At 34.7% G+C, this 72,089-nt stretch overlaps 1 protein-coding gene across 3 annotated transcripts; it reads right to left on the bottom strand.

Annotated features, from left to right (window-relative positions):
* Nucleotides 1-40,828: 40,828 nt before the first annotated feature.
* On the bottom strand, nucleotides 40,829-66,879 carry LOC149537605 (putative U3 small nucleolar RNA-associated protein 7). Of its 3 annotated transcripts, XM_089798978.1 has the most exons (9): nucleotides 66,743-66,875; nucleotides 66,519-66,643; nucleotides 65,936-66,030; nucleotides 65,661-65,750; nucleotides 49,464-49,596; nucleotides 49,200-49,318; nucleotides 48,290-48,357; nucleotides 42,362-42,410; nucleotides 40,829-42,234 (listed from the first exon to the last, which is right to left on the bottom strand). In XM_089798978.1, exons 3-9 carry the CDS (start codon nucleotides 66,014-66,016, stop codon nucleotides 41,218-41,220), a joined length of 1,557 nt encoding a protein of 518 aa, XP_089655104.1. In that variant the 5' UTR covers nucleotides 66,017-66,030; nucleotides 66,519-66,643; nucleotides 66,743-66,875; the 3' UTR covers nucleotides 40,829-41,217. The 3 variants fall into 3 exon arrangements, with proteins under 3 accessions (XP_089655104.1, XP_089655103.1, XP_089655105.1); XM_089798977.1 differs by having other exon boundaries at nucleotides 66,519-66,879; XM_089798979.1 differs by having other exon boundaries at nucleotides 65,936-66,022; nucleotides 66,519-66,878.
* Between the last annotated feature and the right edge of the window lie 5,210 nt (nucleotides 66,880-72,089).

The raw sequence follows: 72,089 nt of genomic DNA, 5'->3' as shown, positions 1-72,089 counted from the left end.
AAAAGAGTTTGAATTTAAGTTATAAGATGTTATGAAAAGCATATAATCATGTGATCGTAAAGGAAAAAGGGAAGACCCATGACTATATGAGAACAAAAGGATCATAATATTTCAAGGATATAAAGTGCAAAGGTTGTGGAGAATTTTGATCTTATGATAAATGGAGATCGAGACATTGTAAAGGCTTTTCAAGGAGACCTCTAAAGATACGAAAAGTTGCGATCATAAGATTGCATGAGTAGATTATGAGGTTTCTAAAGATACGATAAGGAAGTGATCGTAAGATCATAAGACAAGAAATGTTAAGTGATCCAATAATGAAAGGTGGGGTTGGGTGCATGAGCAAAGATTTTGGGACACATATCAATTGATATCTCCCAATGCTATGAAAACCAGTAAATCATAAGATCTCAAGGGTAAATCATAAGCTTTCCAAAACTACAAAGCAGTGCTAGATCATAGGATCATAAACATAAAGGTTAAGAATTTTGAGGCTATGATAAAGAAATTTAATTGGCCATCATGTGGTCATAGGTTAGTGGGAGTAGTTAAAGGTAACTTATGAAGTTATCAAGAGGTTCAATAAATTGTGATCGAAAGATCGCAAGACAAACGAAGGTGAGATAAGAAGCTATGACAAGGTTAATAAACTGTGTCCTGTAAGATTGTAAGAGACTTAAAGGTAAGCTCTGAAGACATGGAAAATGGTATATCTTTAGGATTGTAAAGGCCATTTTCAAGGCTTATGATAATATGATAAGGGTTTGAATTTAAAAGTATCATAAGATCGTAAAGTCAAAGTTCCCTGCCTAAAATGATACAAAGAGATTACTTTTCAAAGTTGATTGTAAGATTGTAAACCCTAAGTTTGACATGAAAAAGTGAATTTTTCCTTTCTGAGCTGGAAAATGATAGAAAGCTCGTGGCCAATAAAATTTGAGTAAAGTATAAGAATTTTTAAGTTGGATAGTTATGTAGATGCTCTATTGAGGTGATGGAGAGAACTAAATTTAAAGCTCAAGCATGCACAATATCAATGCACAGAGAAGGTTGATGCAGTATGAACAACATAAAAACATTCTCTAAGCCAGCAATAGGTTCATGTTTGCAGAGAGAAGAGATTTCCAATAGTTGCAGAGCTATCAATATGAAGGATTATTTTTTTCTGTACCAATTACATATTTTCCAATGTTTCCAATCTATAGTCAAGATGTCTAAAAAAGAAGTTGAGGAGATTCAAGCTATAGACATGGAAGTAGTAGAGACTTGTACTAAAAAAGAGTGGAAGAAGCAGAAGAAACCAAACTGACTTGTAGAAGAATGGATCAAGTTGTTCTCTAAATCTTCAAATGTCATCTTTACAAATGATCATGACTTCCAAGACCCCTATGCTTTCTTTAGGGATGCTATTTGCCCTAGTGTCAATGGTTATGAATTGTTTAGGTTTTTTTACCACAACAAGATAGATAAAATCCCTGTATGCAATCCATGGAAGAAAAATTTAGCAAAGCTCATATTTCCATAAGTATATGTGAACATTTATTTGTTGAAGGCCCTTATCAAATCATACAACATGGCCACCAAATCATTCCATAGGCGAAAAGGACCATTCTGCGTACACTAGACCGTACCTCTTTCATTGAAGCCTTTGGATTGGAGGGATCCATGAGTGAACCAGTGGACTTACTTGACCTACAAGAGAAATTGAAAGAAATATCAAGGCTTACACAGGGAAGTCTATGCTATAGCACATTCCCATGGACCTTAAACAAGTGGGTGATTACCCTAAGAAAGTGGAAAAGAAGATGCCTCTAGAAAAATTCAAGAACTATTTTGTGAAGATGGTATATGGTTTCCACAAGGTGGTAGGAAAAGATGGTTTTGATATGGTAAATGGGGAAGAATTCATTATTGCCAGAGATGTACAAGACTCCTACAATGGTGGAGAATATGACTATGTAGAGTATATTCTAGAGAAGATGAAGGATAATATTGGATTGGTAGAGAGTAAAGAAATAGGAAACTTCAAGTTCCATCATTACTCGTTGTTGATTCACTTGATCCTATACAAGAATGTGGTGTATATTAGCCTAGAATTCATTGATCATGCATCTAATACAAATGGAAGTTTTCTAGTTCAATTATGGACATGGGTATGGGATAGTTATTATCACTACTCTAACTCTACTTCCTTTTTCAATAATTTTAGAAATTTTATAATGAAAATGCTAGACCTATGCTACTATAGGGCACCTGAGATTTTGAAGAGTTTATTAAGACCAACCCTACACCCTAAAAATAAAAGATTAGATCACAATTGGGGGGACATTTTCTTATTCCCAACTTTTTCCCTCATGAGAGTATATGGTTGTCCTCAACCACCCCATATATTTCCCAAATTTATTCCCCCTAGACTACCACAACATTGAATTCATGTGGCAATTACTCATGGTAAACAAAGAAAACCTAGGACCTAAGGTGCATAGAGGCACATTTTTTATGTAGGTGTTTTATGGTAGGAAAATTTTCAATTTGAAATGAATCCTTAGATAAAATATATTTTGTCCTCCACCATTTCAATTTATCAACTAGCCCTTATAGAATGTATGACCCTGACAATTGGATGAGGAATACCCTCAAAGAAATTAAGAACTATGTGTTGCCAAGAACCAAGGAATTGCCTCATGAGGACCTCATTCCCAACATTATTTCTAAGGGGGAGGTAGCTAATAAACTGGCCAAATTTGATGATGTTATCAGGGAAGAGAGGGAGCTAAAGAGAATAGATCCAAAATTTAAAGGTTTTTACATGGATGTCCCTTACCCACAAAGGAAAAGGAAGATGGTGGTCAACCATACTGATATTATAGCACAAACGCCAGAGGGGCAAATTGGAGAAGAAGAAAGGGTGAACCCTGATAGCCCTAAGCTTGATGTGACCCTAGAAATTAAAGAGGATGAACTAGGAGAGGCATCATGGGTCACAAAGGGTAATAAAATGTAGAAGGTAGTGCACATTCCAGAGAAGCTAAAATAAAGAACTCTACTAATCTTGCCTAGTAAGAGTTAACACTTTTTGATTTAAGACAAATCTACATACATGATAGAGTTAATGCAACAGAGGATACTCTGACTAATTTGGAGTTGGCAGCAGCAAGATTGGATGACAAGATCATTGAAGTTCAAAAATTTATAGAGGATGATGAATTCATCAAATATAATGAGTTTAAGAGCTTCCTCTACAAGATCAAACAAAGTGAACTAGTATTAAAGATGAAACCAGGGAGTCAAATAAGGAGAAGTGGGAATTGATTGATAAATTTCATGCCTTTTATCTAGAGAGTGAGGTAATGACTCTTGAGGAAGCAAGAGATTTAGTAGAAAGAAATGGAATGCTACAGATGCCTATGTGGGATTTGGAGCAACCATTTTTGCTTGACCAAATCAAGAGACAAGAAAATGTCATATCATATGAGGCATATGGTGCTAGTTGATTACAAAGGGGATTAGGTTTCAACATTGATTTGAAATCTCTAGTAGTATAGAGCATGGTCGTTGCATCTAATAAGCCCATGTTGATGGATGTGCATAGCATAGATCAATGCAACATGATAGTATGGACTTTACAAGGTACCTCGGGTGAAGAGATCTCCAAGGCCATGAAGCATTTCTCATTCATGAATGAGGCTAAAGTGGAGGAGATAGAAACAAGATTCATTTAGGCCTTCCATGACTATATTAAATTCAGGAAGTTTTATGAGGATGAGCTCAAGAAGATCCATGTATACAAGTAGAGAATTGAAGAATTGGAGGCTAAGGGTTAGGAGTTGGAAGTTAAAGTTGCATCTCTAAGAGAGAAACTATTGAATGTAGACCAAAGTAAAGAATAAAGTACCCAGGAATAGCCAGCCAAAATCATAGCAAAGACAGCTACCTAGACAAAGGAGTTTGAGGTAGATGATGCAGAACCAAGGAGGATGAGCATAGATGCTCCATCTACACAATAGGGTGGTTAGGTAAGGACAACTATCCTTAAAAGTGTGATGTGTTGTAGAGTTGAAACTCTAAAAAAAATATCCTAGCAGGCTCATCCTTTATATATTTCTCTACAAGATCCTAAGTAGGTTTGCAATAAAGCACTCACATGGTTATCACCCACTTTTAATCTGTGTGAGCCATACATTCAATTTTTGGAGAGGCTAATTATGTTGATGGACAAGAAGTTAGATTTGTCTAATAAAATTATCATATTAAAGGAGGTTCTGGAAGTAGTAAAAGATTTAATTGGCTTCTTTATTGGTAAGTTGCAAATAATACAAGGGAAGATGAAAATTTTATCATAGGGGATTGAGCATTGCATTCCACCTATTTTGGATGCAAACAAAAATTTGAGAGAATGGAAGGAATGGTATGATTCTTTTAATTTAATACTCATTCAAGTAGGCACAATATCAATTTTTGAATATAGTAGTGATATTCCTTTTAATAACCTAATTGATTCTTTGTTTAAAGTTGAATAGACTTGAATAAGTTTTTAGTAGAATCAAAAGTTATAATAAATGTTAGGTGGATCAAAGTGACAAGAGATTTGTATAAGGTTAAAACAACTAAATGGCCCACCAAAAGAGAAATATATGTGTGGAAGGCAGTTGGATAAATTAAGGCTCTGCCAGTAGGGAGTAGCTAAAGACTTATGTGATTAAATGCAATGAGAGATTTGGATAAGATCAGATATACTGAGCAACCCATTAAAAAATAAATCTCTCATAGATGCATCTATTAAATTTTGAAGCTTTTGAGGAAGTTAGAGACAATCAAAGACAAAAGAGATTAAATTGAAGCCTCCTACAATTAATGTCACATGCTAATTTATCAACTACCTTCCTAATTTGGTTCAAATATTGAAGAATATTTTAATTGTAACTTTCTAGACATGTCTTTTCCTTTTTCTTTCCATTAGGGTTTTGACATGTGTCCTTCCATCTAAATCTTGTTACAATCCTCTTATATAAGGATTTCCAAGATGTGGAGTAGAGGTCTGGAGTATGTAGAATTTTCAGTGTTTTTTGTTATTCACAGTCGGTCTAGTTTATGTCAATTATATGAATGTATTCAATTTTGTGAATCTGAGAAAACAATGAATGTTGAGTGATTAAGATTGTCAAGTTCTTAGTTATATTTGGAGTTATATCAGTATTGCATTTGTTTTCAAAGGAAATTAATACAAAAGGAATTTTTTAATATCTGTGTCTCTGAATTTTGTCTCCTTTCTTATATATCTATGATCTTGGGATTAAAATGAACAAAGTTCTTTCTATTAGAGTAATTATTTGTTATGCTTATTAATTAGATCATCTTGATTTAGTTAATTAAGTTTTTTATTACTCTAGTTACTTAAGCTTTCTTTTAGGTGAATATAATTAATATTTTATATTAATTATAATGCGAAAACCTAGTTTTCTTTCCCTTTAGGGTTTTGTTCACCATTAAGGTTGAACTTTTGTACTTTTTGTTTTCATAACTTGGAATACAATTTTTCTCTCACACCATTGAAATTTTCCAAGCTCTTCTTTTTCATTTTCTAGTTTCTCTTCGGTGTAGGTTATTTACATGCAGGTGTTCTTGGTAATCTATGAAGTTGGTTTTCTCAACTTCTACATGGTATCAGAGCGGACCTGTTGCTTCCTAGTCTAAAGATTCTTGAAGCCATGATTCAGAGACAAAAACCTCAGCTTTTTTAGGGTTTTTTTTCTTCAATAAGGAGAAGGGAAATTTTTTAGGGAACTTTGAACCCAAACAGATGCTGTCATTAAGTCCAAAAGGCTTGTTACAGTAAGGATTCATATAAAACTTTTCATTTTTGGCTTCTAGGTGTCTGGAAAAAAAATTTTGGGCCCCCTATAGGCAACTATACAGACTGTATGGGCTCGGCACACAAAAAAATTTTAAAAAAACATGCCACCATGGCTCTACCCAATGGCCACCATAATGCCACTCCTGTGCCACCTGCACTTAGCTCAGCAGGCACTTCAGCTGCTGCAGCATCGCTGATTCTCAGCCACCACTGGCGCACCACTTTATGGCCACTATGGCTCCACTCTGTCGACTGTGCCACCAATAGTGCCACCAGGTTCTCCTCCCAGGCACCACCTCCACTAGTAGCACCACTGCCTAAAAACCCTATCGGCTAACATCACAATCTAACAACACTGTGTCAGCATTTCAATCGCTAACATCACTTTTTCGTGCCATGTCAACCTTTTTCAGCTGCTGACATCATCACTATCAACTCGTGCTAATGTCATTTCCTAGCCAAGTGATGTCATCTCTCTAGCTGCTAATGTCAATAATCTGGCAAATAGAAAAAAAAATCAGTGATTGGCAGTTGATGGCTGTATGACTGTCAAATTTTTTCATAGGTCTATAATTTTCTAGAGAGCTCCTTTTTTGGACCTACAATTAGTTTTTTTTCCGTAACTTGAGCATACGGAGGTATTTTTCTGATCGAAAAGAAGTGTCAAAAATTTGATTCAGAGATAGAGACAATAGTGCTAGTTTCATTTCATTTTGAGTTTGTTTGAGCTTCTATTTTTGGTATTGAAGTAGAAGCTTCTATTTTCCTCTTCTCTACATCTGAAATCTAGGTTCTTTTCTCAGTTTTTATGCTTTCTATAGTTGTTTTCTGTGGTATTTGAGGGATATCATTATCTGTTGTGGGGAGAAATTTCTTTTCTATAATTTAATTTAGAATAAGACCCTTCTACTTATGTCTTCTTCTCTCAATGTCAGATCCTTCTGTGACCTTACTCATGCCACACAACTATCACACCTAGAAAGCACAAATGACTAGGCTTCTCATGTCATGAGGTCTATGGTCATGTTTGGATGAGAACCAACCTATTTTGTAGTGCCCTTTTGAGGTTCTTTAGCATAGAAACAAAATGGATGAGGCCATGAGATTGATTGCACTAAGCATATCAGATAGTCTATTGTTTCACTTGGATGGTTTGACCACTCCTTAGGCTATTTGGACCAGGTTTTACAACTTGTTTGGTATAGTGAATGAGTTCCAGGCATTAAATCTTGATGCAAAGTTGACTTCTTTGTCACTAGCTAGCTTTCCCACCATTGAAGACTTCATGATGAAGTTCAAATCTCTACGTACAGTTTTACAGGGATGTGGTAAAAACAAAATAGATGATGAGTGTATTTTTTTGATACTCTCAAAGTTGCCAGGATAGTATGAGATTTTTTCTTCCACTTTCTACTCCACTATGGATGCCTTGGGTAACAGACATCAGATGCCTTCTTTAGAGATATTTTGGGATCATTTGACATGGAAATAGACTAAGATCCAACAGGTGGATGCCTTTGTCTTTTCCAACCAAGCACTAGTTGCTCAAAATTCTCAAGGGAAACCAAACTGAAGAAAGATACGCCAAAAACTAATGCCAAACCTCCAACTAACCCTTCCAAGGGTAAATCTACTTCAAAGTATACTGAGTCTGCCTCCAAGACTAAGAAGAAATTAGTTGAGACCTGTAGTTTTTGTGGAAAGGATGGACATCTTGTTTCTAGGTGTTGGAAATGTTTGGAGGCTTTAGAGGAAGCCATGCAGGAGCATCACATTTCAGCTCCTAAGTCTACATCCCCCCCTGTAGGGAAAGGTCATGCTCTTACTGCATGAGCTATGACTTCTGGGCCTACTTGGATTCTTGATTCCAGTGCCTCTCACCATATGACAAACACTTAGCAGTTTGTCAACTCACTTGCTCCTTGTGCTACTTCATAGATTGTTGTTGGAAACTCGTCACATCTTTCAATCGTGGGTTCTAGTTCTGTTGCATTATCTAGGGGTTCTTTTCAGGATGTACTTTTTGTCCCTGACATATTGACGAACCTATTGTCCATTTATCATATTTTCCACTTTGTCTCTAGTAAGACAATTGGTTTATCACCACATTATGTGGTTATTTGGGACTTACTTGATTCTGAGATGATTGTGGCTACTGGGAATGTTGACTCTTCATCTCACCTCTCAGCTTTGATGGATTTGAGTCCTCTCGTAACACAAGTTATTGTCTTGTAGCACATGTAGATTTAGTAAGCAGACTTTGGCATGAGCATTTTGACCATGTCAATTATAGATATCTTCAATAAATGAGCACACAAGCAATTGTTCTTGGGCTTCCCCAAATTTCTTGTACAAATGGTGTTTGCTAGGGTTATGCACTTGGTAAACAACATAGGGATCCTTTTCCACATGGATGAGCCACTCATGCTTTGGCACCATTAGAGTTGATTCATAGTGACCTCATGTCATTTCCCACTCCCTTTTTAGGTGCCAGATATGTGCTTACTCTCATTGATGACTTCTCCAGACATACATGGGTGTACTTTTTGAATTACAAGTATGATATCTTCGATTCATTTCAAGTCTTTGCAACATTTTTTGAGAAGCAGTATGGTCTTTCTATTCAACAAATATGCACAGATAATGGGGGTGAGTGGGTGAACCAAGCTTTCAAGGATTTTTTCTCTGAACATGGTCTTCAGCATCAGTTTTTAGTGCCCTACACCCCTCAGCAGAATGGTGTGGTTGAATGAAAGAACATAACCCTTCGAGAGATGCCTAATTGTATGATTCAGTCCAGATCCATGGATTCATGTTTTTGGGTAGAGGCAGTCAATTGTGCCAACTATATTTAGAATCGGATGCCTCACAAGGTAGTTTGAAATATGACTCCTAAGGAGGCTTGGTCTCATGTCAAGCCTGATGTATCTTCATTTTGAGTTTTTGGTAGTGAAGCATGGGCATTTATACCAAATGCTCAGAGGAGAGCCATGGAGCAGAAGATTTTACACCTCATTTTTGTTGGTTGCTACAAGGATGTTAAGCCCTACAAGTTGTTTGATCCTAATTCTAGAGAATTCCTATTTTGACAGGATGTCCAGTTTGACGAGTGCCTCCCTACAGTAGATACCCTATCTCTAGAGTCTACTTCACTTACCACTACTCCCCCATCCTTTCTACTCTCTTTTCCAGATGATGAGGATGATGATCATGGTGATCCCCATTTACCTCCACCACAGGATCCTCCCCATATGCCTAAAAGGGCTTGAGCTATAGTTGAGGCTATAGGATCTCTAGCTAGTGACCCTACCACTTCTCATCACACCTGTTCACATACTGTAGGTTCTAGTCTTCTCAGTCATACTATTTGTGATGATCCTCAGACATTTGCAGCAGCAACAGGACATCCTAAGTGGGATAGTGCAATGTAGGAGGAGTATTCTTCTTTGATGAAGAATCATACTTGGGATCTTTGTTCTCTTCCTAAGGGAAGAAAGTTAGTGTGATGCAAATGGTTGTATCATACTAAGTATCTGCTCATGGTTTCATTGATAAGTGCAAGGCCCATCTTGTTGCAAAGGGGTTTTCAAAGGTTGAGGGTGTTGATTACACTAAGACATTTGCTCCTGTCACCAACATGAATTCTATTTGCCTTGTTTTATCCTTTGTAGCTTCTCAAGGATGGCCCATTTTTCAGATGGATGTGAAGAGTTCATTCTTGCATGGTGATCTTACTGAGGAGATTTACATGGAGCAGCCTTAGGGATTTGTGCAAGATTCCTCCTTGGTTTGTAGACTTTGACACTCATTGTATGGTCTCAAATAGGCCCCTTGGGCTTGGTATGAGAAGATGGACTCCTTTCTTCTTTCTATAGGCTCCACTCACTACCATTTTGATCCTACAGTCTACATTCAGCATCTTGAGGTTGAGGTTTTGATCCTTGTGCTATATGTTGATGATCTTCTTCTCATAGGTAGCTCATCCTCTATGATTACGGTTGTCTAGAGAGCATTAATGGACCAGTTTGAGATGACTGATCTAGGTTTGCTACACTATTTTCATGGTCTCCAGATTATTCAATCCTCTACTGGCATGTATGTTTATTAGTAGAAGTATGCTCTTGACATGCTTCAATGCTTTGACATGCTTGATTGCAAGCCTACTCCAACACCTTTTCAGTCAAGTGTCACCTTGTCTACCTCCTACCCTTCACCTTTAGTAGATCCTATATTATATCAAAAATTGGTTGGCAACTTGTTTTACCTAACACAGACTCATCTTGATCTCTCCTTTGTAGTGGGTCTTGTCTCTCAATTCTCACATGAGACTCATGAGATTCATTGGCAAGTTGTCAAGCATATTTTGAGATACATTCAAGGCACATTGATGTATGGCATTCATTACACATCATGGATTCCTCACATTGTTGGCTACACTGACTCAGATTGGGCCAGTGATGTTGATGAATGGAAGTCTACTTCTGGCTTTGTTTTTTGTCTTAGATCTAGTCTTATCACATGGTCTTGCAAGAAGTAGCATGCTCACGCACTTTCATCTACAGAGGCTAAGTATCGAGCAATGATGCTTTCTAGTTAGGAGATTTTATGGCTTCGACAGCTAATGACTGAGTTTGGTTTTCCTCCTGATCGTCCCACTATTTTGTGGTGCAATAATCAAAGTGCTATACATATTTTCCACAACCTAGTGGAGAATTAACACACTAAACACATTGAGCTTCATATGAATTTCATTCATCATCTAATCCAAGATGGTGTTCTCTCTTTGGAGTAAATTTCCAATGATGCACAAGTTGCCAACATCTTCACCAAGTCATTTGCATCGCCTCGCTATCTACAGTTGCGGTCTATGCTTGGGGTTTCGGAAGTTGTCCTTGGGGGGTCTTCTTGAGGCCTTCCTTCCTTCATGTTTTTTCAAAATGTTTGTTCTATCTCTTTTTGGAGAGGTGTTTTTCCCACTAGGTTTTCTCCTTTGTCTCTAGTTTACAGAGATTTCCTTGTTTTGGGTACCTGATTAGGCCTTGTTGTCGAGACCCATTTTCTTGCTTTCATAGCTTTGCTAGGTTAGCTTCCTCTTGAGCTTCGCTTAAGGGGGGGTGTTAGAGTAATTATTTGTTATGCTTATTAATTAGATCATCTTAATTTAGTTAATTAAGTTGTTTATTACTCTAGTTATTTAATCTTACTTTTAGGTGCATATAATTAATATTTTATATTAATTATAATGTGCAAACCTAGTTTTCTTTCCCTTTAGGGTTTTGTTCACTGTTAAGGTTGAACCTTTGTACTTTTTGTTTTCATAACTTGGAATACAATTTTTCTCTCACACTATTGAGATTTTCCAAGCTCTTCTTTTTCATTTTTTTTGTTTCTCTTCAGTGCAAGTTATTTGCATGCAGGTGTTCTTGGTGATCCGTGAAGTTGGTTTTCTCAACTTCTACACTTTCCATTTAATGTAGTTTGAATGAATTGTATATATTTTATTGATTTATTTTGATTCAAAGAGTTAAGTAATTTCTTTCAATAATTGATAGGGTTTTAGGTATATAAGAGAGATATCATAAGAATGAAATTTAGAGTTAACTGTTGACAATTTTAATGGCAAGTCAATTAAATAGGTCTAGAGTTACTAGTTTTTACTATGTGTAACAATGGATAAGGAATTGATCAATTAATTCAGTTGCAAGATGATATGTTTATATGATTGAACAATGCATATATCAATCAAAAATCAATTTTCCATTTATGTGATGAAGAATTAAAATTGTTGGTCAACACTTATTTGTAATAGCTCTCCTTTTGATTATAACTAACTATTGTGATCAATGAGTTTGTTACAAATCTACGAAGAATATTGACCATTATCTGCTCTAGGGGATAAATTTAAAAGAAGAAGTATTAGTGAGCAAGTATTTGAAGAATATGTCAAAATAACCAATCATTTACAAATCTCTAAGGTGGACTCGCCTTGGCCCTGTGAATCCTAAAGTGTAGAGATTCCTTTGTACTCTATTGAAGTTGGTCCAGAGCTGAGATTAACCCTGCTAATTATGGGATTTAGATATTCCTTAGGCTTTTTTTCATCTGTAGCATCCTAGTATTGGGTTTAGAGCACCCTAGTAGTCCAAAAAACACCAACAATTTATTCAAGCCCCTGCACTCCCAACATGTTTATTGCCTTCCCTTTTAGATATTCAGCATTTTTGTGATTCCTTGGCCCACACCATCAATATAGCATATTCACACTACTTTGTTGGTTTTGGAATTCATGAAAAAGTGCTCCCATTCATTACATCTTTGGCATTGTTTTATCAGTCAACTATTCAAATTGAATTGAATATAGTTTGTTGGTGTGTTATTGTTTGTTGGATACAATTAAGTAATTGTGTATTGTCTTTGATGTTACACAAATGCCATATCAGTTATCAGACAGAGTCTACCGAGTTCTGTCGGTCAGGAAAACAGTTTACAGAGTCTACCGAGCTCAGTCGGTCAGTAAAGCCTTTTGCAGTGTATACCGAGCGTTCCTGTATGTCACACGGTGAGTTAGTGTTAACCGAGTTCGCACGGTAAGCTAAGGAAAGATTAGTTTTCACCGAGCTCACTCGGTAGTCAAAGACAGCTTTTACCGAGTCTAGTCGATTTCCAAAGGAAGTGGCAGGTTTACCGAATTTCCCGATAATTGTAGTTTTTATCGAGTTCTGCCGGTTAACACAGGAAGCAGTTTTTTTTTTGTTCTTTATTGACCGAGCAGCGTCGGCCAGTGAAGAATTTTGTTTTGATTGTTAGTTCAAGCCGACTTTGGAATATGTTTTGTCAAGTTGGTTGGGCCGACCTAGTATTATGTATAGTATATAAAGAGGTGCTCAAGGTGCAGAAAAGTGTGGAATAGAGAGTGTATACGGATAGTGCAAGGAAGTGCAAGGAAGAGACTTGTGTGTGCCTAAGCAGAGTTGAGCAGAGGGAAATCTTGGAGCTGCAAAGATATATTTAATCAGTAAGGATCTTGTGGAGCTAAACTGAGATCTGTATTCAGCAAGATAAGTTGCATGTATTTTCAGATCATTCATTGTTGCTTTTTAACCATTGTAACAGTGATTCCAAAATCTCCTAACAGAGTTGGTTTAACAGCCATTCCATAAATCCTTTAACAGGGTGGCAATTCAGTTGAATTGTTCTAAAGACCTCTTACAAGGCCACTCCTAACAGGGTGATTAAATCCTCTAACAGGGTCATACCTAACAGTGTGTTTTGTAACCTTTAACAGGGTTGGCTCCTAACAGGGCTCACTTCAAAAGAGTGAAAATTGGTGACTAGTTGCTGGTGGTTTTTCCCATATTGGGTTTCCACGTAAATCTGGTGTCTACTGTGTTCATGAATACTTTCTTTTGCATGGTCGCTTATTTCAGTAAATGCTTAATAAATTAACTAAACATCTATCAAGTTTTAAGCAGTAATTTATGTGTTTACCGAGTAGCAGCAGCAACTAATTTTAAGGCATCTTTGGGACTGTTGAATTTGTTTTTGTGGTAACTGATTCACCCCTCCCCTCTCAGTTACCCCATCTTCATTTTCCAACAATTGGTATCAAAGCTTTTGGTGCTTGCAGGAGGAGATTTCAAAGATCTAAGTCAAAGATCAAGATATCTTACAAGAGGGAAATCCCAAGGCTTAACCGAAACAACTTCTCAGCATGGCAGGGATTAATGAGACTTCATCTAGCTTCCATTGGTGACACTGGTCTGAAATATCTTGATGAGGAATATGTAGAACCATCAGGTACATTATCAGTCAATGACATTGCTATAAAGAAGACTCATAACATTATGATGATTGATATTGCATCTGCCTTGAGTTATGAAGAGTTTGATGATGTTAAGGACTGCACTACTGCCTATGAAATGTGGGAAAGACTGAAAGAGATCTATGGTGGAGATGACAATGTCAGAAGAGCCAAAGCTGAAAGTCTGAGAGGACAGTTCGATCAGATAAAAATGAAAGAAGATGAAAACATTGCCAAATATGTTGAAAGAATTAAAGCATGTGTCAGTGCTATCAAAGCTTCTGGAGGAAGTATCAGTGAAGAGACAGTCATAAGTAAAGTTCTTAGAACTCTACTTCTAGTTTATGCCATCAGGGTATCAGCCATTCAAGAAAGAAGGTGTGAGGCCAATCACAAGATAAACCTAGAGGCCATAGTTGGAAGATTGACAGCATTTGAACTAGATAATTTTGATAATTATGTTCCAGCTGCAAAGAACATTGACTCTGCATTTGAAGCCAAGCTTTCACCCAAGGACAAAGGCAAGAAGAAGAAGGAATCTCATTCAGAGAGTGAAGATCAATCAAATCAGAGTTCTGACAGCGACCTTGAAGTAATTGAAGCTCTACTTGCAAGGAAATACTCAAGAGGAAGAGGTAAATACAAAGGTAAAGTACCCCTAATCTGCTTTTCATGTGAAGAAGTCGGTCATATTGCTGCAAGGTGTCCAAACAAGAAAGATAAAGATGAAAAGAAAGATAATAAATGGAACAGTAAGAAAGATCTCAAATCATTTAAGGATAAAAGTAAGAAATCATGTTTTATGGCTAAAGATTCTAATGATTCTAATGATGAAGAAGAGGATGAAATTGTTTACATTGCTGTAAAAGATGAATCTGACAATGAAGAAATGGCACTCATCTCTCACATAAGTAAGAATGATACATGGATCATTGATAGTGGCTGCTCACATCATATGACTAGAGATAAAACAAAGTTTGATCAATTTGAAGAGTATGATGGTGGCAGTGTAAGATTTGGAAACAATAAACCTTGTTGCATCAAAGGAAAAGGAAGAATCACTCTAACCCAGGAACTTGTATGTGATAATGCTTATTGGGTAGAAGGCCTAAAGCACAATTTGTTGAGTGTGGCACAGTTACTCAACAATGGACTCAAAGTAGAATTCATCCAAGGCAAAGCAAGACTGTTGAACGGTAAAGGAAAGCTGATTGAATCTGGTACTCAAACTAAAGGTAACTTGTTCTATCTTAAACTTGGTGAACATTCATGTTTTATTGCTCAAGTAGAAGAGAGTTGGTTATGGCATAAAAGGTTATGTCATGTGAATTTTGACAACTTGGTAAAGATAAGCAAATTCAAGAAAGTGAGAGGCATTCCTGATTTAAAGAAACCAGAGGTCGGTTTATGCAAGAATTGTCAAATTGGAAAGATGGGTAAGTCTAGTTTCAAAAGCAAAAATTATCAGTCTGAAGATTTATTAGAAATTGTGCATACTGACTTATGTGGACCTATTGGAACTGAAAGCTATACTGGTGAAAAATATTTTATTCTTTTTGTTGATGATTATTCAAGAATGATGACCGTCATGTACCTAAGGAACAAATCAGAAGCATTTGAAAAGTTCAAATGGTATTTGGCAAGAGTAGAAAAAGAAACAGGGAAAAGATTGAAATGCCTAAGGTCAGACAGAGGTGGTGAATTTATTTCACATGAATTCAATAACTTTTGTATTGAAAGAGGAATCAAAAGACAGGTTTCAGCACCAGGTACTCCTGAACAAAATGGCATAGCTGAAAGAAGGAACAGATCCATCATGGATTGTGCAAGAACCTTGATGATAGAAAAGAATGTTGCTATCAAATACTGGAAGGAGGCTATCAGTACAGCAGTTCATACCTTAAACCGAGTACAGTTGAAAAAAGACTCATTCAAAACTCCCTATGAATTATGGTATGGCTATAAACCCAATGTAAGTTATCTGAAAGTATTTGGAAGCAAATGTTATATCTTGAAAGAATCTAGAAAAAGTAAATTTGATGTAAAAGGTAATGAAGGTATATTTCTTGGATACTCATGCAAGAGTAAAGCATATAGATGCTTGAACTTATCTACTCACAAAGTCATAGAAAGTATACATGTGAAAGTTGATGAGTTTGCAGAAAAGACTGAAGAAGAAAGCAGAAGAGAACCAGAAGATTAGAAAAGATTCGTCTTCAGTGAACCAGATATAATATCAACTGCATCTGAGAATCAGAAACCTTCTTCTACCGAGTCATCACTAACCGAGTTGCAGGAAACATCTACCAAGCCAACATCTACCGAGTCAGAGAATACCGAGTTAGAGATTACCGAGCCAGAGGTAACCGAGCATGTGCATACCGAGCCAGTTGATACCGAGCCAGACCAAACCGAGCATGAAGGTGAAATGCAAGAAGATAACGACAAGATTCATCCAAAAGGAAAAGAACCTGTTCTAGCCAAGTATGTCAGGAGACATCATTCAGCAGATCAGATCATTGGAAATAAATCTGAAGGAACCATCACAAGAAGTAAGTTGAAAGGTACTTGTTTACTTGCTGATTTTGAATCTAGAACTGTCAAAGATACATTAGAAAATGATAATTGGATTGAAGCAATGAATGAAGAAATAGAGCAGATAGAGAAAAACAAGACATGGACTCTTGTACCCAGGCCTAAAGACAAAAATGTAATCGGTACAAAGTGGGTTTTCAGAAATAAGTTGGATGAAAATGGTAAAGTATCAAGAAACAAAGCTAGATTAGTGTGTAAAGGATATTCTCAAGAGGAAGGCATAGATTATGGAGAAACTTTTGCTCCCGTTGCTAGATTGGAAGGTGTTAGAACCTTATTAGCATATGCTGCTTACAAAGGATTTAAAGTTTATCAGATGGATGTCAAGTCAGCATTTCTAAATGGTATACTGGATGAAGAGGTCTACATTGAACAACCTGAAGGTTTTATAGATCCATATAAAAGGAACATGGTTTGCAAATTGCACAAGGCACTGTATGGTCTGAAACAAGCCCCTAGAGCATGGTATGAAAGATTGCATAGCTATCTTATTCAAATTAGATTTCAAAGAAATAATGATAACAGTAGTTTGTATATCAAGGAAGGACCAGAAAATAAGATTGTCCTGGCAGAAATATTTGTAGATGATACTATTTTCACAGGGAATGATGATCTTTGCAAAGAATTTTCAGAACAAATGAGCAAGGAATTTGAAATGTCAATGTTCAGTGAAATCAAATTCTTTGTTGGACTTCAAATTCAGCAGAACAAGAATGGCATCTACATCACTCAAGCAAAATACATCAAAGAGATATTGAAAAAGTTTGGTATGGAAGACTGTAAACCAGTTGGAACTCCCATGTGTACTGGACTAAAACTTACCAAAGAAGATGATTCAAAGGAAATAGATCAGACATTGTACAGATCTATGATTGGAAAGTTGCAATATGTAGTTCATACTAGGCCAGATATTGCTCTTGCAGTTGGAATTGTGGCAAGATTTTCAGCCAAACCAAGAGAAAATCACATGATGGCAATCAAGAGGATAATGAGATATCTGAAAGGAACTGAAGATTATGGATTATGGTATAAATTTAGAGGAAACCTAGACTTAAAAGTGTTTACTAATGCTGATTGGGCAGGAAACCTTGATGACAGAAAAAGCACAAGTGGAGGTGCATTCTTTCTTGGAAAGAGGTTGGTTTCTTGGACAAGCAAAAAGCAAAATTGTACATCTCAATCAACAGCAGAGGCAGAGTATGTTGCTGCAGCAGTAAACTGTTCTAATATTGTTTGGTTCAAGCAATTGCTACAAGGCATGAAGATGGAAATCAAGGAACTTGCTGTCATGTTTTGTGATAATACAAGTGCAATCAACATATCTAAGAATCCAGTAATGCATTCTAAGACTAAGCACATTGCAATCAAGTATCACTTTGTCAGAGAATTGGTGCAGGACAAGGAAATCAGATTGGAATATGTCCATACAAAGGAACAGATTGCTGACATATTCACAAAGCCTTTACCTAAGGATGCATTTTTGTATCTTAGAGGTAAGTTAGGGGTCATTCCCCTATCTAAAGTTCACTAAAAATAAGTTTTAGTGATGCATCAACTCTTACAAAATTGAACAATCATCAGTTGATGCAGCAAATCAAGGAAATATTGCATATGAATCAATACTAAAGGTACAATGAAATTCATTGAAATTGGATTGTCTTTGGCATGTGTTGTCAAAGAGGGAGAGTTTTACTATCATATCTTTCCGAAATTTGATTATGTAATTCCTTCACAGAGGGAGATTACTGTAAGAGGGAGAGTTCTCTATCTTAGAGGGAGAATTGTTAATTGTGTTGTGTTGCTGTAGACTTGCTTTCAAATTTCATTTCTACTATGACATGTTGTGTTGCCATCAATGCCAAAGAGGGAGATTGTTGGATACAATTAAGTAATTGTGTATTGTCTTTGATGTTACACAAATGCCATATCAGTTATCAGACAGAGTCTACCGAGTTCTGTTGGTCAGGAAAATAGTTTACAGAGTCTACCGAGCTCAGTCGGTCAGTAAAGCCTTTTGTAGTGTATACTGAGCGTTCCTGTATGTCACACGGTGAGTTAGTGTTAACCGAGTTCGCATGGTAAGCTAAGGAAAGATTAGTTTTCACCGAGCTCACTTGGTAGTCGAAGACAGCTTTTACCGAGTCTAGTCGGTTTCCAAAGGAAGTGGCAGGTTTACCGAATTTCTCGATAATTGTAGTTTTTACCAAGTTCTGCCAGTTAACACAGGAAGCAGTTTTGTTTTTGTTCTGTATTGACCGAGCAGCATCGGCCAGTGAAGAATTTTGTTTTGATTGTTAGTTCAAGCCGACTTTGGAATATGTTTTGTCAAGTTGGTTGGGCTGACCTGGTATTATGTATAGTATATAAAGAGGTGCTCAAGATGCGGAAAAGTGTGGAATAGAGAGTGTATACGGATAGTGCAAGGAAGTGCAAGGAAGAGACTTGTGTGTGCCTAAGCAGAGTTGAGCAGAGGGAAATCTTGGAGCTGCAAAGATATATTTAATCAGTAAGGATCTTGTGGAGCTAAACTGAGATCTGTATTCAGCAAGATAAGTTGCATGTATTTTCAGATCATTCATTGTTGCTTTCTAACCATTGTAACAGTGATTCCAAAATCTCCTAACAGAGTTGGTTTAACAGCCATTCCATAAATCCTTTAACAGGGTGGCAATTCAGTTGAATTGTTCTAAAGACCTCTTACAAGGCCACTCCTAACAGGGTGATTAAATCCTCTAACAGGGTCACACCTAACAGTGTGTTTTGTAACCTTTAACAGGGTTGGCTCCTAACAGGGCTCACTTCAGAAGAGTGAAAATTGGTGACTAGTTGCTGGTGGTTTTTCCCATATTGGGTTTCCACGTAAATCTGGTGTCTACTGTGTTCATGATTACTTTCTTTTGCATGGTCGCTTATTTCAGTAAATGCTTAATAAATTAACTAAACATCTATCAAGTTTTAAGCAGTAATTTATGTGTTTACCGAGTAGCAGCAGCAACTAAGTTTAAGGCATCTTTGGGACTGTTGAATTTGTTTTTGTGGTAACTGATTCACCCCTCCCCTCTCAGTTACCCCATCTTCATTTTCCAACAATTGTTTTCATTATTGCCCCCTCGTTTATTATTCTTATACCCTAGAGAGGAATCATATTTTTTTTGGGTGGTGTGGCATGTTCCATAGTTAGAAGTACTTATGTTCTTCATACCTCCAAGTTGTACAAATATTATCTTAAGGGAATGTCTAGTAACTTGGTAGATGTCATGAAATGATTTCTTTGGATAGTTGTTTTTGGTGTGCTCTTTTCTTTGGCATTTGGTACACCACAGTTCTCTATCCTCTTTGATTTATTTTTCTCTTTTTTATTTCTTCCATTATCTACATCATGTCTTTATAAGTTCTTTAATTGTACTTGATTCTCCCTCTCTTTCTTCATTACTATTGTCATCACTCAACCTTTTTGTGTTCCTAGTTTTTTTGTTTTCATTCTCAATATCCATCACTCTATTGGATGCATCCTTATATGTGGTTCCTGGGACACTTTCATTCTTCCCATGATGTGTGTTATATTCTATGGTGGCATATGTCTCTAGGGTCCTCTTCCCTATGGTTCCTCTCATAAAATTGTTGTAGTACTTTATGCCTTATATGCCCCCTTTGGATAGCCTCTCTTTGTTCTTCCCCTTTGACTAGCCTTCGTGTGAGAAACCTTAGAAGACTTTCAATGAGATCGTGCATATCTTCATTCACCGTGAGTTCATCACCATATCAATGGGGAGAGCCCTCTGCTTCACCTCCTATAGTGCATACTAGTTTATCACCTCATCCCACATCTGAACAAAATCTTGCATCAGTTGATCCTTTCTGGTAACTTCTTCTTTCTCAATGTCACTATCAGCTATCATTATTTTTTGGTTAAAAATAAACCCATTATACTTCCATATTTTCCTTGGGTCTACTTAGAGCTCATGTTTGTACTTAGGCAACAATGCCAGAAATGTTATCTACTAGATGTGATAGAGTACCATGTCAAATATGGAAGTAGTAATTATATGCCAGATATGGAAGGAGTTCTATGCGAGATATGAAAGTGGTTATATGTTAGATATGGAAGTGGTTCTATGCCATTTATGGAAGTGTTTACCCACCAAATATGGAAGTGTCTATATGCCATCTTGGAGAGGTTATCACTCCAAGTACAGAAGTTGTACAAGAAACTAGATACAACGTGATCATAACAATTATACCAGTTACCAAAACATACACATTATACAGAGATGGAAATTATCACTTTATTTATCATACCAAGAATACGATATTGCCATAAATTACTAATATTCTCTCCAACACCATCCCCTTCCATATCCAAATGATCCCTACATATAGTGCTCTGATTGCTTATGAGAACCAACCATCGTAACTCTTGGTACATAAGTTTTCCTAACAACTACCTTAAGTACTTTGTTTATGTAATTATGATCTACACCATTCAAAAAGAGATATTTGGAATCCATTTAATATACCATGAATTTTTTGTTAACATAAAAAGATAGAGAAAGATGTGGTGTTTTGGTAACCAGAGTGAAACTATTTCCAAAATATTTACCTTCCACTTGATAAGGGCCTTGCAAACCAAAATTTCTTTTTTTCCTTAAATTATCCTCATCTTCATTCAACTTGTTTCCAAGTACCCATTTTGTTCCTATCATGCACTCTTATTAGCAAGTGTCGGAGCCAATTATTGAGTTTGATTTTTCTTAATTTGATTGATTTCTTCCATTAGTACAATTCAAATTTATTTATTTCTTGCATCATTGATGGTTCTCGGTTATATATTTGAGAGTAAACACAAGTTAACTTGTTCATGTTTCTTCTCAACTCTTTAACTTTTATTTTAGTTTGTGCACCTTCATTTTTTTCTTCAATTATTTGATCTTTTAAATAATTCTTTGTCGTCCTATTTAACAAGGGTTTTAGGGTTCTCATTTTTTTCTCCATTTTCTTCATGTAAACACCAAAGATTATCTTAACCATAGTCTTTAGGCCTATATGTATTTTGATGTAAATTTTCATCAACTAGTTAAATGTGCATTTTTAATAATCTTTCTAGACATGCTTCTAGTTGAGTATCCAAGATACATCACTTCATTAGATCTAGACTCAAATTTATGAAGCTTAATATATCTATTTTGATATCAAAAATTTATAGTTTTCATACTTAGTAAAGATTTGAATAAAAATTCGTAAAAATAAAACTGAGTAAACAATATGAAACCTTGGAGTGGGTTAAAAAAATCTAAACTTATAATATCTAGTAATAAGACAAAATTTTGTAATTGTGAAACTTAATAAATTTTAATCACACTTGAATCATAAGGATTCTATAAATCCTTTTATGAAAAGATTTTTCAAGTAAAATAGAAAAAAAATGCAAATATTGCAAGGGACACATGGTGGCTTGTACTTAGATAGTATTGCATCAAATATTAAATAAAATATAATTTTAAAAATATATAATTTTGAGACAATGTCAAGTAATAAAATAATTATATTAGGATCTTATAAAAGTTAATATAGAATAAGATTCTTACAATCAACAATCTTTGCAAAAGGGGATTTCTCATACCCAAGAGATGTTTTTGTGTGAAGAACCAGCTAAAAGTTATTTTTATATTCTCTTTGACTATAAGTACATGTTGGAGCTTGGGACATGCTTTTTTTTAAACTTCAAATTCATTTTGGGTTTTCTTGGATACATTTTTATGAGGGATGGACTCAATGGTTGTTGCAAGGTAGAAACCCCTCCTTGCCTCTTCTAGTTTCTTATTATACTACATATTGCTTAGGGGTTATGAAATGAAAGAACAATAGAAATTTTAGAGATTTATCCTATCCTACCAAGAAGCTATTTTTTAAGATCCATTAGGCAATCAAGGTAAATTTAATGGTTAGTCTTGCTAGTTTTCCCTAGTCTAGTCCCTAGGTGGTAGTTCAGAGTATGAAAAAAAGGTGGCTATGAATTGGTGCCTTTGGTGTCATATTTCTTATCCTATCTATAATTTAGAATAGACTAGAGATAATGCATTGTGAAAAGCTCCTCGTAGAGTTTGGCTTGTATTTAACATAGATTAAGTGACCAAGGATAACTGAGGCAGTACAATATGTGGAGAGTGGATAGTGAATAGTGATCACAATGATAGTTAATGTTTTTCTTTTTTTGTTAGTGGTCTTCCCATTAGGAAACTAGAAAAACTTATTTTCCAAAGATAATTAACCTACATTGAAGCCCTTACTAAATGTCTTAGAAAGGTGTGGCTTTAATGTGATTCTCCAAACATTGTTAACCACTTGAGATGGGCCCAGAAGCTCAGTTGGCTTGTCCAAGACATTATTTTAAATTTCTTAATATGACCACTCCATAGCATCTAAGTAAATTATTTCACATATCTACAGGGGTTGGAAAGACTCAATTTCTTGGTGGGGGGTCAATGATCCCATTCCCATTAAAATTAGAAATTTATTACGTAATCATACTCATGCTTGATAAGGTGGCATATTTATATTGCATAATTTATATTTATTCCCTATGTCTTTTCATTGGTACTAGGGTCTTATATGACATTTCCCTTCAATCACATGTGATCTCACTTTTATCCTCCCAATTTGGGCATGTTGTCAATGCCTATATTGCTAATTATTTCTATTTGCCTTGCCATATTTAATTTCCCATGCTTTGTGGGTTATTTGAGATTGGTTTATCCCATATTTTTTACCATGGAGCTTTTTGGATCTCTTTTGTTGTATTTATTTGCACCTTCCCTTATTGAGGGTAGTCTCCTACATATCATGGATGGGGACAAAATAATTGAATACTAGAATCTTGTAGGAAATGAAAGAAAAACCCTATTATATGTTGAAAATTCTTTATTGGTGGGGTTACTCATGTCAAAGGATAAAATATGTGGATATAATCCACTCATCACAAAGGAACTCATAAATGGATGGAGAAATAATATATTATTGGTGTACAAGGTGGAGCTCACAATGTCAAAGGATTTCCTTGTGGAGGTGTTGGGACTTTTTGTGAAATGAAATAAATTTAATAGTGACAAAAATTCATATGCATGGGCACTTTATCTATTCTTAAAGGATGATTAGTATGAAAAGGTGAAGAATATTTAGGCAAGTAGTTGTAATCATGATGCCATAAAACCCTATTTCCAAGTTTTAGTCCTACCTTGTAAAACTTGAAAATCATCGGTATTTAAGTGAGTTTGTGTTCAAGTGTGATCTCTAAGTATCCTTTAGGTTACTTACTTCTCATCTTTTTGAGTACCTCACATTCGATATTTTACGGGTATCCTTGCATTACCTTTACCCATCATTCTATGTGGGTTTTACATTTTTTAGGTGCACCAGGGGTCTAGGTGATCTAGGTATGGTTTGGATATGTTTGGGCATCTTCCTGATGAGAAGTAGGTTATCCATGTTTAACCATCTACTATATTTCCCCAACATCCTTTTTCCTACAAATTCCAAACAATCAAGCTAGTTTTCTCCTTTGGTGAACTTAATCAAGTGTGTATTCAAAGAATGAAGTCATGGCAGTAATTAGCAAGCCATGTTTATGATTATGTCATGATAGAAAGACCCACAAAGCCGTGGATTAAAGTTAGGAAGAATCCCATTCATGTTGCAGAGGTAAAATCTACTTTCACAAGAAAAAGTGGTTCTATGAGTTTTCCACTGCACACTAATGGAAGCGAATGTATTTTGTTCTGCTTCCCAAGCTATAATGATTTATGTGATATCCAATCCTTTACATACAAGCATTAAAAAAATGATGTTGAATGAATTGTTTCGAGCTCTTAATTAGTGAGGCATGCTCGAGATCTAGCTTTGAAGTAATCAGATTAAGGTTAAAGGGTAAGTGTTGTTGGTTTACTTTGTTCCAAAAAATGTTGCTCAGAGGGGGTTTCTGTCCCCAGGTAATGAAAAGGACCACTTCTCTAAAAACTTTGAAAATGGAAAGACAAGCCACCTTAAAGTGTGATATTCTTCGAAGATGCTCAAAAGATAATTCCAGCAAAGTTAATAGTGAGAATGTGACCCTGATATAAAGGAAAGGAAGTGTTAAATGCTTAAGGAAAAAAGTGAAAGAATGAAGTGCGCAAGCAAACGAAGGATCACTACCCACTCTACGATTTTGAATAGAAGAAAAGTGGGTTTGCCGAAAAGATAAGTTTCTCTCTCTCCCTCGCATATGTTGATATTGTCAAGTATTTTTGCATTTCAGATTCTGAAGAAAAATAAGGCACTCCTAAGTGATTTTTAGTAATATCACTTTACTCTAAGTAAAGTATTAAGCTTCTAGAAATACAAGTTTCTATGTGCAAGTAAACAGAAAGTTTAACTAGTCGTTGATCATGACATTTTATGTAAATCCTACTATTATAATTGTTGACCAAACTTAATTTTTTTCATGTGGAACCAAATTTCTAATTCATATTCCTACTTCATCAGAATTTCTTGAAATTGATTCCTTCAAGCATATTAAAATGGGTATTTATTGAGAACTATATCCTGTGCAATCATAACGAATGGCAATCAGAGTTGCTAGTTATGATAAGTTAATAGGCATGGAGAGTGAGTTGAAGGAGTTAACCAATAGATCATTTAAATTTTACAATTTGGGTGATCTCCATAGGAGACTCAATTCTCAGCCAATTCACCTGATCACTCAAAAGCTTAAAGAGAGCGGACTAGTTGAGGCAGTTGGTTTTCCAATGGAAATACATGTATAGGAGTTTGTAAGGGAATGTATTAAGAGATATGACCCATAAATAAGGTAGATTTTGTTTTCTGATTGATCCATCTTCATCTCAATCAACTAGGCATTGATGTAGTATGTGTTTAGCATTCCTATAAAAAGAGAAGTATTGTGATATTGACTTTGTCTCTTCTGTGTCTATGTTCAATGAGAATAAGACAAGAAGATAGGAAGACATGTAGAGGATGTCATTCCAGGCTACTCACTCAAAGAAGAGAAAAATGCCCAAGACCTTGTTCGACACAAATTCAAAAAGAGAGATAGTAGATATTCTTTCTCTGCTGCTCAAAATAAAAGGAAAAGAGGAGATCTTAGATTTCATCAAGCATCATTTCTTCCTAGTGCAAGCTATATGTGCTAAGGATATGCAGATTGACTGGCTGTAGATTATTTGCGATGAGATTGCCTCATGGATGAATTCGGCCAGAGGATTTAGACAATTTTACATGTCCTCCTATCTAATTTCTACCTTGGCCCTCTCAGTAACTAAGGTTGTTTCCTTCCCTGCTACTTCCCATAGCAAACAAAACTCCCCTAGTATTGAGGAAGCCATTCAATCCAACTAGCTTGCAATTTTCTATCAATGTTCTCTCTACTGAGTCATGGCTTGAGGACACCAATGATAGGGAGAAGAGGAGATATGAAGAAGTGGCTTCATCAAAGGACTTGATCACACAAGACACCTCATCTTAGTCATCCAAGAAAATGAAGAAGCAAAAAATAATTGTTGCATTGGCCATTGATTCAACTAATGGCCACATAATGGTAGAGATTTCTAAGCCACAAAAGGAAGGAAAATACCATGACCTTTCCAAAGATGAATTATGGATCATAATGGTGGATCTTGGTATCCATTTTCACAACTCCATGGTGAACATATGGAAGTTCGCCAATGAGAAGATTGAAGATAGGTTGGAAGATCTTAGAGTAGAAAAGGAGGTCCTAAAGGCCTCGAACAGAGAATTGATGGAGTATATTGGGTTTGCACTCAAGAGCATTCATCAAAACAATTTGACCCAAATGTAGAGGAGAATAAAAATCTACTCCTAAAACTACAATAAGAGAGGCAATTCGGGCAAATTGGTCAAACATGGGTAGACCAAATGAAGGCTCAAGGTCCCCCATTAATTGAAAATTTGGGAAGTCTAGTGTTAGATGCTCACAAGATAAGGGAGGAAGCTTCCAATCATCAGACCACCATACAAAATGTATTAGACGGACTAGCAGAGCAGTTGGCCCAACTGACATGAAAACCAATGTTGCCATTACCCATGGGATCCTCAAGAAGGGAAAGAAGTCATTATTTCATTGGAAACAATCCTTGGAGTTTATTATAGAGATCTCTATGAGGTCTACAAATGATCTCAAGGATGTACATGACCTAGTGTAGAAGTTCATTGAAAAATTATTTGAATATATGAAGATATTGCACATAGAGTCCTAGGTGTTTGCAAATGGTAAACTTGTAGATGTTGAGAGAATGAAGTCAAAATTCTTGGCATTTTTTGACAAACTTGTTGAACCACTCAACTTCCAAATGTCAAAGATTCAAGAACTCTCATCTACAGATTCAATCATAAGAAGAGCTTCAGAAAAGTTCCAGTCAAAGGTCACTAGAATTGATAAATTGACTAAGATGCATGACTACTAGATGATTTGACCTAACAACATCATCATTACAAGTGTCGAGGAACTGGAAAAAGTAACTAACATTATGAAAGCTTACATAGCCAAAGTAGTTACTTCTAAGAAGGCATGATGTTTTGATGGTCTTCCAGACATGTTTCATTCTCTCTCTTCTTTCTTTTTGTAGCCATTCATGGCATTTTGTCAGTCTCTATAAATGACAATGATTCAAGCTTGTCCTATTTTTAGCTTATTTTATTCAAAGATTCTCTGTTATGCAATCCTCTAGTGTAACTGTCCATTTTGATAAGGCCTATATATGTAACCTTTTGAGAAGTTAATAAGATTGGTAAAATTAATTTTGGGCGAATCCCTATAGATGGGACTAATGTGTGTGACTCTAAGTTGAATTTTAAGTTTGTTGTTCATTTAGTTCCAGTATAGTATGTGGAATGAATGTGCTATTGTTGAAAATTTAATGAATGCAAATGAACTTGGCTTTATTTCCTTCATTCAATAGATTGTATGCCTTGCTTTCTTCAGCATACGTGCCTTTTTGTTCTTTATATTGTACATCATAGTTTGTGTGTGTAGTGTAGTTCGTTGTATGAGGAGGTCATAAATTGGTCAATGGAGTAGCTGAGAGGTAGAAAATTTGGGTATTGTCAAAAAATTAGTTAACATTGTAATCCAAGAATTATCCATTCTACCATCCTTTCCTTTTCTCTTGTTGTTGTAGTTGGTAATGCATGTTTTCATTTCTTGCATTAAAATCAGAATAGATTGCATGTTATGATTTAGTCCCCATTTTCACTTTCCTAGGTTGTTTAAAGTGTTGAGCAATCTGGTATTTGCCTCTTCTTCTCTCTAGTTAAGAGCATACCCCCAAAACCTGAAAAGAAAATTTCATTGAAAATCTTGCATTCAAAAGGGAGTTGTACCTTTCAATTTAGGGGTCTTTAATAGGTTACTACACTGACCCATTCTTTTGTTAAGTTATTTGTCCTCCATAAGCTATTAGGTAGTTTAAGAGTCAAGGTATAAACCAAAAATAGGTAGTTTAAGAGTCAAGGTATAAACCAAAAAGATAAGGAAGACAACTTGTTAACCAACAAACCCCTTTAGGTTTAGCAACTACAAAAGATATTATGAGTTATTTCACCATTGATAAGTGCTTTAGAAGTCTCTTTGGGTTCCATTTAGTTTTGTTTAATTATTGTTGACACAATTGTGTTGAATCTTTTCCATTTGGTACAAATTTTCACTTTTCATTGGCCCTAATGATCATAGAAAGAATTCCAACTCACATATCCTCCATGGGGGCCTTATCCTTCTCATTTTGGAGTATGCTAAATCATAGCCCTACCAACTAAGTGCAAAATTTAATGTTCTTTGAATTTTTTTCCTCACATGCTCACTTATTTTGGAGGGTGCCCTTATAGATGAGGAAACTTTTTTCTACATTAAAAACATGAATAATTCAAAAAGGAAGGGAAAGAAAAAATCTAGCAATAAAAGTTATAATCCCTCCTAATCTAATGACTATGAGATTGATTGAGATGGTGAAGACTATGTCCCCCTTGGTTTGAATCCTTAGGAAAATCTAGAGTATGACCTTTCTTCCCATACTTGTAGCCTAGTGAGGGTTGACAATTAGAAAGGAATCACTTTCAAAGTAGGAGGATTATCCAAGGATTGAAATAGAAAGAAGGGTTAATTGCGGAAAAGGTAAAAAGGGTTAGTGGGGGATTTAGAAGCTAAAATGGTGCAATAAAATTTAACCCAACCTTACATGGATGATCCCATCGTGAAGAAGTTACTAGTGAATTTAGAGGAGGATGATCAAGTTGGTAGTTTTCACTTTGACAATGTGATTCTTAAGGAATTTGAGGGTGATTTACATATTGGTCTCCATGTGGATATAGCTATAGATTTCAATGAAGCTCATCTAAACAAGTTAATTGATGTATAGTTGGTTAATAGTTTTTCTTCCTTAGATTTTGGTTTATAGCTTGACTCTTAATATGCCCAAGTGATGGTAGACAAAAATAGTTAACAACATAATGGGTCTATGTAGTAATCTATCAGAGACCCCTAAATTGAAAGGTACAACTTCCTTATGGTGCAAATATTTGCAAAGAATTTGTTTTTAGTAGATTAGCTAATTTGGGGTATGCTCTTAACCAGAGAGAAGAAGAGTTATAACCAGATTACCTAACACTTCAAGAAATCTAGGCCAATTTCATATTATTCCACATATATGAATGTAAGTCATTATTAAGCTCATCTAACATCGAAAATGTAATATATTCTAACCTTTGAATGCAAGATGTAACAATACAAAACTATCTACCAATGTACACTGCATAAGAAGAGAAAGTATGGTCAACTAGACAACACCTAGATTACACTAGTTACTAAAATTTGACAATATTCAGATGGTTTCTCATTCAGTCCCTTTCATTAACCAAAATCCAGACTTCTCATATAGCAATGAAATGCATATGAACTAACTTGCACAGAATAGAGGAATCGAGATAATGTTGTAAATGAGGAAAGTAAAGCTTACAATTTCTGAAAAGAAGGAAACAAAACCTAGTTTATTTGCAATCTTATAGTTCTCATTAACAACATATTTCATTCCAAGCAGAATACAAGACTCAAATGAACAACAAGATTAAAATCCAGATGTACAGTCTCACACAGTAGTCCCATCTATAGGGGTTTTCCCACATAATAATTTGTTGATCCTATTCACACTTCAAAAAGTTACATTTATAGGGCCTCTAAGAAATAGCCAGTTACATTTAATGATTACATCAAAGAGAATCTCTGGATAGATGAATGCGAAAAATAGGATTGATTGGGTTATCATATGTTACAAAGTCCAAGCCTATAAGAAGAATGCCACATATGGCTACATTATCAATGATAGAGAGAGGGAGAGGGGAACACTTGTCACATTACTAGGAGGATGTATGTAAAGCTTTTGATAGAGCATCAGTTCTTCTTCGGAGTTACGGACTTAGCTCTATAGGCCTTCATTGCTTCAATTACATTCTTCAACTCCATGAAATTGGGAATAAGGATGTTGTCAACTCTAACCATCCAATAGTCATGCATTTATGTTAGATCCTCCACTCTAGAAATCTTTGATTTCAACTTCTCTATTGCACGTTTTAGGATGCAGTCCACTGCTGTGAGTTTTGAAAGCTTTACCACTTGGAAGTTTGCTAGATTAGAAGTTTCTTTAATGAATGCAAGAAACTTAGTCTTCATTTTCTCAATATTTACTGTCTGATGATTATTGGTGACATAAGATTCAGTATGTTGGACCTTTAAATATTCAAATATTTTATCAATTTCCTTGTGTACCAAATCACAGATGTGCTTCAATTCACTCTCAAACTTCACCCAACTCTCATATTTAAATTCCAAAGATTTCTTCCAATGAAGCAATGGCTCTTTTTTGGATTTAAGTATCCCATGATTCATAGCGGCATTGGTCTTCACGCCAATCACCTCTTGTAACAAAGCCAATTGCTCCGTTAAGCTTTTTGATTCCTTCTTGATTGAGTCTTGGTGCTTTGACACTACTTATCTCAATCTATCTGTGTCTAACAATAGATTTCCAAGATTATGTATGAGGGGAGGACCTTGGGCCTTGAGTTCATCTATCTAGGCATGGCCAATTCACCAAATTGCCTCTCTTGTTGTAGCTTAAGCCATAGGTTCTTTTTCTCCTCTACACTTGAATCAAATATACTTGAAGGTGTGCTTCCAAGTGTAGCTCTAATGTAATCCATCAATTCTCTTTTTGAGGCCTTCAATACCTCTTTCTCAGGTCTTAACTCCTCTAGTTTATCTTCTATCTTTGTATTAGTTGATTTCTAGATGTTGACCATAGAGTCATGCATTGGAATTCCCAAGTCAATAGTTTTGATTTGAACATCATTTGGATTCAACTCATGAAACTTTCCCTCCTTCTGAGGTTTTGCAATCTCTACTAGCATATGACTAGTAGTTGAGTTTATTACTAATGGTGCAATGGTCTTCTTCTTCTTTTCTTTCTTTGACATGGGTTGGGAATGAGTTGCTTGCATGATAATGTCTTTAAATGGAGCACTCCCCTCACATCTCCTCTTCTTTCTATCAATGGTCTCTTTTAACCAAGACTAAGTTGAAAGGACATTGAGTGTTGACTATAGGTTTATTAGATAGAAGAGATTCCTCACCACTGGGATGGTCTTCTCACTCTGGGTGGCAGTAGTAAAAGCAGTTACCTTGGTCATTGAGAAGGCTAGAGTTTCACCTTGCTAAGATGCATCTTTCTCTTTACCATCAAGGGGGTTATTTTCACCGTCTAGGTAGATGATTTACACAGGGGAGGAGGGCTTAACTACTAACTTCTCCCACTCCTTCTCTTTGTTTGTCTCATCATCTCCAACCATTCTCATGTCTAGAAAAGATCCTCCTCCATGGGTTGGAGTAATTTGGACATTCTTTTCAGGAGGTTAGTCTCCTCCACCAATAGAATGTGTTGGACCAACTGATGTTGAAGTGGTAGCAATCATGGACATAGCAGCAATTGATTGAGTTTTTATGAAAGCTACTCCACGAATAGAGCTTGCACTTCTAGTTCTTTTCTTTCTCACTCTGGTCCATTCCACCCACTTGTCCATCCTTTTGATGATTTCATGCATCAAGACTTCCATTGTGTCAATTACAAGACCTTCAAGTGGAGTTGACACAATGGGGGTCTTCTTGACTTTCTCATAGGTTAAGGATGCATGTAGGAGCCATCATCTACAAGATCAAAAACATCAACAAAAAATATACAATTTCATTTCATTTATTGTTAGTCTGGACCAATACCTCTCCCTAGTCTAGTATTCATCATAACATTCGACCCAATAATTTTCAATATCCAAGACATGTCTATGAGTGTGTCCAAGCTTCAGATGATCTTTCACAAAGTTCAGTAGGTCATATTGAGAACTTATTACCTCATAATCAATCAATTTAATATTTCTATCAAAGCTTTTGACCAAATTTCGGGCATGATACCTAGAAACACAGGAGTAAGGTCCTACCACTATTGGGAAGGAAATCGTGGCTACCTTTTTCACATTGGAACACAAGGTGTTCACCTCTAGTATTTGTCTACATAGTTTAACAAGAACAACCTTGTCCTCGGGATATCTAGAAAGCCTTTTGGGGAAACCATCAAGTGCACCAATCCTTAGGTAGGAGAATGATGAGAATTGGATGAAACAACATATGAATTGACTCATAGCTAATATAGCCTCAGGTGAAAACCTTCACATAGGGAAACCTTGCAATTCCCAGCACAATCTCATTGTAAAGGCATCATTAACCTTTACATATTCTTCAAAGCTCCTCTACAGTTGTAGGTGGGGATAGAACTCATACACCCTTGTTAGGATTAAACCACAGATAGAAATAACAATTACATGCAAATATAAACAATATCAGAAACTAATAAATTGCACAAAAGAGAACACAAGACACCAAGATTTAACATGGTTCACCCAATCCCTAGGCTACGTCCACCAAACAGCAAGTCCAATATTATTACGATCCAGTGATTATAATCTGTAATCCCTTACATCTCAATGCTACCACAAGAAGAAATTTTCGCATCACACCTTATGAAAATCCCTAACCATAAGCTCTTTTGTACAAGTATTTTTGCCACTTTAGGGTTATAATTAATTACAATATGTCGGCCCAAAATTCTCAATGAAATAGGGCCCAAAAAAAATTTGCCCAAAAAAAATGTTGTGAAGTATGTACAGTACTTCCCTAATCAGACCACAAACTAACACTCATGTTCTCATCATAGTCTTCAATACTGGAGAGACCTGGAGATAGATGATGTGTGGCTAAAGCATAAATTAGATATGATGATATGAAAAACTGCTTGAATGCTTTTGCTGAATTTAGCCATGAGGCTAGCTCTTCACATATGATTTGGGCCCAATCAATATGCAATCCCTCAACACATATGGAATGTACCAAATAGAAGTGATGTTCGATGAAATCTAAGGTCTCCTCCCTTCCTTTCAATCTTAGCAATAATGTTAAGATGTCCACAACCTCTCTTTTTAAATTGGTTCCAAAAACAATCCTTGGCATTATACTTATTTTGGATCGAGTTGTCTTGAACCAAGTTCTCTGCATGTCCTCTCTTCTCAAAGTCTTCCTTTCATTAAACATAAATGCAAAGGATGGGAAGTTGATGTCACAGTATTTTTCTTTCACTAGGATGCCAAATGCAGATTGCATCAATGCTTTGTTTATAGAAAGCAGAATGGACTAATCGAGTAGCAATATTTGCTTTGTCTCCGGGTTGTATCTTTTGATACATTCATTTACCAGCTCTGGTGCTTGCATGACCATGAGGAACCCAGCAACTTCAACTAATCCACTTTCCTTCAATTTTTGGGTTATTGGGTGAATATTCTGAGAATTGAACCTTTTGTACAGATCACCTAAATCATAAAATTTGAACGAGGTATCTACAAAGTTTTTCAATTCACTTTCCAAACCAATCAAACGATCATACCATGTTGGTCTGATTGCCATTAGCTTATAATTTGATAAAAGGGACAAATTGTTTGATAAAATAGTCATTAAAAAAATGAACCATGTTTGGGAGAAATTCAATCATATAGATGTGGGAATCCGAATGTTGGCACCACATGAATGAAATAAATCACAACTAATGGTCGTAACACTAGGACTTGTAATAAATTTGATGGTTAACAGCTATTTAAAACTTTTCACTTTCACCCATATGATGATTCATAAATTCGATGATCATATCATTCACTTAAATCTTATGTAGTAGCAAGCTTAACCACTTACCGAATCAGTTGAATTTGATTTAATGGAAACTCCCCTCTTCACTTCAGAATCTAGAACAAGGGTTCATACCACAACTCCTTATGTGCGAGGGAGGAAACATAGATTTATCTTTTCGCAACCTTGCATTTTCCTTTGATTTGGGATTGTAGTGTGAATAATGCTCCTTCGGCACCTTGGGCACTTATTTCCTTCCTTTCCGCACATGACTTTCTCCTATTCCTCAACTTTAGCTTGAAGAAGGCATGAAAAGAATTTTCCTCATTGAACACTTTATTTTCCTTTATCAGGGCACATCTTTGCAACTAACTTCATCATAAGCATCTTGCTAGCATCTCTACAGAATATCTTTATATTCCACTTAGAATTCTTTACCTTCCTTGTCCTCCAAAAAGAGAACCTTGAATGTTTCCATTAGATGGAAAAGCACCATTGAGACCTTCACTTTCCGAAGAGAGAAGTGCTTAGAAACATTTTCCTCTGCCTTGGCCAATTTTCCTTATATATCATCGAGATGAATTGCTAACCATGGATTCATCATTTAGTAATGCATATCAAGGGCCCGGATTGACTCCTTTATAACATAACTTATTCATTTTTAAATCACAGCCTTTGATCTGAGATAGCATCAACAATCAAGATATGATCTTATTCTTTAGGAAAGCTTTTGCTTCAAAAACCCATTAGAAGATGTGTGCTTCCAGGGGATGAGCAACTGAAAGGATGAAGTTTTGTTTCTCTATACAAATCTGAATTTTGACTTCGGAACTTCGATCTAAGAATTGCTTAGCTTTATATCTTTGTTTTTCTTGGTCATTTCATCACGAAAAGATTGGACCTATATCTGCAGATCTCATTGTTGTTTTGTTCTTTGGACTCTTACTTAGTTAAGTTTGCCAAAGACAGATAGCTAGCAAAATGGGTTGGAATCCATAGGAAGCATTCTTAATTGAGGTAGGAAAAAAATTGCAGAATAAATAGGACTTTCTTCTCATCAAGAAGATGCTCAGACAACAACCCAACAAAACCTAGATCGCTTAAGACCTTAATGCAATGAAACAACAAGAATCCCACATGGAGGTATAAGGGTAAGTGGAGCAGGGAAAACCCAGAAAGGACACAAAAGGAAAGCCTTAGGATGTTTGACGAGAAGAAAGCCACCTAGGGGCTACCTAGAGAAGAAATTGAACATAATTGCAAGGAAAACACATCAAGCTAGAAGCTCATAACGGATGGACTGAAAGTCTGGCAACATGTACCAATGCTATTAAAAAATTTTGTTGATGATCAAGACAAGTTGGTCAATTAACTTAATTTTTAGATTAATTTGATTAAAGGCTAAATGACTTACAAAATGTTGGGAATAAGGGGTTGGAAAAGGATAGCTCCAATAAAATGCTACCTTAATTTAGGTAGCCACAACGGATGTTCATTCTGTGAAGACTGGGAGGAGAAAATTTAAATGTTGGAAGACACTATTGATAAGTGCCTAACAAAATCAAGGCAATCATCTCTACTAGTAGGGTTGTGGCCCATAATAGTTTGGTGGGCTTCTACATAATCAACAAGAAAGCTCAAGTCTTTAAAGTGCTTGTTTCTCTAAGAAAAATAAAATTTGTCTTTCAAGGTGCTAACATCTCAAGTGGGGATATGGGTTTTGTTGGCCATGTGATTGATTAAGGTAAAACTACTACTACTAATTTATAGGAGCCCTCAACTAGGACCTAAAGCCAAACTAGAGTCTTTGGTGATTAGTCCTAAATCATCCACGAGGTAATAAATATGGATGATGAAGTGATTGATAAAAATATGGAGGGTTCTAAAATCCTTTAAAAAAATTGGAATAAGTTGCCTTGAGTCTATGACTTGATATTTTTTATGTTTTTGTTTTCCTATCGTTCTATTGATGATTCACTGTTGGATCTAGCTTGTTTTTTATTGGCAATTGGAAACTATTTGTTGTAAAGGGCTTTAAAGCCTTTTCAAAACTTGTCTTACCTTAAACAAAATAATAATAATTATAAATAATGAGTAAAATGAGGTCATTTGTGGTGATTATTCTATTGTGTGCACTCAAAAGTTTACTTAAGGTATGAAACTTAATATAAGTTATGGTGTCTTGCCAAAAATAGGTAAGAGGAAAAGGTAAACAAATCAATGAGTACCATTAATCAGTAAGAAACTGTTATGGAAAATCAACTAATAATTTAACATGTTCACATAGTTGTGACATCGTATACTAAATAATTGCCAAGTATTTTAACTAACATTACAATAGTTATCATTTTAAAATTGCCACTACAAATCATTAGTGCTCATAATTAAATAAAATGTATTCTATAGATCTAAAAAATAAATCATGTGGTGTTACATGAGTGGACTTATAAAGCATAACATAATCTACAATTACTCTTGTAAATTTTATTTTCATTATTTTTGAAAAGGTGAGAGGGAGTGGTTTTCTAAATAGTTCAACAAAATACATGTTGATGTGAAATCCAATAATAATGTGATCTTGAATTTTGTTTATAACTAAATGACTAAGAATACTTTTGAGTGTTGATCACAATTGCTTATAACTGAATGAAATTATTAATATTGATAGTATGTGCTCATAATTATTAGTATTCATGTGATACAAATTTATATTTTCTTGTCTTTTCTATCATTTTTCATATATGAGACATCTAATTGCATAGTAGTTACCAACTAAATTACTATAAAATTTTGGGATGCTCCTCTTCCGTATTGAAAGTGAACGAGGGCTTCCCATTGGGGGAAAGCTATAAATAGAACAACGGTCCCAAATGATATACTTCGCTTCAGCACAAGAGATTCACAATTCATTGTCAAGTAATTGAAACCATGTGATTCAATCCACAAATTAACAACTGGCAAGTATTGTCAAGTTCAATTCAAGGCGCGAACGTGAGAATCTTTCCTTATATAGTTGTCGTTTGTAGCATTGAATTGCATAGCAGGCAAGCAGCATGAATTGTCAATGGCAACTTCGATAATGACTTTTAAAAAGTTGGTCATGACCTGTCGAAGTATCATAGTCAGGGAGGAGACTACTCACATAACCATGTTATGAATTGGCAAGTATTGGTAGGTACTGATAATTGGGGACATAGCCAACTATTAAAATCCATTATCAAACCTAACGTTCGACAGTTGATAGTGCTTACATCCTATCCAATTCTCAGCTACAAAAGACATCTTTTTGGCAAGCGACCTTCTTTCATGTCATTTAGACCCACTCATTCAATCATAGAAGATAAGATTATTGTAAACATTATTAAAACTCATTCATTGAAGATAAGATAATTGTAAACGTTATTAAAACACTGATTGAAGGAAATTACGAAACTACTCAGATATATCGATCAGTTGAAGTGTTTAAAATCTAATTATATTCATTCACAATTGAAATGGAAATTATACAATTTCGCCATTCATTTCATGCAGTCATTATTGCATCTTTCTTCTCATCAAATGGTAATTCGAATTGGTGGGAAGCTTATTACATTTATTAAAGAGTAGGATTAAGTTAGGCTCACAGTTGAAGTGGACAAAGAAGGAAAGACGCCTTGTTTCATGCACCAGCCTTTTAGCCTGGTTTCAAAGAATATAGGCCTATTTGGATGAAAATGTCATCACAAAAGCAAGTACATTGGAAGAAACTTTCTTCAATAGGCAGCAAAAGGATTTACTTGTGTTTTGTGTAAAGTCACGCGAAGAGGATAAAAGAGCAAGGACAAATCAAGTATGGATGATGACTTTGCTGATATAAACCTTTGGAAGTTAGAAATCTAATAATATTGCATTTTCAAGTCAAATGATGCAAATAAATACTATACTTTTATGTAAAAATTATTTTCATATTTCTTCAAACTACTCCTAAACTGAAAAATAAAAACAAACTAAAAATACCAAAATACCAACTTGCATGTGTTTTAATACATTGATAATATTTTATTCATTACATACGGTTGGCTAACATTTTTCAAATCTTCTTCCATCAAATGAATTTGTTGAACCTCAGAAGATGACTTTTCTCTTATTTAGGGAAAAATTTATTAAAATATATTAAGTAAGAGTTCTAAAGAGAACACAAAAATATTTTGCAGTGGTCATAGCTATCGCAATAAAAATCAAGACGATTCAAAATGTTAGGAACATTTACAAAAGGTTACTATATGCAACTAATATCTTTATCTATATAATTAACTTCCTAATTAGTTAAAACGTCTACTTAACATGCACAGACAGTGAAATATGAATAAGCAAGTAAAAATAAACAAGTTTATCTTTATACCTACTCTTAGCAGCTTGATTCCATTGTTTTCCTTCCCTTGAATTCTTGGATGTTTGTTGTTGAGCTCTCAAACTTCATATCAATTTTATCAAAGATTCTTTCAAAGTTTAGAATAGTGATTATGCAATGCTAACTACTACTACTTTCCCACATTTTGCATACAAATGAACAAGGGAACTACTCACAGCCAAATTACCCTGAACTCAACTCTGACTTATTTGTTCATGTATATTCATACCCAGTTCCATGCTAGGAAAATTGGCACACATCGGAAGCACAGAGGTAAAACTTTTGTAGTCTGGAATTGTGTCTTCCAGTTTCATTCTATGAAAATGCCTCAGGACTTTGTCAGCACAGCCCTTCTGCAGACATCCTGAAATCATTATCCAGGAAACTGTGTTTCTTCCAGAATGCAGGAGGTGATTCTCTTGATCATTTTGTAAAGGAAATTTAACTTAAGAGCCTTTTGTTTCCTTAGCAAAAGATTTACTTGTGATAGTGATCTGATGGTCACAAAAATAGGTAAAAGGACTGTAGTTTGTAATTTTTGAGTCAAGCCCATTAACTATATTTAAGTTCATAAGAATCTTTCTCATGATAATGGACTAGGAACTGATTAGGGAGGTGAAACATTTAGGCTTTTGTGGGAGGTCATCTAGCCCACTACTACACCAACTTGGCATGCATAACCAAGAAGTTTCCTCCAAGATGGCATGAAGCAGAAAGAATATAAATTGATTGCATTGCAAGAATCTCGTATCATAGTGCATGAATATTTGTTGGAGTATCCTCTCACGTGGCTAGGAAGACATAAACATAGTTTATAAAAATCTATGAAAGGGTTAGCAATGTACAGTATAATTAAAGCCAAAGATCTATCACGATGAAAGCTTCATCTTTTGTATAATCCTTGTGGGGTTGAGTATTCCCAAATCTTAGAGATTTTGTCTATAGAACTGCAAGAGGTGTGAATAACTCTGTCATGCAAGGGATCTTAGTTAGGGAGACCACTGCCTTCTGCATAGTTACATGGTATTTGTAAGAGATTTTGTGAGTACCTGAAACTGTCTTTGCTCAAGACTAGCAAATGCATAAGCTCTTTTTGCAAGAATTTCGTACGAGTGATTTCACGCATGTTGTTGCATCTTGTCATAACAAGAAAGTTTGTATTACTTACATTTTCCAAATAGTTTTTAAAGAGAGTGGCTTTTCAAGTAGTGCTTGCAAGAAAAGAAGACAATAAGCAGAAAGTCTAAAAGCTCATGGAGTTGACAAGAAAGAGAGTTTGAAGGTCTTAAGCATTTAACAAGGAGCGGGGTACGGCAGAACTGAGTGCAGTGCTTTGACAAGAATTAAGAACAAAAGGCAACTCCTGTCATAGGTGTAGTAGACCAGTAGTCGTAAGAAGTTGAAGGGATGCCAAAGAAAATGTAGTCAAGTACAAACTATAATCCCATGAAGACATACACATCTTTGGCAAAAGGCTCAGATAGTAAGGAGCAACATAAAGCCAATCATTGTGTATGGACAACAATGACAGATAATAGACACCCAAGATGGTTAAAAAGTGGCACAAACTGCTGGTAAGAGCATCTAGATTTTCATGATTGAGGTGCTAGTTATAGAAGAAATAGGATGACATACTAGAAGTTTGGAAAATGATAAGTGGCACATACTGCTGGTAAGAGCACCTAATCTGTCATGATTGAGGCGCTAGTGACAGAGGAAACAAGATAAAATACCTAAAAGGTTGACAAATGATATCAGAAAAAGGAACATAGTATTGATAAGTAGCAAACTTCACTGAAAGCACCCATATTAGACCTTTGGAAGAGAATATTAAGGTAAAGAACATGGTATGAGTAGTAGGTATAAGAACCATACATAAGAGGACAAAAGACATCAGCTAAGGTCATGCAAAAGCATGCATCATAGTCAAGGAATAACAAGACTCGTAGAAACATAAAAAGGGCAGAATTAATGAATTTCCTAAAAGGTAAACACAATCTAAATGGTAATGGTAATAAATCTAGGAAAGTCATCATAAGGGTAAGGTCCAAGGCACCATGAAGACTGCTAAGAAGAGCACCCTCCGAGCTTCAAATGTTGTGCAAAGTGGATAATGAGGACAATGAACTCATTGTCAAGCATCAGCAAAAGATAGAGATAGAAAGGCAGCTTGCAGTGAAAGATAAGGCACGCCAATCATGTTAGGAGGGCAAATGTATGATGAAGGATAGACACAAACCAGTAGAGCAAGCTGATATGCCCAATGGATATGAGACAGTAATGATATCAAAAGCATGGTGAAAACCACCAAGACTATCATGTGAGCAGATCAATCATAAATAGCAGATCCTTATAATGGACACTCAAGAAGAGTCAAAACCCCAAAGAGAAATATCAAATAGGAAAAGATCAGACTATACATCATTGTTGGTTTTTATAATTTCTCATTGTTTCGTCGCAATGGAATTTCTAGTCTCGAATGTTTTGATAATGTTGAGAATAACAACAGAAGCATGAAAATGTAATGAAGCAATGATTGTGGGCACCCTTGTCCAAGGTATGACATGGCATTTCATCATGAAAATCAAATGAGGCAGGTCTCCAATCCAACAAAGACTGGTACATTAAGCAGAGTTGAAAGAGTATATCTGAATTGAAAGATAAGAAATATTGATTTATATGGACAAGTGGTAAAACTATCAACAAGATCCCTACAATAATGAAACCACAATAGTACAAGGGAAGGAAGAAAGTGATGACAGCTTGATAGCATATGAGAATTCAAAGGGATAGAGAGAACTGATAAGGATACACTTCTATATCAAACATCATGGAACATAATGTGTTGTAGCACTTTATCAAAATACTGATGGATAAAAATTGGATCCAATTAATTCATTCTACAAGAGACAGTTTGAATCATATGAAAATCTCTCATAACATTACATGTTCATTGCATTCAAAAACTAGTACAGGCATGCCACTAAAGTGACAGCCATTTTACCATAGGGTTAAGCCGAATCATTTTGTTTAGTTAAGAGCTCAGAAATGTAAAACTCGTAACCTTTGTCCATTACAAATAAAAATTGTTTTAGTTTAGTTTAAATTTTACATTCTCAACCTAGACTTCACCAGATTAAATACTGCTATTTGCAGGCAGCGTTACAGCTGCCAGAAAATTTTGTTATGCAAATAATTCAGGAACTACATTGCCTTCATGCCAATCTACCTAATCTGAGATCATGCACTGTAGCAACAACAATGGCAGAGAAAAAATTTAGCATACAACCAAACTCCAAAGTTCACTTGCGAACAAAACGCTCAAGAGCTTTAGGCAGATCTAAATCACTGATCTTCGGCCTTTTATTAGCTCGTTCGTTCTTCAACTTTTCATCAACAAGTGGTCTTTTTGCTCTGATAATGTTTTCCTGCTTTTTCTTATGTCGTTTGCTTGGTTTGTTCCTCCCTTTTGTTTTCTTCTTCAAAATAACACTTTTACCAGCAGCAATGGCTGCTTGCATGTCAGCTTCCTTGGCCTTCTCACTCTTAAATTTAATGTTCTCTCTTTGTGTACGTCGTACAGCACCAATACTTTCTGGGTCTAACATAATCATTTCTGGCTGCAATTTATCAAGGAGTGAGTGAACCTCTTTTTCACGTCGCTGCTTCACTGTTTCAAATGGATTTGCAACAAATGTATCAAAGTTTGGCTCCCCTGACCCAGGCACAAGAATGGAGGATATCCCTGTAGCATGTCCAATAGCAAGCACATCTTCATATGGGCAGAATCCAATGTCTTGCACCTGTGATCCTTTTGCCAACCGGTGTCTCAAATATGGCTTGCTCTGCCTAGTCACTAATGCATCCTTCCAAATTTCAATTAGTGATTCACATCCCACAGCCAGTAAGCCTTTTTGGCTGATGTCCACACTTTTTGCATGACAAGAATAGCTATGTAGAGGTGAAAATTTTCTCAAATCCCAGACACGTAGTCTTCCATCAGTACCTGCTGTCACCATTTGATGCCCTTGCAAATCAAATGCCAGTGCTGTAACAGGACCATGATGGCAGAGTGTACTGACCAGCGGAGTGCTCATATTGGGGCTCCACATTGTAACTGTGCCATTGTTATGGCCCAATCCTAGCACAGCATTATGGGGATTCATACGCATTGTGACACACCGACCTAGTCGTGTTCTGAGACTGGCAATCAAATTGCCAGTACTTGTGTCCTGATATCGAAGAACACCAGATTTACTTATAGATGCCAAAAGGAAGTGTTTGGGTAGAAATTCAAGTTTTAAAGGGTCTGTATGTTCCTGCAAAATTTGATCAATGCATTAAGTTCATGTAAAAAGCAATCATTTGTAGTAGAGACCTGAAAGGAGAAAATGAACAATCATAGACATCAAAATGAAATGATTTTACCAAGAACATATTTCCTACCTTGAGACAATGAATTTCTGTACCATTTTTGTCATAGATGTAAGCATACCTGCAAAAGAGATATAATGAAAAAATTTATCTTACAGTGGAAACCAAAACTATTGCATTTTGATTATGAAACAAATCTGATGTGTTATTTTACACCTATGGAGGACATGAATTGATAAGCATAAAATCTTCACCATCTTATATTTATTAGAAATGGAAGTGCTGAATTAGATCATCTGAAGAAAGCTTTCAATAAACCCCACTAGAAGAAATGATACTTCTACTTTGACCTTGCTTCCCCATTTTTTTAGCACGATCAAAATATAAATTTAAACAAGCTAGTGGAGATTGTGCATCAGACAAGCTAAGTCTTCCCTATGACTACTGGTGGATTCCACTACATTTTCCACATCACCATTCATGGTTATGTAGTTTTTCTTTTGACAGTATTTTCTTAAAACCCTTCAATGGAAATATAGTAGATTGCTAAACATTTTCATTTCCAGGGATAAATGCCAACCTGTTGGACAACTGTGTCATTGATGTCAAAATTATATAGAGTCAATACAGAGGGTATATTCTTGTTGTACAGAGGGTGCTTTTTACATGTTGACTATACAGAAACGTTCAGAGGGTTTACACAGCTTATTATTCATACTCAAGTTATACATACCTCCTTGGTTAGAGTCAACTAAGTCTCTGTGTTAAGATGGTGTTCTAAACTGATACAGCACTGGATGTGATTATATATTGATAGACAAAGCGATGTGTCCACACTGGGTGTTCACTGAAGACTTTTATGAAGTAAGGTTTGATGCATGTGTCTGGATGTTGGCTCTTTGCCGGCTTATGTTTTCTTCTGCGACATCAGTGTCGGGTCTTCCAGGTCTCTGTTTTGATAATATTTCGTTTTTGTTTTATCTGGCACTCAAGGCAGGACTTTGCATGGAAAATACTTTGATTATAATAAATTTAAATAGAAGCAGGTGTAAGGCCAATGGAGATACTAGGGATAATACTTGTTTAGGCATCACTGCATAATGATAATCTTGCCATGTCAGTAAATCTATTTTGTCAAGTTGTGAATTTGTTTTTATCAGGCTGACAAAACCCCAGACAGGTCCTGATAACATTTGCTATTGGTATTGCATGTAAATACTTCAACAAAGACATGCAAAGGCATCGACAAGTCTGAAGGGATGTGACTCATTCAAAGTCAGAATTTTACAGAGACCTCAAATGACATCAAGTGATTAAACTATTAAAGATTCGATTTTGAATTGGCATTGAAACTATTACTTGGCATATGTTATACAAAAGTAGAACTGCTGGAAACCATAAATGTTTTATAAACATTAATTGCAGATGGAAAACGTAATCAATATTGTTCGAAAAAACGCGTCATCGGGAGCCAGTGTTCAAGAATATATCATTGGTTGGACTTTGCCTTAAGATAATGCGTTTCCTCAGTTGAGAGATGTGATAGTTAATCCAGTTGGCTGGTGGTTAAGGAAATAATTATAACAGTCTTCTAAACTTCCTTTTATCTGCTTTTTATATTGAGGCTCGTCATTGCTTGGTTTAAAACAGGAGAGACGGTGGTCCAAATGAAAGAGGATTAATGATGTTGGAAATAAATTGTGAATTCACAGTATATATATTAATGTAATCAGATTTCCACAATCGAATAGAAATGCATCACAGTTTTCTGGAATTTGATTGTGTAAGATTTTTTAACAAATATATTTTGAATCACACACAGTAATCCATCATCAGGATGAAGGAGAATGCGAGAGAATAGAATAATAATAATAATAGTGCAAGAAATCAGAATTTTTACCATCAACTTATTATCTTTATATTCTCTTGCACTCTCCTTCATCCTGAGGATGGATCATTGTGTGTGATACAAAACGCTGATATTAAAAATTCTTACACAATCAAATTCCAAAACTGTGAAGTATATATATTTATATATCTGTTGAAGGGTGATGTATATAAATGATGTTGTTAAAGATAGCTATGATAAGAAAATTCTGATCATAGATATGCTACAGGAAGAAGCATCAAAATACAGTTCAGGTATACTTTGCTTCTGGTTTGATATCATTTGCTCAAGGCCAGAAGTCATTATTTCACTGTCTTAGTTTATAAGCTAATGATTACAGAGGATACATTATCTCAGATTTTACAACAAAAAATTTCAGAATAGGTTGGGCAAATTATTATTCAGTAAATTTGTGAAATAGTTGCAACATTCTTCAACTCTGCTGGAGGGAAGTTCTCTTCTATAAATGTATGGTTCAATTTGCAAGAAAGTTGTATATTTCTGGATGGAATCTTCAGTCTAGAAAGTTTGTTTGTAATCAGTTTCCTGTTTCAGAACTTCAGATTGGTTACAACTGGAGTCTCAGAATTATTATTGGGCTAATATGACTTTCAGACTTATTGTAATTTGTTTCTAACTTTCTCCTGTCATTTGTAAGTTGACATTGAGTTGGTGTTGTGAGTGATATTGAGTTGATGCTCGGGTTGTTCTGGAAGATTTTCATGTGGTGAGAGGGATGGAGCTCTGAAAGAGTGGGGTTGTTGCTCCTTAGTGTTGTAGCCCTTAAAACATTGTAATTGGTTTGGTGCTGTATTAAGGGGTTTCGAGACTCCATAGGGTTGGAGCCCTTAAAAGCTGTAGTTGGATTGAAGATTTGTGAGGCTAGATTAGGACGGTAGATCCTAGCAGCTATTCTCACCGTGGTTTTCTCCTGCATTGGGTTTCCATGTCATATTATTGTGTATTGTGTTTTGTACTTCTTGATTTCATGGTATTAGCTTAATCAATTTTAATGCACTAAAAGTATAGAACTGATTAAGTTGAAGAAGATTTGGATTATTTTTTGAAATTAATTCTAAGGTATATTGAATATTCACTACTAAGTTACCCCCCACCCCCCAACCCCTCTTAGTAGTGAACCTGTGTTCTACACAGCTTGCCATTGCATTTTTATAGCTAGGACAATTTTGTTAGGCCAATGGGGGTGTTGAATTTTATTGTTTGGATTTTCTATTGGTGAATGCAAAGCATTTAATAGCCTGGGTTTCAATAATCACAATGATCACTCATCTGCTGATGCTTCCTTCTCTGTTTAATTAGGTTTTCAAAATCACAGTCATTCAAGTATGATCCATCAAAGATTTCTTCACTAAGTCACCAATCCATCACTGTGGTTTACTTTCCCACAACCCATGTTTCATTTGAATCCTGACTTATCCCTCAACTTATGCTTTGGTTGATAAATACCTCATATCCAGGAGTCTCTCACAAATGAAACCTTCAAGAATTTTCCTTTTTGTTTCCATGAGAATGCAAACCCAAGAAGTTTTATGTCTAGATTTAAACTTCTTTTATCTTTCACATTTAAGATTTTCATGTTATACTCTGTTTCTTTTATTTCTGGAACTGTCCAGATTTTATGTTGTCAATTAATGTCTTTTCACTTAGTTTCATTTCAGAGCATCAATCTGTTTGCTTTAAGTTTTTTGCCTATGGTCCAAATCCACGCACATAATTATTCAATCCAAATTCGATCCTTTTTTCTGCATCTGATTTCCACATTTTCTTTGAATCCTTTTCAAACAGTCAGGGATTCAAGATACTGACAGGTGTTTTCCCAGGGAGCACAAGCAAAATGCAGGTGTTCACCCCAAGTTCATGTTTCAGAGCTGAGATTAAATAAAGCTAACATTATATTTTACAAACTGGTTTAACATGTTTTCATATTGGCTGTTGACCTCCCCATCAGCACGAAATGGGTGGGTATAATCCAGGTTACAATCTGATGTCACATCCAGAATCATCTCGAAGAAAGTTTTAAACATTTGTAACTTTTTATCTCCAAGGTCATCCCAACATCAAAATTATCGTATTCCCTCATGTTATAAAATATTCATCTATTAAGTTAAAAGGAAAAGCACGGGGCTTAATTTAAAATTATATTTTGCAGACCTCGTGGACCCTAGAAGCAAATTTAACACAGATACTGCCTCCAATAATCATAGGGAAAAGAAGGCCTAGAGACTATTTTAAAGTCTGAGAAGCACTACATTGAAAGCTTTACCAAACTGACATTACTTGGATTCGGATCTCTGGAGTTACAACTGAAGTTAGTCCAAAGCTTACAGTTGGATCTGTGCGTTGTGCTCAAACCTTGCTCGACTTTGGACTAACCACAGATGAAACTTTGGACAAAGTAAACCGAGTTTCAATAAAAATCCACATCTAAGTTGCTATAAGAGCACCTTTGTATCATTTAAACTTATCTGGACTTGGATCTGTGTGTAGTGCTCAAACCTTACTGAGCTTTCCACTAAAGATGAACCCTTGGTCAAGCTAGATCATGTTTCAATAAAATTTCACATCCAAATTGCTAATAGAGCACCTTTGAATCATTTTAAGCTATCTTCCATGTGATACTTTTCTAGACCCTGAAAGCAAGTCAGATTTAATTCAATATTTTGGATCAGAATTTTTTAACTGGCTGTGGTGGCCTGAATACCATGCTATAACCTTGATTAGATTCCCATGAACTATCCACATGACACAAAATTGAAAGCCCAATACCAATCAACTTCTTGTCTCATGTCACTCGCCAGCCTGTATACACATATTTTGACAGCCAGAAAAGAGAGATCGTGGATTTAAATAATGAGCCACAGAGATTTCTAGAACTTCTGTTTCATTTTCACAAGGTTGTTAGAATAGATAGCATTCTTCATTTCACAAACAAATCAGACTCACTCTTCAGACTATAATTACATATTTCCATATGCAGGAAGTCCATGCTCATTCCTGCACCGTCTTCAAACACATGTTAACCATTCACCAAACTCACCTATAATACAGCTAGGAAAAGGGTGATCTAACAATGGAGAATTCTGTCAGAATCCCATAGAAAAGGTCATTCAATAAAGAATATGACTCCTCTAATGTATTTTGTCATTACTTACAAAAAATTGCATTCTCTTATGAGCATTATTAGTCAAATGTGTAAAAAAACATCACTCTTTGCAGCTAGTTTTTCCATATTCTTAATTAAACATTGGATCTTTACTGTCTTAGATATATATTTAAATTTTAGACTCATAAAATCTTCTCATTTCCCTGATTTAATTGAAAATAATTATTAATCATTCCTTAACTAATAGAGTATTTAAGCATTGAATCTTTGAATTTTTCCTTCACTCCTCTTATTCATTCTTCTCAGTCTCAATTCCTTTTCCTCATTTCCCTGCCTCTCTTCGTATTTGAATATCTAAGTCTGTAATACTATGCACACCCCTTTCCTTATCCTGATGAAGGATCAATGCATATGATCTGAAAGATTGATGCAAGAAAGCTAACACAGATGAATTCAAAAGCACCGGTTAATCAAACATTTGTTTTAACATAACAAAATAAATCTTGAAACTCTAGTTATACAACCAATTCAATACAAAATAAATCTTGAAAATCTAATTATGCATCCCATTAATACAAAACAAATCTTGAAAATATAGTTACACAACTAGTTCAATCATGATTTTGATATCAACTACACAGCAAAATTTTACAAAACAACAATTTACATCTAGTTCATCAAATTATACTTGGGCATGACGAAGTTTCAAATGCTGATGAATTTGGTATTGTACCTAAAACAGGTTTTCTGCAGACATATAAGAAAATATATCAATCATAATAAGAATTGATTATGAAGTTGATAATGAAAATTTTTAATTATACTCATATGAACACTGATAGTACCACATAAACCAATTCATGTCACTTCAACATGCATATGAGTTCTATCCCACCTTTGCACGAAATCAAATCTCAAAAAACTAACAATGATTGATATCCAGAACCAAGGAAGATATCAACAATTTATAGAATTATAAAAGGCATACTTTTTTTGAGCAGTGGCAAAAAAGAGCTCATTGTGTAGGAACTTCACATCATGCACTGTCTCTCTGACCTACAAAAAATTTATCCAAAATCCTTATATTAACATCTTAAACATACAACCACAAAGAGTCAAAAGACAAAATCGTCATTTTCTGTCAGTTAACTATCTGAGATAACCTCAAATCTTTAGGGCTATAAGAAACTCTATTTATAATGGAAAGGCAACAAAACAAGCAATTATGATGTAATCTTCCCACGTAAAAGTAAAATTCCCTTTTCAACAATGTTATCATTGTGATATTGCTATTAGGATTTAACTGTGTGATTTTGAGTCAAACTCATTGACCCATGTTTCATGAGTAGTGATTCAACATGAATCCATCTCTCATGAGAATAAATGGAACACTTAGCACTCATTGGATCTCGGTGATGCTCATAGGGGTGAAGCACCGGGATGCTCACAGGGTGGAAGCACCGGTAAGTCCCAGTGCTTCACCCCTATGAGCATCACCTAGATCCAATGAGTGCTAAGAGTTCCATTTATTCTCATGAGAGATGGATTCATGTTGAATCACTACTCATGAAACATGGGTCAATGAGTTTGACTCAAAATCACAGAGTTAAATCCTGATAGCAATATCACAATTTGACTTGCTGTGGAAATTATCTCCTACTTATCAATGTTATCATTGATAATTACTTTTGTCCTAAAACTTTGGTCAGTTCTTAATTAGCATTAAAATCCACCAAAACTTATTGAAATCATTACAGGTATAATAAATGAAAATTAATTGTCTTTTGTTTAGGCTAATTACATAAACAAAAATAATATCTAGTGTTTGCATCTCTATCAACATTATATATTTTAATTAAATTGTCTTGCACCTATGCACGAAACGTGTCAAAACTAACTTGAAGTTCCATCGTGAGTCGAAAATTCTTCCACTCCATCATTGAAATATGACCCTTACGACCAGCAATTACCAAGTGACGACCACTCAAGGTGTAGTCCACAGCATATGGCCCAAATCCTGTTGAACCAGACATGTTCTCCACACTCAGCAAGAGGAAGCCAATTTTGTGATTATAAATTTGCAGTCAGTGTGCACATTCTACACTAAAATCTATTAAACAAAATTAACCTACTGATAGAAATCATGCATTGATGATATTTACCTGGTAGCTTAAGATCAAATGCCTTTCTTGAGCTTAGAAGATCAACCTCACGAACAATATTTTCCTGTCTGAAGTTGCTTGTCCTCTCTATGCCTTCTGCCTCCACGTAACCTCCCTCACTTGGAAGAAGCCACTGAGAATCACAGAAACCATCTGTAAGAGAATAACTCCAACCTGTAGTCGGATAAAACTTCGTCTCTGCTATAATGTACAGGACTCACTAACACAAGAAAAATGTTAATCTTTCCCTAGCTCCTTTGTAAATTTACTGTGACTTTAAAAAGCATTATCAGTAAGTGTGGCTAAACTGACATTGTCAGTACAAAACTAAACAGTAGAGATACCATTCATATGTTAACTTCCCCTGAAGAGACAATAAATCATGCCAAATAGAAGCATCATGATAATTCATTACAGTATCTATCAAGGAAACAAGCAAGCATAGAGGGGGGCATCACTATCAAGAAAATGAAAAGATTTCTCACAACATTTGTTTCATACCTGCAAAGGAAGAAATAATGATTATAATATTTCTGCTTGTCTCTATAAATGTTATTGTTATTTGAAGCATAGTTTTAAAATCCTTCAAGTTACTTGCAAGCGCACATCGGCCAACAGTGCTTGGCGAGTTAACAAAAGAGTCTCATAAACCCTCATCCAACATGATATGATTTGCTGTCTCAACAGAAAATAACAATAAATAGAGATCTGCAAAATTCTAATTAATTTGGAAATGTTTTCAAACCCCAACTACAGCTCAAATGTCATGACCAAACTAATAATATAGAAATATTTCAATCCCGCAACACAAATATTAAGATCTTTATTTAATAAGCTCCAATTGTTGACCTTTCCACACGGTTGCAACACAACTACAAATCTCAAAATATTTGGAAACCTTCACCAATCATTGGAACTTGGTCCAAGAATGTTGACTCAACTGTAGCAATACTATAGAAAGCTGTAAATGACAATATCAACACTTGCAAACTATGAAAGACTTCAATCTATAAGCCCAAATGCAATCCTTAAATGGAATCAACCCAAGCAGAGATCATATAACATACGAAATATTGGGCACAAAACTCAAGGTGGGATCCCATAAATAATTTAAATGCAGATTTAAGGTGCAAAACTCAAGGTCTTTTCTATTTGAATTTGCCTCAAACTAAACACACAAAGGCCACGTATTTAATGTCAATTTACAATCACGAGGAGATTTGATCCAATAAATTGTTTTAAGATTCAAATTTTAAGATGGATTGAATTAAATGATATAGCCATGAATTCAAAACCTGAGGTAGCGTCCATTAAATGAAAGATTGCAAGCATTTAGAAAACGAATTGCATTAGCAGCTGCCTTATATCCAAGCTAGCTACTATAAACAAGGCGAGTAACTTCAATTTAAAGATCGTATTCATTGGAAATGCAAAGAGAACTCAAAAAATTCGAGCTTCCAAGGGCAGATTTGTAAAATTTGTTTCAACTACTGTGACCGTCGAAAGTATAACAGAGATCAAACCCACCATTTTTCAACCCACATCTGCAAATCAAGACAATACTAGGACCTATATCAGTCATTCGGAGGACAGCTTGAAGCAATCATTATCAAGGCGACTCAATTCCAAATCAGTTACCAGAGATAGAGCTTCGACTCCAGGCCTCTGCTTGCATTAAATTCTGATTTTGGATCTCTGGAAGCCCTCAAAAGCAAATTAAATTTGGTTGCAAATCTGATCATAACTATTTGTCAATAAGATAAAAACCCAATTTTGGATTAGGTGCAGGTGATTAACGATTCCAATTAGATTGCAAGCTTTAGATCCAAGGAAGATAGCTTGATTTCAGCTTTTCATCATAATTTTAGCATCATTCACAGAGGCCTATTTTCATTTTGAGAACTGTATATCAGACCTCATTTTGAATTTTAATAACATCTTTTTGGTCAGACATGGGATTAAATCAATTTGGCATAAGTATTAAGATATTTAGAAATCGAAACAAATCGGTTCTTTGAGGGTTTTAGGGTGCAATAAGTCCAAATCGATCTATTTTGTAACTCTGGTATAAATGTCAAAGGTTCTGAATTAATCTTTCAGCCGCTACTGATCTCTGATTTTTGGTCCAGATTTGATTATGTAAAACAAATTTTAACTATAATGTTTGTTGCAGGACTGGGTATGGAAAAAGGATTTTAAAACTGCCAGACCAATACCCCAAGCCAAGAAAGAAGGATTTGCCAGTGAAAGACAAAGAACGAGATGACCAATCAGCTAAAGGAAAGGAAGCCAAGACCATTGAAAATGCTAAAGAAAGAAGGGCAAAATCAAAAGTTTAAGAGGGACTGATGCAAGAGATAATAATGAAGAATGAAGAAGGATTCATCGACAATGAGATGAAAAGGGATTAACATATTCAAGCAGACAACTTAGAAGATCAAGGCATTTGTAGTAGGATACAACCTGTTAATTCTGTAACTTCGATATCATACTGATCTCATTTTACAGATTGTACTGATCATGTAATGCATGTATATCTTCATTTGGATTCGCCTTTTTAAGATGTCTTAGATTGTTAACCTTATCGGCAATCTTATTAGGAGCATTTATTAATGTTTCTTTGCATGATTGTTGTTAGTATCTTTACTAACAAATTATATTTACTAGGAGATGCTGATCTTGGAGTATAATAACTAAGTTATATATAAGGGCCAACCTAGGAAGAGACATGTCCTTTGTAAGGACATGCCTCTTGGGTGCATTATAAATATAAGGTTAGAATGAGGTTAGAGAACACACAACAGAAAATAAAGTCTGCTTCTCTACATTTCTGCCTTACACGAATTATTGCAGAGTAAGAACTGTTATCTCCAATATCTGCACCCCGATTTGCTTTTAAGTCCTAAAACTAGCAGTGATTTTGGAAAAACATTGGATCAACCAGAAGTTGTGGGTAACCTATGACCTGGTTGAACCTCCGGATTCTAGGCCAGTTCCTATATGATATATCTGATACCTTACTTGTACTAATGAGAAGTGAAAACTTATATGGAAAAGGGTAAAAGGACAACCTTGAACATGAAAAGCTTAAAAGATTTAAAATAAGGTGATACACCAAGATTGATAACACAAAGTATTGTTATACTTGAGACACAATGAAAGTTTTTTTTTTTAACAGATAATCACAAAAACCCCTGCTTGAAGATCTGCTAATTCATATCAATAATTTAAGAGAAGGTTTATGAACTTGAAAATATACGAAAGGAAACTAATCAACGATCGAATATATCAATAATGGAAACACAACTCAAAACCTATGAAACAGATATTAGATAAGGAAGATGCAAGACAAGACATAATTTAGAAAGGTCTATCAATAAAAACACAATTTGAATAACGTCAATCACCTTGAAGCATACAACCAAATCTTTCACTCCAAAACTGGTTCCAATGAAAACTTTATTCCAATCAAAGGCCCAAAAAACAATACATCTGCATAATAGCTCAGAATAATGAAGAAAAAGATACTAAGGACAAAATCACATAAGCATCCTCCTCTCAAAATCTGAACCCCCTCATGAAAAACAACAGGAGTATATAACAACAATACCATCTGCCTCAAATCAGGAAATCTGGGTCGAAATAATGAGTTAACTCATTATCAAGAACCTCTAAAAACTCTAAAAATATGCTCCAAATATCTCAAACTACGCCTTTACCATCCACGCATAAGAAAAGTCTAAAAAAGAGCCCCAAACTGCCACAAATCACTCCATAATGCACTCTAAACTCATCAATCTGAACTAGGTCTCTAAAAATATCAACTGAGGCTGCCCCTTAAAATTTGGCATTGAAATATTTACGCCCTCTCAACTGCTTGATACTCCTAGTTGAACTTTGAAATTACAATGCAAAGTCCCCTTTCTAAAACCAAACTCTCCCCTTTTTATTTATTATTTATTGCATTTTTATGATTATTATCATCTAATAGCTGATTTATAAAATATCAACTAAAGAAAAAATAATAACATATATAATTTTAATGGAATGCAATGAATAATAAAATAATAAAATAAGTTTATTAAAATAACAATAGAGACACTTAAGAGATAGAGTCTTTATTATTATTTTATAAACTTGTATATGAAAAAGAAAAACGACTCCATATACATGCATAGACCTGAAATTCTATTCAAATCAATTTAGGATTTGATAAAAAGGAAGACAAGGGTTTATTTGTCATTTCGAATGCATAAGGAATGAGAGACAAAACACGGCGGGGTTACTTTGAAACCCTAGCCGCCATGAATATCTCAGATCTGTGCTTCTCTTTGCTGTAGACGCCATTATTTGGTGTGTAGTTGTCCTTTGTTGGTCTCTGTTATGGCGAATGCTTGTGCTGGCATGAAAATGCGTGGCTTTTTCGGCTGCCAACTGATGATTTGGTATTGTATCCGGCCGAATCTGCTCTTTTCCTGTGGGTTTCTCTTGTAGCTGGGCTTTAACTAGACGCCGTTAAACTCATTTCACGTGTTTGGAAACAAGAAAAACGTGGCCCTTGCTTTATCTATGCTGTTACATCCGGCCGTGGGCTCTGATAATAGACTGTGAGATTTGAATGCCTGGAAACTCATTTCACGTGTTAAGAAACAAGAAAAACAAACATGGCTCTCTGTAAGTGATCTCTTCCTCTTTATTTCTTTGTGAACTTTCTTTATTTCATGGGTATGAAAAAGTGACATGCTGACTGGTTATTTTTCACATTATTTGAAGAACACATTTGCCATTTTGTGAGTTTGAATGATATCTCTATGAGCCTGTTATTTTCATTTTTCTCTATACGGGTTTTAAACTGGAAGAATTTTTGTAATACCACCTCAGATCTGTGGTTTTCTATGAGGGTTTCCGCTTGTTTTGAACTCACTTACCATTTTCTCAATGTTTTGTCCTTGCTGGAAGTTATTATGCATATGGACGCCATATTTACCTCAGATCTGTGCCATATTTTTGTGAGGATTTCTGCTGCAAGTTGTAATATTTGTGATTTTTTTTTTTTTTTTTTTAAATCTTGGCTCCATTTTGGGTTACTGTGTCAACTCATTCGTACCAGATTTAATGAGGGTTCTTTTGCTGTATATGAATCTTGAGCACCTTTTTATTTCAGACCTGTGATTTTCTTGACATGAAATAAATACTACAGCAGGTACTTTTTCCTTCTTTTGTCAATGACCTCTAGAACCCAAGCTCTGATGTTGCTATATCTTTCTCATTTTTTTGGGTTTCCAAACGTTCTTCAAAAATGTTAAGAGAAAACTGTACAGTTCGCCTACAGTAGTCATATCACTTAGAAGGCACCAAAGGCTCATCTGAACCATGGCTTGTAACACCATATTAGGATCCATCTCATACACTTGATAAAAATTCCAAAAGCCCTTCTCTAATGTTTGGATTAATGCTTCCCATCATGCCAAAATCATAAAAAATGAGTCGGCCTCCATTTGCATCATCTACAGTTATATCTTGCCAACTTTCGCCTATCAACTCCCAGCTTATCCAAAGCAGAAATCCTATTTGTTTTGATACCTAGAACATACTATATTGTGAGGACCTGTGGTGTTATTTATTCCCAACAAATTTTTTAGAACTTTAACATAATCCATGCTCCTAAAAGTTTTTGCAAACAGCTCTGCATTTGCTGCTTCCTTACTATAATCAATTTCTTGATACGGAACAGTGGAACATTCATCATAAATAGCAACCCAATCCCTTTTGGCACCATCTGACTTTGGATCAATCTTTTGTAGATATTATGCTATAACCCACAAATTCTTCAGATCAATGTCGAACAATTCCTTGAGCCCTTCTGTTGAACCTTGACAATTACTTCCTGGCCTTTCAACCTTGCACAGTGTACCTGATCCAGATTTTCTCTGTTAGTGATTCTCTGCTGGAAGTTGTTATTTTTACTAATACTGGTGAGTATTATCTTGCTTCTGTCATTGCTTATGGTTTGCATTTTGACTTGTATGACGGACTTTCCCTATTGGCTGAAAATGGTTTTTTTTTTGCTGTGATAGATAACCTCTTGCTGTAGCTTTTATTCTTGTTGTATGAGTGAAACAAAAGGTTTCAAAACTTTGAAAGTTCATCCCTTTAATGTTTCATTTGTTGTTATTTGTATGCATACCAATCCCACCTGCTACACCTATCCTGTTTTCACTAGTTTTTATAAGTAAAAGGTTTCAAAACAAAATGAATTGTCCCTTTAATACTTTATTTTTCGCGATTGACTTCTCTATCTGCTGATGTATGCCTTTATTTTACTGAGATGAATAGCATGTAGGATGGTGAATGCGAGATGAAGTGAGCTATCAGCATTGCTTAGATCCATTGGATCTAACCTATCCTCTTTTGTAAATGCAAGGATTGGAAGCACGAAAAGGGCAAGATCCGGAACAGCAAGAAGGTGGATGCAGATGGCTGCCACTTCACCAATCATTACAGGCAATGACTGGTGCCCATGACCTTTTTCTCCTTTACTCCTCTTTCATGTTACTGATTTCAGTAGAGTATAGGTGTATGTCAACACATAGGGACTACTCTCACAGTCAAATGTGTGGGAGAAATTTAATTTCAGCATTTTATTTCTGTCATGATTTGTTCCATCATACAAACATTGTATATTATTTCAGTATGAATAAAAATACTTTTCTTTTAATGCATTTCTGAGAATTACTTAAAAGTAATAAGCATGTATGTTTTCCTCCATTTGAATATGTGTGAAAATTGAGCAACAAGAACATTTCCAGAATTGAGATTATACCATTGAAGAGACTTTATATAAGTTTGATATAGAAGATTATCTTCAACAAGCAACTAAGAAGGTATTATTTCAGTCTGATTTATAGCAGAATTTGAAGAAACTTTACATGGTATCAGAGCTCTCGTAGTCAAACCTAGGCTCTACAAATTGACAATCAGACTTTATATATCTAGCAACATCTTTCTATCTTCAATGGCAAGCACAATCAGACCCAATGACAAGTTTGATGGGAAAGAACACTTCGTTGCTTGGAAATTCAGAATTATGATGATTCTTGAAGACAATGATGTGAAACAATTTGTTGATTCAGCATCTAAGCAACCTGATGTTGAACCTAATAACACTATCTGGAGTAAAGGAAATAGGAAAGCATGCAAATCATATTAGATGGAGTGAAAAATGAAATAGTACCTATGCTAATGAAGCATCAAACAACATTTCATATGATGAATGCATTATTAAATGCATATGGGGTTAACAATGCGACTAGAAACCTTGCACTAAAATGGCAACTAAATCATATACAGATAAAGAAGGGAGTATCTATGAACTCTTACTTTCTAAGGGTGGCTAGTCTAAGAGATGACCTTGCAAGTATAGGGACCATAATTGAAGACAAGGAACTAACACTTATGGCTATGGATGGGTTACCAAATTTATGGGAAACATTCTCAGAAGGAGTAAGTTGTAGAGACAATCTTCCAGACTTTAATAGACTTAAAGGAGATTACCTACAAGAAGAATCTAAAAAACTTAAGAAAGGAGGAAGATTGAAAATTGAAAATGACGAACTTCATGTTCTCAATACAAATTCTTATAAAGGTAAGAAGAAGCACTTCAAGAAGAAGAAGAGTAATCAAAGAAATGAAAAACCTAAGAAAAATCTATCCAAAATAAAATGGTTCAAATGTGAAAAATTTGGACATTATAAATCTAATTGCCCTGAGAATACAAAGCAGCAAGTAAACTGTACAAACATTACTAGGAAAGAAGATAACTATGATCCTGAGAATCGTGTATTGTATTTTGCACTATCAAATGAAGTATCAAGCAAAGCATGGGAATTGATAGTGGATCATCTCGACACATTATAGGGTACAAAGAAGCACCGGACTCTATATTTGAAGAGGTTGATGGCGAAGTTACCATTGGTGATAATTCTACTCATTCAATCAAACGAATTGGGAATTGCACCTTGAAACTGAACTCGGGTAGTTCTCTACATCTCAAAGGAGTACTCTATGTACTAGGAATAAAAAAGAATCTAATCTTTGTTACAGCACTTGAAGATGGACATAATGGTGCATTCATAGACGGGAAAGTAATGACCTGGTCTAAGAACTCTTCATTTAAGAAATCAAAATTGATTGGTCAAAGAAAGTGATACTTGTATGAATTAAATACAAAACCTTGTCAACCTATTCAACTCTTAATTCATGAAGTTGTTGATAAAAACGAAATATGGCATAGAAGGTTAGGACATCTAAATTTCAAAACCTTATCGACTATGGAGAAGATGGTAGTTGGTTTACCTACGTTGAATAAAGATCATTCAAGCATATGCAAAGGATGCGCTCTGGGTAAGAACACCAAAAGTCCATTTCATGATAGCACAAGAAAAACTAACAATGTTTTGGAATTAATCCACTCATTTTTATGTGGACCTATGTCTATTCCTTCTCTTAGAGGATTCTGGTACTATATACTTTTTATAGATGACTGTTCTAGGAAAACTTGGATTTACTTCTTGAATTGTAAAGAACAAAAAGAAATCCTTAAGAGATTTAAAGAATTAAAAACCTTAACTGAAAACTTATCAGGAGACAAAATTAAAACTCTAAGGGCTAATAATGGAGGGGAATATACTTCAGATTTGTTTAAAGAGTTTTGTAAAAAAGTAGGAATTAAGAGGGAGTATATCGTTACTTATAACACACAACAAAACGGTGTAGCAGAAAGGAAGAATAAAACAATTATAGAAGCAGCAAGCGCTATGATATTTGATCAAAACTTAGAATATTATCTTTGGGCAAAAACCTCATGTATTGCTGTCTATATTCAAAACAGAAGTCCTCACTCCTACCTTAGAGATAAAACTCCTGAAGAAGTCTTTACTAAGGTTAAACCTAATATAAGTCATCTTAGGATTTTTGAGTGCCCAATATATATACATGTTCCAAAAGAAAAGAGAACTAAGTTTGAACCCTCCGAGGGGGAAGGTATTTTTGTTGGGTATGGTGAAACATCTAAAGCATATAGGATTTTCATAACTGGTCAGAAAAGCATTGAACTTAGTAGGGATGTAATATTTGAAGAAGATTTAGCATTCAAAAGAGCCCTAAGTTCTGGAGATCCCTCTCCCTTACATAGTTATGAAGAAAACACTAAATTTGAGTTTCAGAGGGAGAAAATTGAAGAAATTGAAGATGAAATTCAAAATCTTAATCTTGAGGAAACTCAAAATCTAAAGAAAAGACCACTTTGGGCCATTAAGACAATAGAGGAAGCACAAGACTTCCCTATACCATTTGGAACCTTCAGAGAAAGCAAAAGATCCAAAAGATTTTCTAGTTATGCAACAAACATGAGTGATTTATCTAAATCAAAACCAACCAATGTCTCATATGTTATTAAACATACAACTTGGAAATCCATTATTAAGAATGATGTTTGGGAAATTGTTCCAAGACCTGAAGGAAAATTCATTGTTTCTTCTAAGTGCTTAGTGGATATTTAAAATCAAGCATGCTGCTGACAGTAACATTGAAAAATTTAAAGCCAAATTCATAGCCAGGGGATTCTCTCAGAAAGAGGGAATTGATTACGAATACCTTTGCTCCTGTTGCTAGATACACCTCTGTAAGAATAGTCCTAGCTATTGCAGCATCGAAGGGATGAAAAGTACATCAGATGGATGTAAAAACAACATTTCTGAATAGAAAAATTACAGAAGAGGTATATTTGGAGCAACCTAAAGGATTTGAAACTCATAACCCTAAAGTTTTTGTTTGCAAACTCAAGAAAGCTCTCTATGGGCTTAAACAGGCTCCAAGGGCCTGGTATGAAAGAATAGATAAGTAACTCACCAGTTTAGGATTCTCAAACAATGAAACTGATCCAAATCTCTATTATAAAAAGGATAAAGATGACATGATAATATTGATACTATATGTTGATGATTTACTAATAACAGGTGATGATCATCTTCTAGATCAATGCAAGAAAGATCTAATCAAAGAGTTTGAAATGAGAGATTTAGGACTCCTTCATTACTTCCTAGGACTAGAAGTATGGGAGAATTTTAACAGCATCGTACTTAATCAAGGAAAGTATATATTAGACATCTTGAAGAGATTTGGAATGTGGAACTACAAGCCTATGTCTTCTCCAATGGAGACTAATCTACATAAACTTAAGGAAGCAACAGCAGAATCACCTTCGATAGATTCTACTCTTTACAGACAAATGATTGGGTCTCTTATGTACTTGGTAAATACAAGACCTGATATTTGCTATGTTATTAGTGCCATAAGTCAATTTATATGTGAGCCAAAGGAGATTCACCTAGTTGCAATCAAACACATCATGAGATACTTACAAGGCACTCTTAATCTTGGGCTCAAGTATGAGGAAGTTGACTTTGACTACACGGGTACACAAACTCAGATTGGGTTGGAAAAGTTACTGATAGGAAAAGCACTTCACGATGTTGTTTCAATTTAGGTTCAGCAATGATATCTTGGATATGCAGAAAGCAAGCATCAGTAGCACAGAGTTCCACAAAAGTTGAATACATTGCTGCAACAATGGCCTCTCAGGAAGCAATCTGGCTTAGAAAGTTACTTGTGGGATTATTTGGTCAACCCATGAATCCTACTATTATTCATCGTGATAATCAGAGTTCCATCAAGCTTTCTATGAATCCAGTTTTTCATGACAGGTCCAAGCATATTGAAATTCCTTACTATTATGTAAGAGATATGGTAGATAGGAATACTGTAAAATTAGAATACATTTGTACTACAGATCAGACAACAGATATTCTTACCAAACCTCTCTCTCGACTGAAGATAGATCACTTCAGGAAAAGACTTGGTATGGTTGAATTGTAATACATTTGTATTTTTTAATTATTAATAATTTTGAATTAAAATTATTATTGTCAGACTATTGACTGTTATGGGCTTCACCATTTGTATTCATTATTTAAAAGGTGACCATCTCTAAGATAATGAACACTTGTATAAAAAACATTATGAGAGATGATGATCTCTTGAATAATGTGTTGAACAATAGAGAACTACTGTCAAATCTAGATGAGTTCAAAATCATGTTGTGATGTAGACATTTCTATGTCTATGAGTCACAACTTGGATAAAAAAAGAATTTAATCATTCCCCAGATTTTATCCTGTGTTCTGGTAGATCTTAACTCAAGATGATGTTGTGATATAGGACTGTAAGTACCTATGAGTCACAACTTGGATAAAAGAAGAATTCAATCATTCTCTAGATTTTATCCTTTATATTGCATTCCATGCAATACTGTTATCACAAGTGATAAGTCATATCACAGGTATAGTAATATGTCATAGTATCATGTGTTCAATGATACCACATGCTTAGAAGATTCAAATAGATATAAAGTACCAATCTATGCTTATTCATCTTAATTGATGATGCTAGATATGTTATCTCTCAATATGAATATCAAGTTAAAAGGGGGTGTTAATTCTATAACTTTGATATCATACTGATCTGATTTTACAGATCGTACTGATCATGTAATGCATGTATATCCTCATTTGGATTCGCCTCTTTAATATGTCTTAGATTGTTAACTTTATCGGCGAACTTCCTAGGAGCATTTATTTATGTTTCTTTGCATGATTGTTGTTAGTATATTTACTAACAAATTATGTTAACTAGGAGACGCTGATCTTGGAGTATAATAACTAAGTTATATATAAGGGCCGACCTAGGAAGAGACATGTCCTTTGTAAGGACATGCCTCTTGGGTGCATTATAAATATAAGGTTAGAATGAGGTTAGAGCACACACAATAGAAAATAAAGTCTGCTTCTCTACATTTCTGCCTTATACAAATTATTGCAAAGCAAGAACATTTCCAGAATTGAGATTATACCATTGAAGACACTTCATATAAGTCTGATATAGAAGATTCTCTTCAGCAAGCAACTAAGAAGGTATTATTTCAGCCTGATTTATAGCAGAATTTGCAGAAACTTTACACCACCCTTATTTTTTCTTCTTCATTTCCTACTCAAATCCTACCGAAGAGGTCAAGGAGAGCTTTATTGGATGCATTCAAAAGATGACATCTAAGCTCGAATTAAGAGACCTTGTTGTGGCTGAATTGGAAAATCATAGAGAATCAAGTGGAAAGGTATTGTTTTTAAACTTGGCTAAAGAGGAAGAACCAATCAAATACAAGGTATAAGATTTGGAATTTTTCACAAGCATCTTACAAGCTACAAATTTCAAATTTACATTTATTGATAATTAAACAAATTATTATTTCATTTTGCTTTCTAAATCTTTGACATTTTGTCTTGTTGATTCTTGAAGGAGAAATTGAAGTGGATATACACCAAATCTCCAAATATTTGTCTTTCAAATCTTATGCCAACCTTGTAGTTCATTATTTGATAGGTGGAACAATCAACTCCGCCAACCCATTCATGCAGTAGGATACAACCCTTATTTTTTCTTCTTGAGTTCCTACTCGAATCCTAGCAAGGAGGTCAAGGAGGCCTTTATTGCATGCATTTAAAGGATGACACCTAAACTTGAGGTGAGAGACCTTGTTGTGGCTGAATTTGAAAATCATTGAGAATCAAGTGGAAAGCTCTTGTTTTTAAACTTGGCTAAAGAGGAAGAACCACTCAAACACTAGGTATAAGATTTGGAGACTTTCACATGCATCTTACAAGCTACAAATTTCAAATTTATTCTATTGATAATTTGATAAATTATTATTTCATTTTGCTTTCTAAATCTTCAATATTTTGTCTTGTTGATTCTTGAAGGAGAAATTGAAGTGGAAATACACCAAATCTCCAAATATTTGCCCTTCAAATCTTATGCCAACCTTGTAGTCCATTCAACTAAACGCAATTGAATTGAGAGACCTCGTTGTGGTTGAATTCAAAAATTATAGGGAATCAAGTAGTAAGTTATTCTTTTTATAGCTGGCCAACAAAGGAAGAACCACTCAAACACTAAGTATAATATTTGGAGTATTCCACATGCATCTTACAAGCTACAAATTTCAAATTTACAAGTTTACAACTATTGATAATTTGATAAAATATATTATCACTTTGCCTCAGAACTTTGCAATATTTTATTTTGCAAATTCTTGGAGGAGAAAATGGGTTGGAAATACTACTGTAACACTGGAGTTGGGATACACTAGGAAGAGTTTCCAAGTAGGGGGACAAAGGGTTTCAAATTTGGAAAAACAAGGGGCGGGGGGTTATTGTATACTATAAGTATACATAAAGAACATGAAATGATGCTTCAATATAACATACCAAATTGAAATTGTTGAACATAGCAAAATTGCAACACGAACCACAACCATTGAACATTCAACCTAGTAACATAGTACATGCCCAATAACATTCAAAAATCAAATTCAAATAGAAATTCAAGTACCCGGCTCGGCAGGGGCGTGGTTGCAAAATGGCAGAGGTGGCGTACTTGGTTACTCCAATAGCCGATGCAAGAACATCTGGGGACATGTACTTCAAGGTTCTGGGCAGGGAGGTGGGGAGCGCGAGTACCCAAGTTTAACTGAGAAATACCTCAAAGATCCAAAGATTTACCCTTCGAATATTATTCCAACCTTGTAATTCATCCAAATGTGAGTACAATTGGAGCTTCTTCGAGGCCATCCATGTGGAAAAAAGGAATCGGTTAGCTCAAATATGCCTCAATGAATTTGTCTTTGTGCAATATAATCTTCATATGTGCATAAGCACTGTAGAGGCAATATCCAATTGATTTGGTTGATATAAGTCCTTATAGTGATTGGAAGCGAAGGAGCAACCTTCGTTGTTTACCAAGGATGACATTTATGATTTAAAAATATTGGCAATCGAGAATTGGGTGTATTTGGATTCACAGTGGATGGCATTGAGGACGCTAAGGAGGTTGAGCATGATGAGTCATTGCCAATGCTAGCAACATCTACAAACAAGATGGAGGTCAAGCCACAAATTGTGTCAAGTGAGGAGGTGCAGCCGCAAAGGACTCATAGGACTAGACCCTATATTTATACCCTAAGTCACAAGGTTTGAATTCAAATTTGAGTTCGTCGATCATAAAATTCGAATGAAATCCGGCAAGGGTAAAAGTTCGGAAAAAATTCGACATTAAAATTTAGTTATATATATTTATATATTTTTAAATATTACTAATATATCCACAAAATTGTTAAAATAGTTGAACATTGTTAAATAGTTTAACTAAATAACTCAATATCAGTTTAAAATTAAATAATATTAAATTAAATTACAGTGTTATGTTAAAATTCATAAAATTCGGATGACATTCGGAAAGAGTTAAAATTCGCTGAAATTTGAATCAAAAGGATGAAATTCGGCAAATCCTGTGACTTAGTTTATACCTATCCACTAGTTTTTACTCAAGATGGGAAGAGGAAGATGTAAAATGTTTTGAATCTTGATGTTGTGCTTTCTTTTTTACAAAAATAATTTTCTATTATCATTTTGCTTTAGACAACTACACTACCAGTCATCAGCATTCCACATAAGGATGTCATTTTGTACCCAATTTGCATTTAAATCAATTAAATATTTATAAGGTCATCTTGTTTCTTCTCCTCACTGAATTTTGCAGGAAAAAAAGCATTTCCAATTAAATTTAAGCAGGTTTTTTTAAGTTGTGGAGTCTTTTGCCAAGTTTCTTTTTTGGGCCTTCGCAAGTTTCTGTTGCTGGTGAGTTTTTCAACACCACAAGACAAGATAATATCAATTTAGAATAAGCATTAGTATGCATCATGATATCATACAAAAGTTATTCGTATTAAAATCCAATTAAGGCAATAGTCACTCGAAGGTAGATTCCTATAAATATAATAAGCTCATTAGGAATTCGTTTGAAATGTTTGCAAACTACAATCTCAAGGTTGGTCGCCCTTTGATTGCGAAAGCACGGAAGGTGGGTCGCCCTTCCATCCCTCAGTTCACCTTGGAGGCTAGTCATCCTCCTTAATCAAGCACAAGAGCAAGAAGTTCAATCTTCCATTCCACCTACTAACCACAAGCATTGAAGAGTAGTTGTTCATTTCAACTCAACATGGCAACTTAATTCAATCATGAAGGTTGGTCAGCCTTCATATTTGTAATCTGTCTCTAAATTCAAAATGTAGTATTATATGAAACTATTATCAAATATCTATATTACAAAGAAGCATTTAGATTATTTACATAGATTAATAATTCCTGCAAGTACTAACATTGCATAGACACATAAAAAGTCCTATAATTATACTTATTTCTCATAAATTGATGCTAATATTAATTCCTGATCTGATTATCAACTAATTTCTTCTTTTATCATGTGGAGAATCAACCTTCAACAAATGAATATTCCTCCTATTTATATCTGCATGTGGAGGGGTGTCAAACCTCTTCACCAATCCCTTTTCAAAGACTCCCACTCCTTCATAACGGAGCACTGTCATTTATTTTAGTTTCCATGCTCTTTGATAACTGCTGCCTAAATATTAATATCAGTCAGCCTCCTCATTTAGTTCCATGAACCTTGGTTGGCCTCTAATTAAATAATCTAACCTTGAATCTCGGCTTCTTAACAATGAAATGGTAGTATTTTTTATTTTATCTAGTCGGACTCTTTTGTTAAATCGCTGATCTGGAATGATTTTTCTGTTATTGTATCCTAGTTGTTCTCCTTAATTGGCTGAAAATTATTAAAATTTGAAAATTGAGGCTATGATTTGTCCTGTAAAAGCAATGTTTTAAGAGCAGGGGCATGACATTCAATATTAGATCTAGCATAAATTTGACATTGTCTAGAGCATAGCCATATCAACTTTGTCATCTTACTGAAAATAAACCTCTTTAATTCATGGACACTCTAGTTTCTTAGGCATTTATGAGGTGTAATTATGAAGCAAAGGAAGCTTTTTCAGTCAAGTCTTACTTTTTCGAATATGGTTTTGGCATTCTTGGTGTAAACAAAACTTGCACAAGAAAAAGACTTTGACATATTCTCCCTTTATTTCAGTACTGAGGCTCTATTTGGCTCCAGCTACAATTGGACAAAAACTAAAAACAGATAAAGCGTGTTAGGCTGATCTCAAACCTGTTCGACTTTAGCTGCACTTCTCGCCGATTTTCCATACAATGCTTCCTTGGTAGCTAATTGCCCTTTAAGCTTCTTATCTTTAATTTCCTAAAACAATGAAATAATAATATGGCTATTACAAATAAAAAAGAAGTATACAGTCTCAGCATAAATGATTAATCCTAGACCCTAAGCTGACAAGACACAGTGCATAGTTGAATTCCTTCCTGCTTTATTTGCCGTGACATCTTTTCATAGTAAAAACTAATTCAAGGGCAGTAATAAATTTTTACCTTTAAGTGCACACCTTCTCCTCTCAGATATTTCTTGACCTGCTTGTCACACACATTCTCGTTGTCTTTTTCTGTATCCATATTTTCCTACAAATCTATTTCAATAAACATTAAGATATATGAAATAGCATAGAAGTCATTTTTATTTACTAACTAATGGGCTTAATCTTAATTGTATAAAGCCAAATTAAACAAAAAACCCAAAAAAACTTTAAAAGTTTGGATCTTGCACTGTATATGGCCAATATCACCCCCTAATATTACCCAAGCCTCTAGTTGTGTTTTACCCATTCACATAAATACAACTAAAATTGTGTCAGTGGAACTATAACAATATCGTAGTAGCATTCCATGTATTGCCCCGGACTGATTATCACATCAATTCTCTGTAATATTCCCTCCTTATAATTTTTTGTCAATAGTTTGTTTGACGGTTTAAATGATCAAATAAATAGAAAAATGCATTGACTGAAACGCAATAACTTCATCATGTAAACTGAAGCACATAATATTTATTTTATTACACCAGCAAATGAGTTCACAACTGTAGAAAATACATATATATTCGTGAGGTCTTATCAACCTGAGATAAATAGCAGCAACAGTCACCACTTCTGGAGCATACAGCAGCAGCTAAACTTCATATCAGTCTACGTACAGAGAAATGGCACTCGTGCTTCCCACGACCCTTCACCCTAACACGCGCTCCTGAAAAGTGCCCTTTGCTCAGAGTAACAATCACCAAAGAAGCAAATCTGAATTCCAAAATGGGAGTATATGCAATCCCCCTTAATGCCCACGATTTACCTCAAAACGCCCGCCTCTGAAGGAAGGAGTGATATGAACGACGGAGAGCAACAGGAACTGTTTTTAAATTTCTTCCATGACCCGCCCTAGCACAAAGCACATTACTCTCTTAGCAATTTGATTTAATGAAAAACCCTAGGATGGAAGGTAAATGTAGGGTAATTAAACTATACCCTTTGATCTTTTATAGGGCATATTTTTACATTGAGTATATAATTAAACTAGCACTTGCACTTAGACGTGCAAGTAGAGTATTTTATGAATATTATCATTGTCTGAAATTGCATAGATCATTAAAGGGTTCAACATATTTTTCTTATGATTTATGAGATTTTTGGTCATGAAACAAGAATGGCCAAGTGATTGAAAGTGCTTCACAACAAATGTATTTTTCAACTCCTCAAGTTATCTCTATCTATGAGATTTTCACAATACTTATATTTTCAACTTCCCATGTTATCATTCACAAACCGTGGATTGTTGATTTGATTAACTTTTGCATTTTAGGTAGGTTTTTGACATGTTTTTGAAGTGGTGTAAAGCCCATTATTATTTACTTGATTAAGTTATAGATGTGATTGTGTAAAATTAATTAATTAGCAATATTTTTCATTTTGATAATATGGATTAACTTATAGATATGATTGTGTACAATAATTTTATTAGCAATATTTGGAAATATATTTCATGATTCATCATCAATGTGAAAACTTTCAAAGTTTAGGGTTTTTGTTTTTAACTTTTTCATCTTATGATGAATTACCGAATGTGATTCTAAATCATTAATTATAATGAAAATAATAGAAGATAAACAAGTAAATGGTGTGTTAATGACTTACATAATGTTTGTCTCTATGGCCTCAAAGGCCTTCAATTAAGCTTGTTGGCATATTGAGATAGGCTCATAATGGGGCAACACCAAAAACCCTATAAAGGATGCTACCTTACCCTCCACTAAGTAGAAAGTTAGAACCACCGTCGAGTTTGGTAGATCTTGTAACTGTATTGTTGAATATTTTCCAATAGAACATGTTTTAAAGGAAACACTTATTTATTTGATCATTATGAATGAAACTATATTGTTTTCAATTCCTTTTATCTTTTTAACTTTATAAATTTTGAAGTTAAAATTAATTTTCTTATTCTCGAAAACATTTTTACTATATAATAGTTTTCTTTCTTAGAAAGCATTAAGAGTGAACTTTTATATTGGTTAATAGTATTTATTATGAACTTTTATAATAAATTAGTTTTGTACTTGTCCAAATATAGACTTAAGCAATGAAATATTTTAAATATTTTTTTCTAAATAAATAGCTTTAAATCATTAATATATTAAATAAATTTAAATTTGTATTTAAAACTTTATTAAAGATTGTTATTAATTTCAATAAACTATTTATTTAATTTAAAATATATATATTATTTTTCATTTTTAAAATGCCTGAAAAATTTTCTATTAATAATCATATAAAAAATAAAAGATAAGTTGCATGAGGTTTAATTTTTTTGTTAAAGCTTTTAATAGTAATTATATATATATATATAATTTGAAATATTTTAATTTTTAGAAAAATCATTTTGATTCAATTAAATTTTAAATAAACATATTTATTCTAAGTTATTGATGAAGTTGATTGAAATTAAAAAGAAATATTTGGTATGATAATTTTATAAATTGTAAAAAAATATTCTAAGTAAGTTGGAAATATGATATTTTTGTTTAAAATAAATTTTAAATAAATAATATTTTAAGTTATGTAAATATTATTTAAATTTTTATTAGAATAATAGTAATTCTCTAGTTTTTATTAAATTATTGAAAATATTTGAAGTGTTCACATAAAAAATTAAATTAGATTATAAAATTTATTTTTAAAAAATATTAGAAAATGTTGAGCATTTTTCTTGACTAATAGTCGTTATTTTTACTATAATTTTTTATTCTATATTTAAAAGTTAAGTTTTTTTAATTTTTTAATTAATTCAATCAATCGTCATAAACCATCTTGAAATGTTTTACCCAAAATTTCAACAAAGTTCCAAAAATATTCCACTTAAGCTCACAGACATTTTGCCAATCTTGATCTTTTGTATAAACAATTGGACAAATCTAAAGTCAAAAGAATATAAAGATCAAAGGAGCATGTAAAGGCAAAGAGAGAAGGAAGAATTATTAGGAGGACATGAATGAAAATAAAATAACTCAAATGAAACTAAGAGGACAATATATGTCATGTCACATGGTAGGATATATGTGTTTTATATTGGTTGATGTTTTTTTCTAGTGGAGGTGGAACACCAAGGATAGAACCAACGATTTCATCAAACAAAATTAGCTGAACAAGTCAAAAGAACCAACAATTTTGCTAGGCAAGAACCACGTGAGATAAAAACCACCAGTTTGGACGTGAGACATGGTTTGAGCGTGAGACACTAAATTGCATTTATGGTAAGAAGTTCCCTCCAAAGGAGAAGCCTATTGGCTTAAATATTTATTAGTTCATGTCATAGGCAGGAAACTATAGCATTCAATGCACTTCAAGTTTTTAATTTGTTTGTCCAATTAGAACAATTTATTATTCAAATACTTTCTGAGCTATAAAGTTTTCATATTTATTGCATTAAAAATAATTCAACACAATATATTTATTGACACTTTGCTTGGTTGTTTTCTCCTGTAGTAGGGAGTGCAACTTTTTCATATGTTTGTCCAATCAAAACAACTTATTATTCAATTACTTTTTGCAACTATAAAGTTTTAATATATATTATATTTGAAATAATTCACAAAAATATTTTTATTGACAATTTGATTGGTTGTTTTGTGCTACAATAGGCCTTGCAATTTTTTGTACACAAAATGCAACAAATAGTTTTAGAGACTTTATATAATTTACTATTGCATACAAAGAAAAATGATAAATAAAAATAAGAATTGTATCACATTTGGCTTCTCTCTTCTTCGATGTTTACATTTGAACCAACATAATATTTGACTTTATATTTCGTTGTTCTTGTAAATTACAAAATCCATCCCAATTATTTTGGAGAGATTGGCTCTTATAACACTAAACTAATTGAAGAGCTCAGCTCGATACTATTTATTATATTGTTACAACTAACTCAAATATGTTTTTGATAAAAAAGAAACCAAAAACTAGGGGGTTGGCAACCAACACAAAACTAGTTGGCAACCAACACACAACCAAACTGCCCCTATAACAGTTCATATCAAAAACATTGTAAATAGTATTACAAAATATAGAGTTACTACTATTCCTACTTTTAAAACCAACAGAGTTTAACAAGTTAACAAAATGCATGTAGGTGGTCATCGCATCATACCACCTATAGCCAATAAACAAGTTTAGCATAAAAAATAAAACCATTAGTAGCAGGTGGGGAGAGACCAGAAGAGTACCAAAAAAACAACAAAAACTAGAAAGCCATTAACTAGCCTCCTTTTTCTTTCCCTTCCTAGCCATGAGAACCTTGGCCCAGTCATCAACAAGGAAGCTATAAAGAAGCTTCATGTCCTCCTTACCAAGGTTCTCCTCCTATGAGTTATTAGCCAATAGTTGAAGAGTGGTAGTTGTCGCATGCATCACTTTGAGAGTGAACTTGGAGAAAAGGTTGAATCCCTCTTCCACTGGCATACACCTATCCATCAGCTCCTTGTGTTCCTTACGGATAATAGGTTCATTCTCCTTGGTTTCCAGCTTTAGGGTCCTATTACAATTCTCCAAGGGGTTCCACTTAACTTGCACATAAGAAATGTTAGCATGGCCCTTCAAGTTCTCATGGCCCTCTTTACCAATTGGGGAGGAAATAGTGTCGGGGGAGGCATTGGTGAGATTGGGATGCTCCTAGTTGACAACAGAAGGCAAGGTGATGGTGGCAGAGACATTTGTGAGGTTGAGGAAGGGGTCCTTAGTAGTGTTGTTTGCCTCAAAGACCTATGTACTATCTGCATGCTAAAATGTTGACACACTTCTATGAGTCATTATATCCAAGATTGCTCAAGAATGAGATCTCAAATGATGACTCATAGCTCTCTATTCATGAAGTGCAAGGGTTTGTAATGGAGGCCCTCAGTTTGACCTAGTTTGTGTCCATGCAAGTACACCATAAAATGAGAGATTCAAAGAGGAAAAGCAAGAGTGACAGTCTCCATGATCATCAAATATGCATACAAATAAAGATGCAAGCTAATCTAAATGATAATAATGCAAAGCAATGCAAGAAAAAAAAATCTAATCTATGAAAGGAAATAACAATGCAAGATTAATCTATGAAAGCAAATATGACTCTAAGAAGATGTGAAAATGCAAGGATGAAGCATGACAATGGAAGCCATGAATGCATAAGAGAAGAAGACAAGAAGAGAGAAGTTTTAATGAAGCTTTAATGTCCAATCCCTAAAGCTCAAACTCCTCCAAAATTGCTCTCCAAACCTAAAACATAGCAATACTATAGCAACTAACATCTCCCTAAATGATAAGGAGAGGGCTCCTTATAAAGGAAATTGTGGAGAGGAATGTACCCTCAAGAGAAATGTGGGATAAATCTCTAAAAAGACAAGTGAGATGAAAAAGCCCACCACTTAGAGATATGTGCAAAAAAAGGAATATTTATAAGATTTTATTTTATTTGTTTCATTTTTTCATCAAAAAGAGAGCTTTAAGTGGAGATTTATTTATTTAAATAAAAGAGGGATTTTCTTTTAATTAAATAAGATAAGATTGTTTAATTGAAAGGGAGATTTTAATTAAATAAGTTAAAACTATTTAATTAAAAGAGAAATTTTCTTTTAATTAAATAAGATTATTTTATTTATTTAAAAGGATGTTTTCATTTAATTAAATAAGATAAGATTATTTAATAAAAATAGAGATTTTAATAGTTAAGAGCCTACAACACAATGGTAACTTGTGAGCCTTTCATGTGGGAGGTCTTCGGTTCAAATTCACTTAACACATTAAAAAATAATTAATTACAATAAATAAAAATAATTAATCTAGGATTTGACCATTTTCCGATAAAAAAATTAATAATAGAGATTTTAATTAAATAAGATTATTTTATTTATTTAAAATAGATGTTTTCTTTTAATTAAATAAGATTATTGATGAAATGATCAAACCTTAGGAAATATTGAAATAATTAAATTAATTGCAATTTGATCAAGGAAAATGATTTGAATTGATTCAATAAAATATTGCAATGCATTGATTCAAGAAATTGATAAATTGATTTAGAAAATTGACAATTTGAAGAATTGGGGCCCATCGTCTAGGTGACTATTTTAGGGTACACACATTTGCCCCTCTTTGACTAATGTGTG

This window comes from Cupressus sempervirens, chromosome 9, assembly GCF_028749045.1.
Source record: "Cupressus sempervirens isolate cs-2001-9-10 chromosome 9, ASM2874904v1, whole genome shotgun sequence".
Taxonomy (NCBI): domain Eukaryota; kingdom Viridiplantae; phylum Streptophyta; class Pinopsida; order Cupressales; family Cupressaceae; genus Cupressus; species Cupressus sempervirens.
Note: the sequence above shows the minus strand (reverse complement) of the source record. Positions and strands in the feature narration are given on the sequence as shown.

What these genes read in the sequence shown, in the direction of transcription:
- LOC149537605 (XM_089798977.1), bottom strand. Translation starts at nt 66,016, where the DNA reads ATGGATACAGAAAAAGACAACGAGAATGTGTGTGACAAGCAGGTCAAG. An exon ending in GTGCAGCTAAAGTCGAACAG is followed by an intron (nt 49,597 to 65,660) that starts GTTTGAGATCAG and finishes TGTGATTCTCAG; the next exon opens with TGGCTTCTTCCAAGTGAGGG. An exon ending in GACTCACGATGGAACTTCAA is followed by an intron (nt 48,358 to 49,199) that starts GTTAGTTTTGAC and finishes AATTTTTTGTAG; the next exon opens with GTCAGAGAGACAGTGCATGA.